Here is a 72089-nt window from a genome sequence, read left to right as displayed (position 1 = left end):
TTTTCTGTAGGATGGTAACTGTCAAAAAACACGTACTTAGAGTCGTCGGTACAAGTGTGATGGTCTAATTGGTTGCACAATATTGCTACCTCTACAGTTCCAGTGCCACAACACCCTTTATTTGCAATCTCAAAGCCTGAATTTTACAATATACCAAATATTAGATATCCTAAATAAGATAAAATTAGAAATTTAAAATAAATAAAAAAAAAAACTGTCTAAAATTATAAAGGAGAAAGGTATAGTACCATATTTCTTTGGATTTGTTACGAGATCAAGTATGGGGTTGTAGACATCAATATAGACCACCTTTGCATTAGGCAAATTGTTGTTAAGGTAACCCAACTCCCTAGAAAGTTTATCATTGAACACTTGTGATGCTTGATTGGGCTGCTTTGCACACTCAGTTTCTGAGCCTCCAACCAAAAGTCGTTGTGATGGCACACATCCTAGTGGTGGTGCACTGAAAACACCAATCCTTCGTGCCCCCAGTCCATACAGTTCCTTAATTTTATATATATAATAAAATAAAAAATCATTTATTCCACCTCGGTACCACTATATTATATATATATATATATATATAGGTGTTAATTTTTATTAAGGTAAGAATAAAAGTTAACTTGCAATAATTATCATGTATATTTGATACATGTATTCTCATTTTTATCCAGTGTGGTTGTGAAAGTAAAGATTATATTATCAAATGCATGAAATACCTTTTCGTTAACTTGGGCTTATGTCACTAGTGAACTTGGATATCACCAATTATAAGGGGGAAATATAAGAAAAAGAAGATGAAGTTACCTTGATGAAATTAGAAGCTGAATTGAGTAAAAGATCAGCATAAGATGGAATATCGTATTCGGCTTTCCTTATTCCAGTAAGAAAATAGGTATTGGCAATGTCATTGCTGCTTGCCACCACAAAAACTGCACTTTTGGCTAATATGAAGTTTGTTCTCTCTTCTCCAACAATTCCTTTCAACTTCCCTATGTATTGCTTGAAATCTTGTAATTGCTCAGATAGTGATATGGCTGACTATATGTACTCAAAAAATGAAAAATAAGTATAAGAAAAAACAATGAATCATATAAAAAATGATTATATAATGAAAGCTAAAACTTTTTAAAATATAACAAGAGTCTTATAGTTCAACTGACACTTTTTGATATTTATAATGAAGGCATTTAGAGTTTAAATCTTTCGTCACCATTATAACTATCGAACTATAAAGAAAAATGAGAGTCTAAAATGTGCATACCACTACTTTAGGTGTCAAAGGATCGTATCCTGTGCCACCAGATGCAAAGCTTACACCTGTTAAGAGATCTTTGGGCTGCAAACTTGGATCCCTATAAGCTGGTAGGAGTTCTTTAATTCCCAATTCTTCCACTAAAAAGGGGGGAGGGGAAGAAGAAAAATTATATTACATATTAAATTATTTTAATGATGGAAATGAAAAGAACAACTCTAAGGAATACAATGACCAATTTAGGATTTTGAAACTTAGGAGTTTCGACTTGTTTGGTTCAATGATTTGAAATCACATGCTTCCAAATTACAATTTTAAAATTTTGATTTAATTATTCACACTTGACCTACAAAGCCCAATGAATATTATATTTGGAAACTTTATGCTATGAGAGGCCAACCATTGATTGGATTAGAGGCCCGTAATGTTACAGTTAGGCATATATATATATATATATATATATATATATATATATATATATGTATGTGTGTGAAAGTCTCATATATAAAAAATAAATAAAGGAGTTAAAAAATTAATACGACATAATTAAGTCCAAACACAAATTCTTGAAACTTTTTATTATTATTATTATTGATTTGAAAGAGTTTGATTAAAATAAGACAAAAGAAATGCACTGAGAGCTCTAAGAAATCGTTTTAAGGTATTGTTATTCTATAAGAAATATTTTAAAAATATATATATATAGGAAAAAAAATGATTTTTTTACAATATTTTATTTTTTATATAAATATAGTATCAAAATTTCTATAAAATAATTTATTAACAAATATTTTAAAACTTCTCAAAAAAAAAAAAACAAATATTTTAAAAATATCTGTTAACTAAACCCAATATATTAAAATTCTGAATCGAAGTCTTTCCCAAAAGTGTAGTCTTCCCAACAGGTGAACGGATACCGATCGTTCACTGAAACGTATAAATTTGGTAGGATAGCACGTAAAGGACAAGGTTTCTAATTTTATTTTCGTAACATAAATACTTTTGTACAATCATACACATTAAAAACGTTTGATGCAATCATAAATTCTTGACCCAACGAATTCACAATAAATGAACCTCGACGTGCGGTGTGTGTCAGCATGAATTGAGGTTAGACATGGACTGAAGAGTGAAGACCAAAGTCACTAACCAAGCCAGACAATTGTCATCGATGTCAGAAACTTTTTTTACATTTTTTTTTTATTTTTTATTTTTTTGTTTTTTCTGAATACATACCAAATAAATAAATAAAATAAACGAATTCAATTCATGAATTTCAGTATTTCACCTCCCAGCATTTAAGTGAAATAAAGCCAGTTGGTTCAATTTTTTAATGTCGAAGATTTTTCCATTGATTCGGCTTGGATTTAGGTAGGGATGTGGATCTCCACATGTAATAACTTTTTTTTAAAATTTTGTTTTTTTCTTAGAATGAATAACTTTTAAAGTTTATTTTCTATTTTTAGAAAAACAAACAGTTAGATCATGGACGGAGCCATTCATGGACTAGGGGCAGTGGCCTCCCTAATTTTTTTTTTAAAATAATATAATTATTTAACTATATATTTAGGTACTAATTTTAGCAGTTTTATTCAATAAAATTACATTTTGTCCTTTTTATTGATCATTATAAGAGAAATGTTACAGTTACAAACTTTTTTACAATATTTTTACAAACTATTGAGGTAGCAAATTCTTATTAGTTTACATTTGGGTCCATCACTTACATCACTTTTTTACTTACTAATAACCACCAATCAAAACAAAAATTTGTAAAAAAAGAAATTGTAGATCTAGTATATTCCTTCTTTTAAAGTCCATAAAAAAATTTATAGATCTAAAATCTAAAAATATATATATACAAGCCCAAAATATTAGTCCAACAACAAAAAGTATCAATATGCAATTGAAAAGCTAAAAAAAAAAAAAAAAAAAAAAAAAAAAAACTTTGTGACTAATCAACCAATTTTACCAAAAACAAACAACTAAGCTCTTTAAAAAAATTTAAACAAAATAATTTTGTCCTTATCAACAAAAGACACTCTACACACACATGAAAAATAAAAATAATAAAAGAAAATCTTTGCCGATTAAGCAATAGAACCGAAAGTTGAAGCCATTGCATATAACTAACAATAAAATCACCCCCTAACTCTAAATCCTGACTCCGTCCCTGAATTAGATATTCTAGAATAGCATAAAAGTATAGTTTCTTTGTTCAGCAAAAAAAATATAGTTTCTTTAATTTCGTAACATGTTAGGTCCGTTTGTGTGGAGACGGGGTGTCGGAGAGTCCTACCTCCATTTAAGTGTGAATTTCTTGTATAGATTTTATTCTAAATAATAATAATAATAATAAATTGTATAGATTATGTGTTAATCGGAGTCTCACTATACAGCCTTTATATCTTGTGTTGTAATACATGTTAGGCCAATAAAATCCCTTATTATTATAGGCCAATTTTTTTTTTAAACGAAATTTATAGAAAGAGTTTATCTATCAGATATATTTATAAAAGTGTTACGTGAAGAATATCTTCACGACATTTTTACAACAAATCATATATGGTAAATTGTTATTGGTTTTAATTTGAATATATAACTTAAATATTACATTTTTGCCCACCTATAACTACAAATAATAACCATCCACTTAGAATTTGTTATGAAAATTTTGTGAATATAGAATTTCTCATCTATTTAAAGGCAATAAAAAATATTATATATATATATATGTATATATATATATATATATATATATAAATAAAGAGAGAAAGGCAACAATAACCTAAGAAGATGACTTGATAATTTATGCTTTTCCGTTCATATATTAGACATGCACCCATTGAGTCCCACAATCTTATTTTTCCTACCCCTTAGCTCGTTTGGACGTGGATTTCGGAGAGCAAACATGTACTTTCCTCACTTTTTGGAGTTAAAGATGCATTAATTATCATTTCATTGATTTCATGTGAAATCTCAAAGAGTTATAGAGAATCTTAGATTTAGTTAGTGAAATATGTATATATTAAGTGGAAAAAGAAGATATAAACCCTAATATTTCTATTGAAACCAAAAAAAAAAAAAAAACCAACAAAAATGGTTTGACATAGAATAGTCACAAAGCTAAATATGAAGTTTCAAAGTATACTTTTAAATCTTTATCTCGTCAAACCATGTCACCATGACCTAAAAAATGGTAGTGAAAGCTTTAGAAAAGAGAGAAAAAAAGTGTTAGTAGCACTGTGCGTGTGTCAAAGAGTCAAGACCATGAATATTGACATGTGTATGTGTTTCAGAAATTAAAGAGGGAAAAAAGTGTCACTAAGCAGCAAGACAACATATACGTCAAGACCATGAATGGTGTGTGTGTGTGAGAGAGAGAGAGAGAGAGAGAGAGAGAGTTTTTAAATAACCTAAGAAGTCTGAGGGAACCTTTCCATTTGAAAATCTTCCCGTTGGCATTCCTCCATTAAAATCTCTCCCATAAGGAGGAAAATCACACTTCACCACTGATGTAAGACCATTGTTGTTGCCTGTATCAACGATGGAGTCTCCAAACATAATGACTGCTAGAACTGTCTCATTATTTGGTAACTGAATAACCGCTTCTGAGCTACACAAAACAGTAAAAACAAAAGAAAGAAAGAAGAACTTGGTTGATAAAGAAAAATGTTCCATTTTTTTCTAATGAACGAAATGAAATGACTTGTTGGTCTTCAATATTGCTTCCATTCATTTTATAGTACAAAAAGATAAAGCCGACTATTAATGCTTTTTTTTTTTTTTTAATATATATCAACAGAGTATTAATGCTATTTATTGCACAAAACAAATTGCAATGCTTTATATCTACACTCTGAAGTCGGTAGCTGGATTCCTATTTAGGATTGTTAGAGATATATTAAAGATATATCAGACAGTTGAGAATTAAATACTTCCAAAACAATGGTTTTATTAACTCCCATGTCTAATCAACTCGTCATTTCATGTCATAACAATTTATTCGGCATGTATTAATTTGCTTAGGCCACCGATGAAGGTGGAATTGAACCAGATTATATGGTGTTCTCAATTTCTGATTTCTTCACCGACACTATCTTTCTTGGCCATGTGCTCTTCTTATGGCTCCTTTTTTCTTTTTTCTTTTTTTTCTATAATGATTTTTAACTATAGCCAAACAACATAATATTATTTCAATTTGTGCCAGCGAGTAGTAAATTTGTAATAATTTTCAGTGCATAATCAAAGTTCCACTACAAATCACATGAAAATCTCCTCTCTGCTGTAAGGACGAAAGCATTGAATTTGATATTGACTATTGAAATTTGGACTTGAAATGACTGACATTATGGAAAGGGGGATTAACACGTTTGGAGAATATAAATAATCAATGTGCCGATCTTGAAATGACTTGAAGTTTTTTTTTTCATTTTTCTTTTTTCATTTTTTTTTTCCTTCCTAGTGGTGCTTGAATAGCAGAATTTATGTAACGTGGATTTGGATTTGAGTTATTAGATTCAAATAATTTGGTATAGATATTTTTAAAAACCTGGATTTGAATTTGACCAAATTTACTAAGAATTTTAAATCTTACAGTCTAACCCCATTGAAGATTAGAAATCCTTAACCACACTGCAAAATGACTAGAATATTCTAAAACTATAAAAAATACTTTTAAAAACTTCAAAATGACGGCCCGTTTGGTAAAAAATTTAAGTAATGTTATTTGTAATTTTTTGAAATACGCGTGGGTGAAAATATATGTAATGTTATTTAAAAATTGAAAATGAATTGTTTAACAACTCTACCGACTGGGGCCTAATAAAATACTCTAAAGTCTAAACCTTTCAAATGATCAAAGTGCCTCCAAAACATAAGAAATGACTTAAATGCCCCAAAAACTCAAAATGACCAAATACCATCCAAACCATTAAAGTGACTAAGATACCCAAAAATCACAAAAATGAACAATATACCCCTAAAAGCTCCAAAATGACTCAAATATCTCATGCTTCTAAAATGACATAAATACTCTAAAACCTTTCAAATGATCAACATACTCTCCCAAAATAACAGAAAATTGCTATAATACCCTTAAAAGCTCCAAATGATTAAAATATTTTCCAACCTCTAAAATGGCAAAAATATCATTCTCCCAAAACCAAAAAAATGACTTGAATACCCCTATTGAGGGTATTTTGGTCATTTTGGAAGAGTGGGGATTTCAAATTCAAAGGTATATGTTTTTAGAGCATCCAAACAATAGATTTAAAATTTTAGAATTTCAAATTCTTCTATGTAAAAATGGATCCAAATAAGGAATTTTAATATATGTAGATACGAAATCAAGCATCCCAAATCCATTAAGTTAAAATCCAAATTCAAGTGTCCCAATGCAATTTAAGTGTGGACAAGTCTAATTTATTTTTCATTAGAGCTAGCCTTAGTATGAAAGAATCTCCTCCAAAAACCATTTCTCTCATGTTCATGTTTTTTGCAAACATTGTCACCTATGTAACTAAAATGGCCTTTTGTGTTGCTTACAAGTTATTCCATGTCAGTTAAAGCATTAGCATCCGGGGATGCAAAAAAAGTGTCTATTATACATCCTCAAAACCTATTTTATCATCTCATTTTACAACTCACTCAACATTTTAGTTTCTATTTTTACATACAACTCATTAAAATAATATAAATTATACCAACAAATAATATAAACAAATCAATTCTCTCTCTTCTCTCCCATCTCTCTCTTCCCTTTTTTCCTCTCTTCCTTTCTCAATCCATTAAAAAATGTGTTTTTATTTTTACAACCCATGAACAGTAGGGGTGTATATATACAACCTTACGTACTATTCACAGTTGACAAAAAATTTTAGGTACCCATACCCGAGTAAAGCCATCTGTTGAGTATTAGCATTGGGGTGTAACCCCCCCCCCCCCCCCCCAATAGTTGTAACTATTGAATTACAACCAAAAAAAAAAAAATTTATGCTCATAATTGTTGATATTTTAATTTAAAGTTAATTGTCAACCTGAAGTCCATTTTCTTCTATTTGTATTAAATTTAATAAAAACACTTCCATAAAAATAATAATAATAAAAGAATTTGTGATGCTAGTTTACCATCTACCATTATCTTTACAAGGATGCTGAGCTTGCAGATCATGTTTACGTTTCCATTATGCACAAATTCCTTTTATTTAATTTTTTTTGGGGAAAAGACAACCCTACTTAAATTGAGAAAAACCGGCTAAATCAGTTTGAAAGTACAGAAATAAACTGTGGTGGAACATCATTCATCCACACAAAAAAGCCTAGTATATTAACTGCAAATCTAGCCAAATTATGAGCAACTTTATTATCTTCTCTCTTAACATATGAGTAACGTTAAATAAAGTAGAACAAACTCGGACATCTTCAAGGAGTATACCATAAGGGGACAGATTTTTAGTACCACCTCTCAAAGCAGAAATCAACAGCAATGAATCTCTTTCCAAAACAGCATTAGAAATACCTATCTTACATGCAAACTGGAAAGCTTTAGCAGCGGCCATAGCTTCAATCTCCAAAGGACAGTAAGCTTGTGGAAGTTGCTGCGAGTAAGAAGCTAACACCAAGCCTTGGCTATTCCGAACCACCACGCCAATTCAAGACTTATTGGCTTCGGAAAAAATGGCTCCGTCAAAATTTATCTTAGCCAAATTTTCAGGAGGAGGTTTCCACTGCACACATGGTTGTGAAACTCGTGTTTTTGGTATTGGCTGAACTGCATGAAACTCCCCAAGCCGCTCCTTCGATACCCAGGCCATGTGGTGGGTGCTGCAACAAGGTTGATGAAACCTTATTTGGTTCCTTTTGAGTCCAGACAGACCACACTATCATGGCAAAAAGATCGAGACTAACTTGCTTCTAGAAAATCCATATTGCTAGTTCCTTGAAAGTCCCAAACTGTGTAATCCCACGAAAACCCCATAATGCAGAATCCGACCATACCTCATCAAGTTTTGAACTCAACCAAAGCGCATGAAGTTGATCCTCTGGAGCTAAATTGCACCAATTACATGTGGGGCTATTAATGACAGTCCAGTGTACCAAGTTAGCTTTGGTAGGTGTAAAAACTAGAAAGACTAAATAGAATTGAGAGAATTTCATTGATTGAGAGTCAATTACAAGAAAATGAACTGAATCAGTAAATACATACAAAATGCTCTATTTATATACACAAAAAAATAACCAACTCTATAATTGGCACCAAAATCAGTTATTTGAAGATTCTGGAAACTGTACACATGGCAAGCTTGAGTAACTAACTCTTGGATTTGTGGAATTGACTCCTTCAACAATCCTGGATGAAGAATGATAGGTCAAAAACGTTTTGAACCCTTGTGATGAATTAATTGATTAATTAGCCAAGTTTATTAATTAATCAAATTAACATACAATTGTATGTGGTAGCACAAACAAATCACCAATAAACTAAAGTATGCAACGGAAAATAAATTGATACAGTGATTTATTTATGAATGGGGAAAACCTACACTGCAAAAACCTCACTGGGTGATTTTAAGGTCACTACTCTCGAGAATCCACTATTATCAAAACAAGCGGTTACAAGTAAAGGAATCTCAATACCTTATATCAACCTACAATTGAACCCTTACCCCAATACCCAATTGGACTTATTCTGTAGTGACAATCTTTCATTTTTAATGCACAGCTCCCAGTACGTGACTAACCAATTACACGGATCCCAATACGTGACTTGATCACCAACTTGAAAAGGATGTTGGCTGCAAAGTTCTTTAGTTCATCATACAATGAAGATCATAAAGTTTCTTGGTCACAAAACCCTATGGTGTACAAAACACAACAGTTTCTTCAAGAACTAAGGCAAACTAGGTTTCCGATCACACTTTTCTTCATACTTGTGGAATTATGCTCTTGTGCAACTATGCGTAACCTTTTACGGCCCTCAAAATAATCCTTATATATGTTTAGGGTTGTGAGAAAAGAAAGCTCAAACATATACCCACGGATTGGATTGAAATCAACTCTGAAAAACTGAATTTTATAAACCTCGATAAATAGTCATCTATTGAGTTAGCTATTGAGTCACGAGCTTTAGTAGCTTTTAAACCTCGATAGATGCTAGCTATTGAGCTAGCTGTCGAGATTTAAAATCCTTCACTTTCTCACTTGATTCTTGAACAGACTTGCATGATTTTAACACTTGAACTTGAAACCTTGTTTCTTGAAGTATTAAACACATCCTAGATCTACCCAATTACAAGTAAAGTGTGTTTTGTCAAAAGATTAGCCAATTACATAAAATGTTGACATATGTTCCTAACATTGAATCACATATGTCCTAACAATCTCACCCTTTGACAATCCGTGATAAAACCACAACAAACAAATGAACATATGAGAGAAGTCATAAATCACTCAACTCATACTCACTTGTTGAATACAATAAAATCTATCCTAACACAAACTCTTGAAAAACTTTACAAGAAGAGAGTTTATGGATAGTAGACTTTGACAACCTGTATTTCTGAAACACTTTAAACAAAACTCATCAATGCATCTTAATGTGAAACAAAAATATAAGATTGCATACAAGAAATAAGAAATATGTGTATAAAGAAAGAAAAGAAACAACACATGTTAAGATAGGTGAAAGAACTGTAATAACAACCTCAAATGTATATATATCAACAAGTATAAGATTTGCTATCACAATATGATCACAAGATCTAAGGTACACAAACAATGTATCTAAATTAGAAAGAAAAAAGATATATAAAATTCTCACTACATCCCTCAAAAATATGAACACTCCCCCTAACAAAAATCTCCTATTCTAACCCTCCCCCTATGTGTATGACTACTCTTATATCCAAAACTACTCCCATTTTTTGTCACGAATGACAAAGGGTAAGAGTATCAAGTAGACATCTCGTCAATGCTGGAAGAGCTAGCATCATCATCCTCATCAACATCAGAAGCATCAGCATCACGATGCTAGTGGAGAAGGAGAAGCAGCGGTGAAACCACCCATGGCAACCTAGCGTCGTGCGATATGACCAACACAAGTGTTCACCTGACACAACTCATCACTAAGAGTGTCGAGGTGAGCATCCATACGCACAAGCTATGCCATGATGTCCTCAAGAGTCACACCTCTTGTAGAAGAAGAGGGAGCAAATGTGGATAGAGCTATAGAAGCTGGAGGAATCACTGTCCCGAATCGCCTCAAACGAAGCTGCGCCTCGTTCTGTTTAATGGTAGCGACGTCTACGGCACACATGACATGGAAGTGGTCGGAAACAGGAAAAAGAATAGAAAAATGTCGTAAAATCATCGTGATAGCCGAATGGAAGATGAGTTTATTACGGGTCGCGGTATCCCTATATACATCTATGATGGAAAGAATAAAACGAAAGGGAAAATCTAGTAAGATGCTCTAAAAGGGAAAGCAAAAATTCGAGCACGGGACTCAGTAATGGAGTTATAATGAGATAAAGGATGCAAAACAAAAGTCATAACCATGTTAAGAAACCTAGGGCCTTTAGCAAAGGCCGTACAAGAAATGAACTGACGATCACCCCAAATAGAGGGACGCTCATAAAAAGAGGATATAAGCTCATCTTTAGACACGGTCTTAAGATGATCACAAACAAGGTAGTCAGGATGCGCTACCCTGGGGACATAGAGCACGTCAGATACAATATCTGGTATGACCACGATGTGCGTACCTCGAACGCAAGTAACAAAGAAAGGTACTGAATAATCAAATCCATGCATGTAAGAGTAGAACTCTTGTATAAGCACAGATGGACAAGTGACTGGAACGTCACACAATGACTCCCAACCTCTACTGTGAATGACAGTGGGTAGGTCAGTGTTGGAGAAGTCCGACAAAATGACTTGGCGTTCCAAATGAACGCCTCATTTAGAAAAGTTCTCCGAAAAGTCCTTACAGGCCTTCTCATCACGAAACCGAATAGAAGAAGGAGTGGGGTCAGAGAAAGAAGTAGATGTCCCAAAACGAAAAGGCTTCTGGGACGAAACAGATTTTCGTTTAGGTGCCATGATGCAACTAACTGAAAGAAGGAGAAAGGGAGAAAGAGAGACAAGCAGAAAAGCACCAACACATTCAATATATCAAAATATAAAGAATTGAAGGTACGTATGCATGAAAATGCATGAGCACGTGATATGCAATAGTAAAAACATCATGGGCTTAGCCGCATCCAATCTCACACAATCATTTCAACAACGTAAAAATACATCTAAAATGTATGAAGCAGTGTTATAATGCACATGTGATGCAATGCATGATGATTGAAAGTTATTTTCACAAAGCCCAACCCAAAAATTTCACAAAAACTCCATTAATTTTGAAAAACCCTAAAGTTTATAAAAAATCCCAGAAGTTAGGTCAGAAAACATGAAATGCATGATAGAATGATTGAAAAAGATCATACCAAAGGAAAGAAGATGATCTTAAGGCCGAAAATCTCTTGGGAATGAAGTAGAGAGTGAAAAAATTGTGTTTGGGAGGTGAGAAGACACAGAAGTATCAAGAGAGATCGAGAGAAGTGAGTCTAAAATCGTGAGGACCCTATATATAGAACCTCTTAAATCTCGACAGATCGAGAGGTGTCAAAAGGTGTCAAGGTTTATAAATCTTGACAGATGCATCTATCAAGCAGCTATCCAAAGGTGTCCGAAGCAAAAACAAGTTCGATGGATTGAGTAGCTATCGAGCATCTATTGAGGAGATAGAAACTTTCTTGATGGATCAAGGAGCTATCGAGAAGCTATCGAGATTCCGATAAAAAGAAGCTGAAGAGCTCGATAGATAAGCCAAGTGTCGAGAAGTGTCGAGGAGCTGTCGAGGTTGCTTAAAAATAGTTTTTCAAGAAGAGAAAAACACAGACATGAATGCAACTAAACATGTAACTTAACTAAGGATCCAAACAACATTTTAATCCCTCAAAAACATCTCTCAACAAGAAAAATGTTAAGCACATAGATCCCAAAACACACACACACACACACACTAAATAAGTCTAACCAATTTTATATTTCAAAAACAAGTTAAGACAGTTTGGTGAGCATATATTAACACATGTATTCCTTGTGATGGCCAAATTACATTGTACCTGCACATGTATCAAGAGTAGCAAAGAATATTGCGTGTTGTGTGTGAAAAACATTGCAAGATTGCATAAATGTCTACATGTTATGACGATTTGAGATATGAGAAAATCACTTTAACCCACACACAATCATAATTGTTTAAGGGGGACTATCACCTTTGAGGTACATTCTATAACTCCCACATCTCCTAGAATACACGCTTGCAATCATATATAAAGCATTTTGATATTTTTGCTTTTATTTTTCTTTACATATATTTCTTTATAAGCAAACCATGCATGGGCATATAAGAGAGAGAAAAGAAATACCCAATTATGTTAAGCATTTGACATTCCATTTTTGCTATGCCGAAGTATATAAATGTCATTTCATGATTGGCGGGTAACAGTGGTGAGATGGTTATTTATGTCTTTCTCTTAGAATTTTCTAGTCCTTCCCGTCAAAAAAAGTGATACGAGTGTTAAGTACAAGAAATCGCTTAATCTCTTACTCATCACAAACACAAGCCACAAAGCTCACTTGCTTAGTTATGCATTGAGATGCTCATCTAAGTTACAAAAGATACAAAGTTTAGAAAACTTTGTTTCAATGGTCATCTAAAGTACACAAGTACCAATGTACACAAACATACACTGTTTTTGTTTTTTTTTTTTTTTTTCTAATTTTTCAATTTTTTTATGAAAAACAAAATAAAGCAAAACTAAAAAATAAACAACAAAAACATGTTAAACAAAACAAAGCAATGCATAAAATTAAATGCAAATGCATGGGGAAGAAGGAATAGAAGAAGAGATCAATCCATGGAGATGACACCAATGTTTTGGTGAAGAAATTCAGACTATTTACTGTCAAGAGGTTTGGTAAACAAATCAGCCTTCTGATCATCAGTGTGAATAAACTCAAGAGTAAGAGTATCATCTTCGACAAGCTTTCTAATGAAGTGATGTCAAACCTCTATGTGTTTAATTCGAGAATGTTGAACCGGATTCTTAGAGATGTTGATGGCACTGGTATTGTCACAGTAGATGGTAAGATGTTCTTGACAAATACTGTAATCATGGAGGAGTTTTTGCATCCATAGAAGTTAGGTGCAACAGCTACCAGTAGCGATGTACTCAGTTTTTGCAATGGATGGAATTTTGCTTTTTGCTCATTTGGAGACAAGATTATTACCCACATAGAAACAACCCCCCCAATATTCTCTTTCTATCATCAGCATTCTCAACCCAATCAATGTCAGAATACCCAGCTAAGACATCATTTGTGTCCTTACTGTACCACACACCAAAGTCGATAGTGGTTTTGACATGCTTTATGATTCTTTTCAAAGCAATCATATGAGACTCTTTGGGATTAGCCTGATATATAGCACACACTCCCACACTGTAACTAATGTCAGGTCTACTAGCAATAAGGTAAAGAAGACTACCTATCATGCTTCTATAAATAGATGAATCTACACTTTTACCTAACAAGTCAACAGTGAGTTTAACATTTGGGCTCATAGGGATTCTAACAGAACTAGCAAATTCTAAACCAAACTTTTTCACAAGATTTTTAGCATATTTAGATTGAGATAGGAATATACCTAAATCTTGTTGATGAATCTGCAATCCAAGGAAGTGAGTCAACTCTCCAATCATGCTCATCTCGAACTCAGCTTGCATGAGTTTTGAGAAGCTATGGGCAAGTTCATCCTTTGTTGACCCAAAGAAGATATCATTAACGTAGACTTGAGCAACTATCAACTTCCCGTCTTCCCTTTTTATGAAGAGAGTTTGATCTGCTTTTCCTCTTGTGAACTCATGTGACACCAAGTATTGTGTGAGCCGATCATACCAAGCTTTAAGGGCTTACTTTAACCCATAAAGTGCCTTCGTGAGATACAACACATGATTCAAAAAGTGTGGATCAATGAATCCTTTTGGTTGAGCTACATAGACATCTTCTTTAAAGATCCCATTCAAGAAAGCAGTTTTCACATCTATTTGATAGAACTTGAACTTCAAGTGACATGCCAGAGCTAAAAGAATTCTGATGGACTCCATACGGGCTACCGGAGCAAATGTCTCATCATAGTCTACTCCTTCCATTTGTGAGTATCCTTGAGCTACAAGACAAGCCTTGTTACAGATCACATTACCCTCCGCATCAGTTTTATTATGGAATATCCACTTTGTGCCGATGATGTGCTCACGCTCCGGTTTAGGTACCAAAGTCTAGACATCATTCCTCTGAAACTGAAGCAGTTCATCTTGCATAGCTTTCACCCAGCTTTCATCCAAGTCAACCGGTGCTTATGTAGGCTTGGTCCAACCTATCTCCACAGCTTGCCACACTTTTTCATCTAAAGACTGCAAGAAAGCTCTCATGCATACTTTCCAGTATGCAAAGTTAGTGTCATCAAATAAAGGAGGTATAATAAGAGACTGTCATCTATCCATGACAAATAAGGGTCAATGGATCACACAACAAAGATTAACCCTAATCAGAGTATGCCTGCTTTGATATCACTTGATAGGCCAAAAACGTATTGACCCCTTGTGATGAATTAATTGATTAATTAGCCAAGTTTATTAATTAATAAAATTAGCATGCAATTGTATGTGGTAGCACAAACAAATCCCCAATAAACTAAAGTATACAATGGAAAATAAATTGACGCGATGATTTGTTTACAAATGGGAAAAACCTATATGGCAAAAACCCCACCGGGTGATTTTAAGATCACCACTCCCGAGAATCCACTATTATCAAAACAAGCAATTACAAGTAAAAAAATCCCAGTACCTTATACCAACCTATAGTTAAACCCTTACCCCAATACTCAATTGGACTTGTCTTGTAGTGACAATCTCTCCTTTTTAATGCACAGCTCCCAATACGTGACTAACCAATTGCGCGGATCCCAGTAAACAACTTGATCACCAACTTGAGAAGGATGTTGGCTGCAAAGTTCTTCAGTTCATCATACAATGAAAATCATAAAGTTTCTTGGTCACAAAACCCTATGGCGTACAAAACACAATAGCATCTTCAAGAACTAGGGCAAACTAGGTTTCCGGTCACACTCTTCTTCACACTTGTGGAATTGTGCTCTTGTGCAACTGTGCGCAACCTTTTACGACCCCCAAAATAATCCTTATATATGTTTAGGGTTGTGAGAAAAGAAAGCCCAAACATATACCCACGGATTGGATTGAAATCTATACGTTTTTAGACCCCTTAAAACACAATTGGATTAATCTAGTTAATTAGTCAAGTGATTACTTAGTCCAAATTTCAGATCTAGGTTAACACAATCATATAATCGTATCAATGTAAAGTGCGGAATATAAAGAATACAAAGATATGATAACCTAGGAAACCACACTAGTAAAAATCTGGGGAGGATTTAACCTAGCTATCCTCAAGGTAAACTTGAATCCACTAAGAAATAATTGAAGTTTTACAATAGCGACTTAGACCACTAACATCCTATTGCTACCCACCAGTAGAAAACTCACTGACATGACCACGTGATAGCTTCAAGATCACAGACTCCTTCTTTCTTGGATTCTTAAGCAAGTACAAGCACTCCTGCTTGTGTATCTTTAAGCTTTTATTGCAGCAACTGAATGATCATCAAGCTCTCAATGAAATCTTCTTCTTGATAATCCTAAACATGTGTGAAGGCAACCACCTCTCAGATCTCACAAGAGATTCACACACAGAGCAAATAGAGCCACCTCAAAAACGTGGCTAGGGTTTCCCTTTTATACCTAGGGCAAAACATAAAACCCTACACGTCATATGGGCTTAGGGCTGAGTTGGAAATTCTACAGAAAAAACATTCTGCCCGACTTTCAATCAGTCAAGTCTAATTCTCAATCGATCGAGTCAGACCGAATTGCACAATGAATTCAGTAGCAGCTTGATTCCAACTTTACATAAAACACATACTTTGAGAAAGTTTAAAACAAGACTAAAAACCTGTTTTGATCATGGTTTGCCAACAAAATCAACTCTGAAAAACTGAATTTCATAAACTTTAATAGATAGCCATCTATCGAGCTAGCTGTCAAGCCACGGGTTTCAGCAGCTTTTAAACCTCAATAGATGCTAGCTGTCGAGCTTTAAAATCTTGCACTTTCTCACTTGATTCTTGGACAGACTTTCATGGTTTTAACACTTGAACTTGAAACCTTGTTTCTTGAAGCATTAAACACATCCTAGATCTACCCAATTACAAGTAAAGTGCGTTTTGTCAAAGAATTAGCCAATTACATAAAATGTTGACATATGTTTCTAACATTGAATCACATATGTCCTAACAAAGAACTCATGATGTGGCATGGCCTCAAGTAATTCCAAGACTGCTGAGTTAATCAAGTCCCCTGATGCAAGCCTTGTGGTCTGAGTGGTGCACACCTAATCAGCAAATGATGCATTACTTGCTACCTTCATGACCTAACCAATGCACCTAGCATCAACAACTGCTGCACTGCCTATTGCTCTTGTGGCTTGGCTAGTGCATCCCTCATCAGCAACTGCTGCACCACTAGCTAACTGTGTTGCTTGAGGCATGCAACACTGCTTTGCACTTTTAATAGTAGGCATAGAATTGCGACAAGCTCACCACAAGAGATTCTTCACCTTATTTGGGACATGTAGAGACCATACACCCTGCCAAAGTTCCTTATCAGGATTTGGCTTAACATCCAAACCCTCTAATTCTGATTATGATTATTCCGATTATGATTTCAGAAATCAATAGCCCGACTTACATGAGTAATTCCCATCATGAGTGAAAGGCCAGTACAAAGTGTCATCGACCACCACTCTTGCTAAAGGGATTTTCTTTATTATTTTGGCTTCCCAAGGTACAAAAATTCCGTCAATCAACTCATGATTCCATTGTCTCGACTCAGGATCAATCAAATCTTCAACTGTTATCCCTTCCAAAGATGTCACCAGTGGAGAACTAACCTTTGGTGGGTGCTTTATCGATAGCCAATGATGCTGCCATACTTTTATTAATCTTCCATTCCCAATTCGCCAATGGGCACCTCTCTGAATAACATCCCTCCCTTTCAAAATACTAGTCCAAGCGTAGGAACCAAACCTTGAATCTTTTGCTTCCATAATAGAACAATCAGGAAAAAAGTGAGCTTTGAACACTTTATAAAAAAGAGAATTTTCTTTATGAAGTAATCTCCACGCTTGTTTTGCCAATAGTGAGTCATTAAACATAGCCAAGTCTCTAAAGCCCATTCCACCCTCCATCTTAGACTTTGTCAACTCATCCCATTTCAGCCAATGTATTTTTCTTCAATCTCCCCATTATCCCCACCAAAATTTCTTTATCAGTGCTTCTATATCATGACATAGACCCAAAGGTAATTTAAAACAACTTATAGTAAAAGTTGGGATAGCTTGGATCACTGACTTCAGTAACACCTCACGCTCAGCCTAAGATAATAACTTTCATTCCCAACCTTGCAACTTCCTCCAAATTCTTTCTTTTATGTAATTAAAGCTCTCCTTCTTCCCCCTCACCACCAAAGAAGGAAGCCCCAAATTTATTTATTTTTTTACAGGACATGAATTCCTTTTATTGATTGCCTAGTTAGAATGTAGGTTGCGTGAATTGGGCATTTGATAGAACCGTTGTACATCAAACTTTATTTTTATTTTATTTTTTCCTAATTGGGAGGTCCATGATTCAATGGCAATTCATTACAGGTTTTTTTTTTTTTTTTTTTTTTTTTTTTTTTTGGGTAAAGAATTCATTACAGTTTCATTCATGAGTAATTCTTAGGTACTCCCGGAGCACGGAGAATGGTGCTCCTCCTCTCACATTCATGGTGGGATTCACTCATTAAATTCATGATGGGGTTCATTATGAGTGAGAGAAGAGCGCACCATTTCACTATCCTTCAGGACTACCTAAGAATTTTCCTTCATTTACATATAACACCACGAGTGGTCCATGTCATATATATTACATGGGTGGTCCATGCATGGAAACTTGTGGAAATTTGTGTTGCTTTTTTTTTTTTTTTTTTTTTCTGTTGAGAATTGTTTTGTGTCTCTAGAACATGTGTCTGTTTGGCTAGCTTATTTTTTGCCAACTTATTTTACAATTCAGCTTATTTCTGCTATTATTTATGGGTCTCACTATACTATTTGGTATTATTCATAGGTCCCACGTACTATTTCAACTAACATTTATATTTATCTACAATACTTTCAGTAAAAAAATCCAGTTTTAGCAAAATAAGCAGATCCCAAACAAATCCTATATATTACATATATATTCTAGCGACACAAAACAATTCTCAGCAAAAAAAAAAAAGCGACACAATTTTTTTTTTTTTTTTTTTTTTCAGGCTTGATGGTGGATTATTGTGATGGATATATATTAAAAGTGTTGACAATGTTGAGACTGTTGGCTATGTGGAGCCTAATTGTATTATGACCTGACCTGATATAAAAGTGTTACGGTTTTTAATGTGAGATCTTTTGAGTCTTGGATTGATTTTGGTCTATGTAATAGTTCAAAATGTATTGCCACATCTTGTATTTTTCCTATGAATAGTGAAATTACTTCTATTTCATGCACATCGGCAAGTTGTTGAACTATGTAATATTATTTTGTATGACTGTTTTCTTTGGGCCCATTATTTATTTATTTTTTCTCTATTTTTACATTTTACGAATCTAAGAATTTCATATATTCTCCCTACTAAAACCGTAAAAGTGACGTAAAATTTTTCTCGGACATGGTGCACACGAGGTAAGTTTTATCTATTGGATTTGGTAGACCCATTCCGGGTATATATGCATATCTTTACTGTGGTTTTTCTTTTTCATGTCACGTCCTTTTTCATTTGCATTCAAAGTTCCAATTGCGTTTGGCACATTGATAAGATTTGTGGTAGTTTGTTCTTAATGGATTTTGACTCGTGAGTCGTGACTGTTATCGGTTTCGTTCTTGAAATATCAGCTTCGTGACAAGGAAGTATCGAAGATATATAAAGCCTTAATATGTTTGAAACAGAGAGATTGAACGTAATTTAATTAATTTCCTATGGGACATATCCAACAATTATCTACTCTGCGTTTTGTATATAAAACCATCGAATTCTGTACTATCATGTTTTAATATAGTATGATAATCGTCTTTCTGAATCAAAACATAATGCTGGGGGGCATATTTATTTATTTATTTAATGATGTTCTCTTATACATGATTTTTTTTCGTTCACTACTGAGGCCACTCATACCTAAAAACCCACTTAAGCCCATTGACATTGGACCCTTCTTTGCACTAAGGGAGAAGATAATGATGATCACCCCATTAACAAAGGCTATAAATAGGAGAAATGAATGGATAGTTGGGGGATGCAATTCTGAGGGAAAGAAGAGAGTAAGAAAGAAAGAGAGAGAGAGGAGTTAACGTTAAGAAAAAGGGAGAAAAGTGTTTGCATTGGGTCCCTTAGCCTAGGACAACCCAAGGTAGGATACTCAGACCCACCAAATAAATAAATTGTGAGCCCAAATAGTGGTTTGGCCCATCAAGTCAGTCCTTGGAGCTTACAATTGGCGCCCACCGTGGGGCTCTCCTACGACGTTGTAGTTCTAGAGGGACTCAAACTCGGAGACAATGTCTGAAAGGCGTTCGGGGGACCGCGCGGGAACTGGATCCGAAGGGTCTTCTCGAGGGTCAAGTTGGCGAGAGCGCAGATAGAAAGAACGAGAAGATAGGAGGCATGACCAACTAGAAATAATGTCCGGCATGGGAGAGGGGTCGTACCAAACCCAACGGACGGTTTCTGACGCCACGGGACGTAGGCGGAGGGAGGAACGAGATGAAGAAGTCGAACGACTCTGCAGACTAGTCAAGGGTTTGGAGCTAGAGGTGAGAGGTAGGCGCCGGGGAGGAAATAGAAATGACCGGCAACAAGAGGACGGGATTGGGGGAAATAGATATGAAGAGGGATCCAATCAGTCTGGACCTCGACTGCTATGGAGTCGTTCACATTCCCGGGAATCATATCAGTACCGAGACCGTTCGCACTCGAGAGGGTTTCGACGAAATAGGAACCTGTCTCCCTCCCGGGAAACGGGGCAACGCCAAGACCGTTCACATTCTTAGGAAAATCAAGTAAGGAATTCGCTCTCCCCGGAAGAGGGGCGACCCCGGAATGTTGCCATGGACGCCATGAGCCGCGCTTTGCGAAAAGCAACTCGATCCCCGTTTTCGAGCGAAATTGAGCGAGCCGAAATGCCGGACAGGTTCGCCCACCCACCGTTCAACTACTATGATGGGAAGACTGATCCGGTAGAACACGTCAGCCATTATATTCAGATGATGTCTTTGCATACTCATAATGATGCGCTCATGTGCAAGGTATTTCCCTTGAGTTTGGGACCGACTGCGTTGAGATGGTTTAATGGATTATGGAAAGGATCCTTACAAAGTTTCTCTGAGCTTATTCAAGAGTTCGGAGTCCGGTTTGTGACGTGCAGCCGAGTACCTCAGCCAGTAGATGCGTTCCTGTCAATGAAAATGAAGGCGGGAGAGACCCTCTGTAGTTACGCCAGCCGATATTGGGAACTATACAATGAGATCGACAGGGATAACGAAAGGGTGGCGGCAAGCACATTTAGAATGGGGTTGCCCGAGGATTCAAGGCTACGAGAGTCATTGACCAAAAAGCCACCCGAAAGCATGCGGCAGCTTATGAGACGCATTAAGGAATACAAACGATTAGAAGATGACCAGCTACAGAGCAAAGGCAAAGCGCCGATGATGACTCGTCCCCGGCAGGCATGTTTCTTGTTCAGGCCTCGTGGGGGTTCGGCGATTCAAGAACCGGCCACACAAATGGGAGAAGTGAATGTGACGTTTAAGGAACCGGTACATAGGATTCTTAACCGAATCAAACATAAGCCATATTTTCGATGGCCGAACAAGATGGGCGGGGATCCATCCAGAAGGAATCAAAGTCTATACTGCACTTATCACCGAGATAGGGGTCACACCACCGAACAATGCCGGGTATTAAAAGACCACCTCGAGTAGCTAGTCAAGGTCGGGCACTTAAAGGATTTCATGCTAGACTCGGGGGACAAAGTCGTAGGGCAAGATAACCCTCTCCCACCCCTTATGGGGATAATTGAAGTAATCCATGTTGCGCCGGAGAAACTCATTGTAGGAAGAAGGAAAGGAGTGTTGATAGTAGTGCCGGTAGAAGGTAACTAGGGTCTACAGTCGCCGGGTAAGAAGATGAAGTTTGCATAGGAGCCTGTCTCGTTTGACGATGGTGATCTAGAGGGGACAATTCAGCCACATGATGACGCGTTAGTGGTCACGGCCCGGATAAACAGCTTCTTAGTAAAAAGGGTGATGATAGACCAGGGAAGCGGGGCCGACGTGATGTACCCCGATCTGTTCAAGGGACTCGGTCTGAAGAAGGAGGACCTCATGAAGCACACTTCACCTTTGGTTGGATTTGATGGCAAAGTAGTGATTCCTGAAGGGCAAATCTCTCTCCCCGTGATTATGGGAGGGAAGGAGGTATCTGTAACTCTCACAATAGTAAGCTCATTTTCCCTGTATACTGCCATCCTGGGAAGACCATGGATCCACTCAATGAGGGCCGTCCCATCAACATTGCATGTAAAGATTAAATTCCCAACCGAGCAGGGTGTTATTGTAATAAAAGGAGACTAGCAAGCGACCAGACAGTGTCTTACTGCCATAGTAAACTGGAAGTAGGGGAATCAGATCAGTCAGGGAGAAATCACTGGGCAACTGGATGGAGACATGGAGGATGGGCGGCCCGAACAAGGGCGTGTTGAAGAGGAAGATGTGTCCCGGAAAAACCTGTTATAGCAATTAAAGGATCCCCGAGAAGGAATGGGGGCTGGGTGTGCTGAGGAGTTAGTAAAGGTAAAAATATTGCCAGACACCAATAAACATTTTCAGGTTAGAGTAAGCATGAGTCGCAAGGAAAGAGTCCAAGTATTACTATTTTTGGTTCAAAATTTAGATGTCTTCGCTTGGGATCCCTATGAAGTTCCCGGGGTTGATCCCGGGTTTATCATCCATAAACTCAATATAGACCCCTCATATCCCCCGAAGAAGCAGAAGCCGAGAAGGTCGGCCAAAGACCATATTGAGGTGGTAAGACAGGAGGTGGAGAAGCTGAAGGAGGCAGGGGCCATAAGGGAAACCTTTTTTCCGGAATGGCTGGCAAATACCGTTGTTGTCCGGAAGAAGAACGGCAAATGGAGGGTTTGTGTGGATTTCACAGATCTGAACCGGACATGCCCAAAGGACCCGTTCCCCATGCCAAAGATTGACCAATTAGTGGACGCCACTTACGGGCACTCGAGGATGAGCTTCCTGGATGCCTTCCAAGGGTACCATCAGATTGCCCTGGCCGATGAAGACTAGAAGAAAATGGCATTCGTATCCCCCGATGCCAATTATCATTACACCGTGATGCCTTTTGGGTTAAAGAATGCCGGGGTGACATACCAACGGATGATGTCGAGGATGTTTTGGGATAAAATTGGGCATACAGTCGAAGTGTATATCAACGATATGGTGGTAAAAAGCAAGCAAGAGGCCCAGCATGTAGAGGATCTTCGGGCAGTGTTCGAGGTGTTGCGAAAGCACAAATTGCGTCTTAACACAAAAAAATGCACCTTTGGAGTAGGGGCTGGCAAATTTTTGGGGTACTTGATCACCAATAGGGGGATAGAAGTAAAGCCCGACCAGATTGAAGCTGTGAAGCGACTTCGGTCGCCGAGCAACCCGAAAGAAGTACAGGTATTGACCGGGATGCTAGCCACTCTCAACCGGTTCATCTCAAAATTTTCAGATCGCTGCCGACCTTTTTATCAGCTTTTAAAGAAGTGGAAGGGGTTTCGGTGGGATGATGAATGTGAAAAAGCTTTCTAGGACCTTAAGGAGTACTTAGTGCAAGCACCAATGTTGAGTGCACCAGAGCCCGAAGAGGAATTATTCATGTACCTCTCGGTATCCGAACATGCTGTAAGTGCTGTGCTTTTAAGGGACCAAGGAGTACAACAGCCAGTGTATTATATCAGCAAGACTCTAGTTGACGCCAAGACCAGGTACTTGCCCTTGGAGAAGTTGGTGTTGGCCCTAGTACATGCTACCAAGAAATTGCCTCAGTACTTTCACGCTCATACCGTATATGTGCTGACCGAACATCCCTTACAGTCATTATTGAAAAGATCTGATCTTACGAGGCGAATAGCTAAATGGGGGACACGGCTCGGGGCATTTGACGTGAGGTATAAGCCGAGAAGTGCAGTAAAGGGACAGGTGTTAGTAGATTTTGTAGCAGAATTCTCTCCCAATGGGGAAATGGTCTGTCAGGTGGAGCATCGCCCGTGGAAGGTACATGTGGATGGGGCTTCCAGCGCCAAAGGGGCCGGAGCCGGGGTAGTCATAATCACCCTAGAAGGAATTCTCTTGGAACATTCGTTCAGGCTGGGGTTTAATGCCTCCATCAATGAGGCAGAGTATGAAGCATTGCTTGCCGGACTGAGGGCTGTTTCATGGTTAGAGGCCCGGGACGTGGAGATCTATTTGAATTCAAGACTCATTGTCAACCAGGTACAGGGGAATTTTGAGGCTCGAGATCCTCGAATGAAAGCCTACTTGGACTTGGTGAGGCAGGTCATGGACGGCTTTTGTACGGTGAAGGTGATTCAAGTGGCCCGAGCGCAGAATAGACATGCCGACTCTCTCGCCACTCTGGCATCGTCAATTGCTAAGGATATTCCCCGACTTATCAGAGTGGAACTCGTCCCCAAGCCTAGCATTAAGGTGGCAGGAAGTGAAGGGGCTGCAAGAGTCAAAGTCACGACAGTCGCAACACTTGGTCCGAGCTGGATGGACCCCATCATGGATTTCTTCACCGATGACCGGATTCCGAATGATGAGAAATAGGCTAACAAAGTCCGCAGGGTGGCAGCCCGGTATTGGTTGTTCGGAGATCGGAAACTCTATTGTAGGTCATTCGGAGGGCCATATTTGTCATGCTTGCACCCGGAGAAAGTAGGCCAGCTCCTAGCCGAGTTGCACGAAGGGATATGCGGCAGCCATGTGAAAAGACGATCACTGGCACACCGGGCAATGACTCAGGGATTTTGGTGGCCCCAGATGCAAAAGGATACCGCGAAGTACGTTCGAAAGTGTGAACAGTGTCAGAAGCACGCCCCTCAGATACACCAACCAACCGGGCATTTGAACCCGATTAGCAGTCCTTGGCCCTTTGCGCAATGGGGGCTGGACATACTCGGGCCATTTCCCCGAGCAACAGGCAATCGAAGATTCGTGTTGGTGGCCGTTGATTACTTCACCAAATGGGCGGAGGCAGAAGCTTTGGCCAATATCCGAGATGTAGATGTGAAGAAGTTCGTATGGAAGAACATAATCACCAGGTTCGGAGTCCCGGAGTCCCTTATATCGGACAACGGGCTGCAGTTTGACAGTCGAAGTTTTCGCGAATTTTGCAGCAATCTCAGGATCAGGAACAGGTACTCTACCCTGGTGTATCCTCAGGGCAATGGCCAGGCTGAGGCCGTGAACAAGGTGGGAGCGAAGGGCAACTGGGCTGAAAAACTACCAAGTGTTTTGTGGGCATACTGGACAACTCCTCGTAGATCCACGAGCGAAACCCCATTCTCTCTCAATTACGGAGCTGAAGCCGTGATACCGGCCGAGATTAACCTATGTAGCGCACGGGCCTCAGAATTCGATACGAAACAGAACGAAGGTCAGCTGACGGGGTGCCTAAATTTACTTGAAGAACACCAAGAAGCAGCAACCATAAGGCTAGCAGAGTATCAACAAAAGCTTGCCCGGCGCTACGATCAAGGAGTAAGGGTGAGAGAATTCAGCGCCAGAGACCTGGTACTAAGAAAGGCAGTAGGAAGCATGCGAGATACAAATGCCGGGAAGCTTACCCAAACTTGGGAAGGACCGTACAGGGTTACAGCTATTGCAGGCATGGGGGCGTATTATCTTGAAGACTTGAATGAAGTACCATTGCCCCGACCTTCGAATGCTTATAATGTAAAGAAGTTTTATCATTGACCGGTCATACTTAGAAAAAAAAAATATATATATATATATATATATATATATGTATTGTACTGACTCATGGTAAAAATGCAACTAACTCGTTCTTGCCGGGCAGATTATCTTTGTTAACTATGTCTGGTTGATGGATAAGTAGGAAGCTAAAGAGATTCAAGCAGCCCCAAAATATTTCTAAGGACAGAAGCCTGCTTCTCTGTTCGATTCCTATCACCGAGCAGGTGGAAACCTTGCAAAAATATTTCTAAGGACAGAAGCCTGCTTCTCGGTTCGATTCCTATCACCGAGCAGGTGGAAACCTTGCTAAAATATTTCCAAGGATAGAAGCCCGCTTCTCGATTCGATTACTATCACCAAGCAGGTGGAAACCTTGCAAAAATATTTCTAAGGACAGAAGCCTGATTCTCGGTTCGATTTCTATCACCGAGCAGGTGAAAACCTTGCTAAAATATTTCCAAGGACAGAACCCTGCTTCTCGGTTCGATTCCTATCACCGAACAAGTGGAAACCTTGCTAAAATATGTCTAAGGATAGAAGCCTGATTCTCGGTTCGATTCCTATCACCGAGCAGGTGGAAACCTTGCTAAAATATTTCCAAAGATAGAACTCTGCTTCTCAGTTCGATTCCTATCACCGAGCAAGTGGAAACCTTGCTAAAATGTGTCTAAGGATAGAAGTCTGCTTCTCGGTTCAAGTCCTATCACCGAGCGGGTGGAAACCTTACTCGGAACTCCAAAAAGCATAACCTGACTTCCCGGTTCAAACCCAACCAACCAGCAAGGGAAAGTCGCGCAAACATTTGCGGGAACTTTAAAACAAACACGAGAGATAGAAAATATACATGCATCATCACAATTGATCGGCAAATAACACAAATTTGAAATCAAGCATGATAAATAAATTTTGTCATCACCAAAACCCAGTGATATCAAGATTCAAAGACCAAGTAAACTGTTTAAAATGGGAAATAATTGTCTAGTCGCCACAGCCCGGCGACTTGGGCAAACCAACTCGAAATCAAATAATAAAAGCAAGTAAAAGAAATGTAAAGCAGGTTCGGCAATTAGGAAGAAAGCTCCACGGGCTGTGTCTCGGAGGCAATCTCGACGGTGTGGCGCTCGGGCACGGGGGGCTAGGAATGGGCATCTTTACCTTGAGGGCCTTCAATGGGAGGGTTGCTGGTTACTTGGGCCCCGATCATCTCTACGTGGGCATCAATTTGCTCCACCAGCTCCCTCAGGCTATCTGTCTCCTCCTCTTCGATTGGACCGACTGTGTTTTGGGCAGCAGGGACAGAGACTGGAACGAGGATTTGATCAGGGTCCCTAAGAAAGGAGTCCTCGGGCACCCCTAGGGCCTGTAGAGCAGCCATCCAGCCCTCCCGAAAAGATAGCTGCCAAGCTTGCATAACCACCGGCTCCACGCTCTTCTCAGCGTCAGCAAACCCTTCATCGTACCACTTATTCTCACATGCTTCAAGGGCCGCCCGCAGATCAGCAACCTCTTCAGGTAGAGTGGAGTTCAGGCTTGTTCATCTCTGTCTCATTCTGCTGCACCACCAGTTCCGCCGATTTCTTCTTTGCCGAAGCCCGAGATTTCTCCACAACAACAGCCCTCTTCTCGGCAGATTCGGCAATTTTCATTTTCTCCTTTGCCGCTTCCACAGCCTTTTCCTTATCAGCTCTCTCCCGACCAACCTCCTCGGAAAGATCCTTCACCCTTTCATTTAGTATATGGGCTAGTTGGGCGGCCTGTTAAAGACAATGTTATTAACGCACAGCAATTCAAAGTTACACCGAACACAAAAAAAAAATATATAAATATAAGGACGTGCACGGAAGGAAAATGATAATAATGAGAATGCGAAGGAAGAGGACTAACCGCAATGGTGTGGCATTGGAGCCTTCTCCCCATGGACTCATCAGTCGCATCTGCAAATGCGCTTATGTCCGCGGGCAGGAGGAGGCCGTGAGCTAAGCTTTGGGCAACCCGGCCCCCTTCACCCTTCTCCCAGCCCCGAACGCTTGCGTTAGCCGGAAGGGGCATGCCGTCCAGCTCGAACGTTGGATGCCACAGAGGCACCGGTCTGGAGGACGAGGCCACATTTGTTCCGACCTAGGCCGGCGGCTCCCAGATGGTGATACCCCGGGAAGGTTGAAGTGGAGATTGGACTTGGCCCTCTCCCGGGCCAGTGGAGGATTGATCGGCAAGCCTTTGCCTCTTGCGTTGCTGCCCGAGAGCAGAGGGAGGCGGAGGATGAGCGGGAGGAGCCGGGACGCGCCCTTGAGGTGGAGGTTGCTGCTGCTGAATGGCTTGGCTTACCCCAAGGATGAAACGGCTGACGATCAAAGTCCTTCTGGTCACCATGTCTTCAGGAGCGGAGTGGGTCCTAGAAGAGTCACTGGACTCCACGACTTCTTACGCGACTACTTGAACCGGATTCGCAGGTTTGGCTTGTATGGCTTCACGCTGAACGGCCTCGTGAGCGTGTTCCCAGAGATGCCTGGATGCTACTTCGGCCGATTTGTCCCTTATGGGCTCAAGTTCATCGGAACAAGTATACCGTGGGCCGAGGTCACGGGCTTCCCCTACAGTGATGCTTGGGGGGAGGAAGTTCGCATGCCGAACATCTATGTAAGAGAGGAGTGGGCTATCTACAAGGAGGGCTTGGCTGAAAGGTTGCCAAGTGGAGTATACTGGGTCTATGCCGAGAATGAGGTGGGAAGCATGAAGTTACCCGTCCCGGTGAACGAAGATTTCAGACCTTAACACAAAATTTAGGTCTCGGACGTGGACTATTCTGACTTCCTGAGTGAACACTGAACCGTCTACAGCAAAAAGAAAACGAATCAAAGTTAGAGTAAATAATGTATTTACAATTTTGGGAAACATGAGAAATTAAAGGTTAGGACGAACCAACTTCACGTCATGACAAAGGGGGAGGGATGTCACCGGCAAACCAATTACCACGCACCCGGACAAATTCCCCGGCGGAATTCCTATTAAAGTTCGGCAAACAAAAAATCAGTCGTACCCTGTTATCTCTAGTCTTTAAGTAATAGTTTGATTTATTCTTTCCACAGAGGCTGTACATGTGGTTTATGTCGTGGTGGTCTAACTGCAAACCGAACGTTTGGTTCAGCTTGGCCACACAACTCACTACCCAGTAAAAGTTGGGGGGAAGTTGGTCAGCACTCAACCCGTAGTATCTAAGGGTGTTAAGTAGGAGGGGGTCTATGGGAAACCTGACCCCGCCTTCTAAGACGGAAATCAGTGGGAAAAAGGCAGTGCCTGCCCCTTTATGGAGAGCTATTTCACTTTCGTGACAATAAGCCAACTCCACATCATCAGGGATGCTAAAGGCTTGCCTAAAAGCGGCTAAGGGAGCTTTGGTGTTCAAAAGGTGAGCAAAACCCATTCTATGACTAGAAATTAAAAAGGGGCTCTGGGGAAGGAAATGAAAATAAAGGAAAGGGGAAGAAAACTTACTTCTGGCTCTAAGGGAGGGGAGGATTCTAGGTTTGTGGACTAGAGCGCAGGGGAATGCTCGGCAGAGAAAAGTTTCGAAGTGACAGAGAGTGAAAAGTGGGAAAATGAATTAAGATGGGTTATTTATAAGAGCCAGGGAAAGCATCAGTTGGTATGCAATGAGTAACATTAATTAGCAATGATGAAGTAGAAAGGGGGTGACCTTAGAAATGCCCAAAGCAGTCCACACGCGCACCTCGGTTTGTGAACCGTCAGCTAATAATGACTACAGAGCCGCAGGACCTGAAGCGACGCGTCTTTTGAGAAACGTATTTATGGACCGATGTAACCCCCAAACACGTCCGTTAGGCTTCTCGGGCAAAACACTGCCTCTCTGACTCCTTGATTCGTCCCCGGGGCCCGAGGACGAATCAAGGGGGGGCTATTGTACGGCACCTAAACACCCAAGTTCATATTGGGCCTTGGACCATAAATCAATGATATGGGCCAAGGATCTAATCTTCACATCAACAAAGGCCCCGACCCAAACCCACGAATAGCCACCAACGTGGACTGAATATTGTCAGGACACTTAAAAAGCGGATCGCATACGCCCTGCTCACGGGATGCTCGGGAAACCATTCCCGGTAACTATGCACATGCTCGGTCACATCGCCCGGACACATCACTGTTTACGTGCCCGGCAAAACCTTAGGAAACTCCGCTGCCGAACACATTAACTGAAGTGGGAACCATTTCCAAGGCCACTCGTACCTAAAAACCCACTTAAGCCCATTAACATTGGACCCTTCTTTGCACTAAGGGAGAAGATAATGATGACCACCCCATTAACGAAGGCTATAAATAGGAGAAATGAATGGATAGTTGGGGGATGCAATTCTGAGGGAAAGAAGAAAGTAAGAAAGAAAGAGAGAGACAGGGGTTAATGTTGAGAAAAAGGGAGAAAAGTTTTTGCATTGGGTCCCTTAGCTTAGGACAACCCAAGGTAGGATACTCAAACCCACCAAATAAATAGATTGTGAGCCCAAATAGTGGTTTGGCCCATCAAGTCCATCCTTGGAGCTTACATTATTGATGTAGCCCTTTAGGGTTTCTTCCGTAAATGTAGATTGTTAGGCTAAACTACATAGCCCTTGTGTATTATTGTATTCTATATTTTATGTTTTTGCTTCCGTATCCATACTAGCATATTCAACATAGTGTATCAATGTTAATATTTAACATTTAGTATCCATTTGGGAATTATTTAAGACTAAAAGTTAGCCTATTTTTAAAAAGATGAAAAATAGATTATTTAAAACAAGGTTGAGACAAAAAATAGTATGAGAACGACAAATCATGAATAATTTAAGCAAAAAAACTAACTTATAATTAGTTACCAAACGCACACTTTGACTATATCATTTTTTTTACTTATGACTAGCAATTTACCACATAAACCGGGTGTAAAAAAAATTTTATCAAAATTATCTATATAGTTTCTTATTTTCTTATAGACTTATATGACTTATTTGTTGTTTTTTATTTTTGCGAAAAAATAAAATCTATATAATAACTAATAACCGAAACATTTGAATTTTGTTGACTGCTTCTCATTGCGCCACGTGGCTACATAAATCACTACCACGTTTACATTTTAAAAACCTTAAAAGAGGTGACTCTTGGTTCAATGGTCTATGCGAAACAATTTTCTGATTCATTAGATACAACGTTTTTCATCTTAAAAGTTTCTCAAAAAAAAATTAAGTTCTTCTCAGAGAAAAAAAAAATACAACGTTTTGACTCTTGGGTAGCAGTTTACAAATTCATTTCATATTCCTACCCATAAAAAACTATATAAAAAAAAAAAAATCAAACACTTCACTTTTTCCCTCTCCCTATACGCTCCCTTCTCCCTTTCTCTGTCTCTGTCTCTGTCTCACTCTCTTCTGAAATGTATTTCCTATGCACAATTTTGAAACAATTTCTCTCTATTTGGTTGAAAAACTCAGAAAAATGGCTTCTCCTCTTCAAGAACAAACCCAAGGGAGAAATAACTATGGCCGGCCATTCCTGCCCCTGCCTGTTCCCTCCCGATACTCCGACCACAAGAACCGTTGCACACAAATATACAATTTGTAAGGTGCACCGTTACCATCAAACCGTCGGAACTACCATCGGTAATTTTTCTTTCTTTCTTTCTTTCTTTTTTTCCTTATTTCTTAGGTTTGGGAATGAAATATGACATAGTTTTGGGTTCTATCCCTACCAGAAACGGTGCTATTTGGTGGGTGTTCTATTGTGGAATTGTATTGTGTTTTGGTTTAGGTTCTTTAAATTTGGGTTTAGATATGATTTAGGTCTGGGTATTTTGATTGGATTGGATTGCATTCAGGTTTTGGCTTAGATTCGGTTTGAGTAAGAAATTTGGGTTAGAATTGTTTTTAATATCAGTTATATGTATTAGATTTGGTATTTCTTTTGGATATTTGGGTTAAATTTGTTTTGAGTATGTCTTCGCTCCAAAGAGAAATCTCTGGAGATCTTCATGGATTGATTTAGTTCTGAAGAATATAGATTCATGTTACCAAAAAATAAAGCTCTGTTTGCCATTTCATTTATGCCGTTTTTATTTTTTTTTGTTGAAATATATTCCCCTCTTTATATTTTCATTTCCCATGTTTCTTTTCTTCCATTGTTGTCAAGTTTTTTCAGTATATATTTTTCTAAAATTAAAGTTTATCCTGGGTTATGATATAAAGGCCATGTTGTTCACATATCACAATGATTAGGTCAATTTTATTATTAAATTGTATTTCATTAGTATACACACTCTGTAATGGTAGAGATGAGTTTTGTCATATTTGATCAACAAGGCTAATAATGCAAACTTTGCATCTGAATTGGATTTCCATTTCTACTTTAGTATGTCAAATATTTGAGCTTCAAGTCTCAATATCTATTTATTTCTTTTGTTTAACGATGTGCTCTGCCTGTTTGTTAAAAGAACTTAGTCAATAAATTTTTCAGAAATTTTTATTTCCTTTATGGCATGAGATTAACAATATGAACTATTTGAACTACCCTTGATTCTTTTGTTATGGAATTGTTGTTTTAAATTTTAATGCATCTTAATTTGTGATAATATCTTGCTATCTTGGAGGGTTAGTCATGTTGTGCAAGTCCACTAGATTCACCAAGTACATTCTCATGTTTGTAAGATTTCAACTTTTTTTAAAAAAAAATCTGAATTTTAAAAATCGTTCACTGGGTAAATTACTAAATACTCCTCAATGTCATTTTGTCTTTGTAAGTGCATCAAAAATCTAACAAAGAGGTACTTAAGAAGATTTTTGACATCATGAGAAAGATAGAAAGAATTCAGGTAATTTCAAATGTAGTTAATTCAAGTGATTTAGGTTTCAGTACTATTTCAAACACGATTTACATATGATCTATAAAAGACTCTGTCTGGCCTTCCACTGCAACAAAATTCCAAACCAACATAATTTTTTGCTCCCCAAAACACCATCTAAAACAAGTATATCAAAAGGAATTTGGGAAAATACTTCTCAATCATCATTAGAAGAATCAACTATACAACTTATATATGAAACAGAGTAAAAAGTCTATCTCTAACTAACTACACTTGACACGTGTAAACAGTAAAATAACCAAGCTTCTCACGTGTAGTAACTAACTCATTACTAATTAAATCCGAAGCTACATGTAGTTTTAGCTCCTAAGCTACTAGCCGTTTACTCTGATTTTCAATTCTGCAGATTCACTTGGTCTTGCTTCTGTCAAGGCATGATTCATTCCTTGCTCCTCATGCTCTTCATCCTTCTTCTCCATATTCAGATAAGGTATATTGGTTGGATTGATTTTGAACTTATGGTCTTTCAAAAATGGAATTGAATATGATTAGTTTTGGGTATTCTGGTCAGATTGATTTTAAATCTTTGATTTTTGTTTCTAGGTTAGATTTTGTTTTGATAAAGGTATTTGGTTAGAATTTGCTATCTTTAGGATATTTGTGTCACATTTGGTTTGCTTTTTTGTTTAGAGTATTTGGGTTAATTTGGTTTTGAGTATTTTTCAATGATGTTTTTAAAATAGAGAAAAAGAAACACAATCATGCCTTTCTTTTCCTTTTTCTTAAGAGATGGGAATGGTGACAATCTTTAAGTTTGGAAGACTCTAGATATTTTTTTCCTCGGTGATGGTTACCAATTCCTGTAGATAACCATAAGTCCATGAAAATAATAGTGATTTTAATGATTCAATGTGAGTGTGTGTATATATTTTATCCTTACTGTGTATGTTTAATCCATATAATCATGTTAAAATTAGAGATATGCACATGTTTTGATCCTTGCCACTTTGAAATGTACATATATATTCTTGATTGCCATTTTGATTTATAGCTGATATTCCTATAATTGTTAAAATTATGCCATAAACTTGATTTTATTGTGCTAAGTTTGATGCTGAAATAAGCTTTATTCTGAATTACTATATTATGGGAATATAGATTAAGGCATATAAGAATATTTTGGGTTCTGGCTTACTATTTATGTCCTTCGTATAATAGTATCATGAAATAATGTTTGTAGATATTGATTTAAAGGTGATTGTTTTTGCTTTCTCTTTAAAAAAGTTTCAGTGCATATGGAGGTATCTTGAGTCTACCTATTCAATTCTTATTTAGTTTCTTTTCTTTATGTTGCATTCATTTCTTAAGTTGTATTGTAGCCATTGTAATTTGATATTGAGGTTAACATAGTTCTATGGTGCATAGGCTTATATAAAATGTGAGTACTTTTTTTTCTCAATGGATTTTCTTGCCTCATATTTTATTTTAAGTTCATAAATTGATGTATTATGTGATTATACCATTTAGTTGAGTTATGATGCCAGCAATTTATTCTGTTTGTATTCTATTATTGTATTTATGAACTAAATGAGTTATGATGCTAGCAATTTGCTGCTATGGAACTCATTTGACTAAAGCAATTAAAATTTGAGCTGACAAATTTTTTCTTTTTAATGTTTCCCTTTTTAGGTGTATCTCTTGAACCTGTTTGGTTTCCTGTTAATTGGAAATGTTCATAGTTTGCATAATATTGCATTCATAAATCCAACATATCGGATGACGCGCTTTAGAAAAATTGGAGTCATCATTGTAATGGATGGGCTAATTCATGAAATGCGCCCACTTTAAATTTTTTTTTTTTTTTTTTTTATTGATGTAAGTTGCGTAAGCTTTTTGTTGTAAAATTGGTAGTACCTTTAGCATTTTCCATATGTTCTTACGTTTTAATGCTTTGATTGGGGAGTTTTGTTTTGTGTGTTAATATTTTAGATGGGAATGATTATACATGGGGAATTATTACTATAAAACTGGTAGAAGCACATGGTAGGTTAATGTTATGCTTTATTTTGAAGCAAATAAAAAGATGTGCTAAATAAGTTTGGTTTGAGGATAAGAAATATATAAATAAATAAATATATATATATATATATATATATATATTGCTAGAAGGGTAAAGATTGTTGAGGGATTGAGATAGTATCAAAAACTACAAGTGTGTTTCAAGTTTAACCATCCCGTGCATCGCACGGGTTAGCGACTAGTATATAAATATGACGTATGTATGATTGGCCTTGGCTAATGCACCGCGAAGTAGCAATAACTCAATGCTGTTGGTACGTAATTTCATCCAACTATCAGTTGTTGATCACCGTAGTGATGATCATGAAAATGTTTTGCTGTCGTGATTGCTTCTCGGCATCCAAATTCCCAACTACTTATTGGTGGGTTTTAATTTATATACGGACAGAGAGAATAGTTGTGGCTGGTGCATGTGTTATCTTTTCCTGAGGTTGGTATCATGAATTTTTTTGTAGTTTCTTGGCTGCGATATATGTACGAGCAAGATGCATACATGCTGCTCCACCAAAAAAAAAAAAAAAACGAACGAGTTTTAAGTAATATATATCTAAAAAGGTACTACTGATACATAAACAATTCACCAGTAAACTATTGCCCAGTGGAACATCTAATTCCATTATCCCCACAAGGCTTACAGAAAAAATAGTGGATAATTAGATAATATAGTCAATGTGGTATTCTAGTAATTGAATAAGAAATTTGAAATTCAATCCCCACCAATCACAAAAAAAAATTAATTGATGTCTTGGTTGGATAATAAAAAAATAATTATTAAGAGCAGACGTCATAAGTTAAAATCATCTCTTAAATAAAAAATATTAACATGGAACTCTTAGAATAATGGTTCATGACTTTCTTAGTTAAGCCGTATTTTTATATCTATAATTTGTTTGCTCAATTAAGCTTGGGAAGGGGCATGTCAATTGTAAATACTCAAAAAATAAAGGCCCAAGCCCACTAAGAACAGTGATACCTTATCCTTCAAACCAATCCCAAACAATAGAATTTCTTTAGAGTATGGGAAAATATTTCAAGTGCAATTCTAAATTAGGTTCAAGTCTAAGACCGAAGAGCCTAGAATATCAGAAAGGAATGACATAAATAGAGAATGAGAAAACAAGCTCTCCTCATGCAAGTCCAAGGATTAGTTTTTTATATATAATGTTTGAGTTCTACACCAAATAAAGCACTGTTCACTTTCTCTTTTTTCTATTTCATCTATAGGAATATCCGTCCCTTTTTCTAGGAGACTCCCCTCCTTTTATATCCTCCTTCTTTGCATCCTAACCCTCCATCTGTATGCCTCCAGGCGTTCTTAAGGATACTTGTCCCATCAAAACTCTACTGAAGATGGTGGAAAGGGCTGCTAGCTATGAAGTTACTGTTCAGGAGTCATTTTCTCATTAATACAATTGATAAGGTTGATGCAGGGCATTCAGTGTGGAAGAGGATAGTGTTCCTTCCAGGAAACTTCCTCCTCTCTTCCTTGCCTTCATTGCTACCCCTTCTCCTTATCCTAGAACATCACAAAATGCCAATTGTCTTAATTGTGCTTCCATCCTTGGGTGGGTGAAATCCTTGAAGCACGTTTATCTCTTCGGGTGTGGATTAAGCAATCTACTCCCTAATCCAATCCTCCTCAGTCCTTGGATCCCCCATGTTTGTTTTTAGACCTCTTAAAACACAACCAGATTAACCTAATTAACTACTTAGTCAAATTATCAAATCTAGGTTAACACAAATATCATATTATTGTAAAGTGTGGAAAATAAAAAACACAACAATATGATAACCCAGGAAAACCAAATCGGTAAAAAACCTGGAGAGGATTTATCCTAACTATCCTCAAGATAAAACGAATCCACTATGAAAGAATTGAAATTTACACAATAGTGACTTAGACCACTAACATCCTATTACTACCTCGAGTAGGAAACTTACTACCACGACCACGTGACAGATTCGAGTCCATAAACTACTTCTTTCTTGGATTCCCAGCAATCACAAGCACTCCCGCTTGTATAACTTTAAGTTCTTGAATCAGCAACTGAATTGATCATCAAGTTTTTGACATAATCTTGATTCTTGATAACCCTAAGTATATGTGAAGGCAAACACCTCTAGATCTCACAAGAGATTCACATACACAATATAAACAACAACAAAGACTTTAGAGAGCTTTTGGGTATAAAACCCTAGATCTATATAAGAGACACAAGATGTGCTCTAATATCTCTAAAAGCCCCCTAAAAACGTCCTTAGGGTTTCCTTTATATACTAGAAGTGTTTTACTTGAAACTCAATACTTTTAGTAGAGTTTAAGCTGAATTGGAATTCTGCAGAAAAATAAATCTGCAAGTGGTTCGATCGATCGAGTCTAATTTTCGATTGATCGAGCCTTGCAAATTTAGTCCAATAAATTTTGCAAGTGATTCCAATTTTACAAATAAACATACTTTGAGCAAGTCTAAACCTAAACTCTATGTTTTGATCATGGTTTGCCAACATAATACAAATTAAAGTTCTAATACATTAGTTCCTAAAGTCTTAGAACCTAACAAACTCCCTCTTTGGCAATCTGTAACAAAACACATCACAAACATGAAATGCTCAAAGTTACAAATAGCCCAAATACAATTCAACCTAACTACTATCTATCAATTGCCAGTGTAGACAGTAGCCATAACTGAATTAACCTGTATATTCCTGAAACACTCAACAAACACATAAACACATGTGTAGAAAATACAAGTAAAACAAAAATAATAAAACAACAAATATGCAAACTAACTCTCCCCCTAAGTTAGATACATCAAAAAAAAATTATTTTCTCCCCCTTTCAAAAACAATTTCAACTCCCCCTAAACAAAACAAACAGGATTCCCACATATTCTCACATTTCATCTAGAAAATAGAGACAACTCCCCCTATGAAGAGCAACAACTCCCTCTAAGAACAACAAAGGGTAAAAAAAACTCTTCCCCCCCCCCCCCTATAAAAATAGAAAAAACAAAACAAGTTTTGGGAAAAACTGTTTTGGGGAAACTTTTAGGAGGCGGGGGAAAAATAAAAAGACACAAACCAAACTTAAAAACTAAGTTGAGGATACACATGAAGAAAAATATTCTCTTTCAATAAATGCAAATATGACACTATGTGACCCATAAACAATTGCATGAGTAGAGAAAATATTTGCACATTGATTATCCATCATATCTCTTAAGAAAAATATTTTCTGCAATTCACACATAAAAATAGCATATACTAAAAAGTACATAACTCAAAAATTAATCAATCAATTTTTAAATCAAGTTGAGTACCTAATTTAGCAAGGTGTATGTATGTTATGTGTGAAACAATGAGAGCTATGACTGCAAAACGGCAAGATGGATACAGAAAACAATGCAATGCATGTGAATCCTAAACATAAATGATGCATGAAAAAATATTTGGTCAAAAACTTACAAACTGAAAAATTTTCAATTTCGATCGGTCGAGCATCAATTGAGCACCGATGGAGCTAGGCAGATTTAAACCAAAAATTTTTATCGCAATTTCAATCAGTCGAGCAACAGGTTCGATCAATCGAAAATCTGAAAAAATCAGTTTTTTGAAAAACAGAGCATTTTAATGCAGAAACTCCTCAAAGCACATTGTATTATGAATAAAATGCATGAGTATGAGATGAAAAGTTTTTCAAAAACACTTGAATTCAACCCAGATCTTCCAAAAACAAGATTTTCAATCAATTTGTCCTCAAAACTCAAATATTAAATACATTTTGCATTAAAATCAAGGAACATGTAATCTTGGATGGCCAAAACAAATTCACACATAATATCATGTACCAAGTTTAGCAAAGAGTAACTTGTGTAGTGTGTGCAACTAGCAAAAGTTTGAGATACATGTGAGGTGATATGTGAATAGAATTCAATCACAATTTCTACAAAATTCATCACATGAATTTGAAAGAAACTATCACCTAAAGAGTTACATCATATAACTCTCACATCTCCTAGAAAACAAGCTTGCAATCATGTAAGTTTCTTGATTTGCTTCATAATGTACACACCAATTTTATTTGATTAGAAACTTATAAAAATAGCCAAGATAATGTACACACCAATTTTAGCATTTAAACCAAGGTTACACCTTATGTTCTTTTTGTGTATGTGCTACACTTTCTCGAGCACAAAATCTTATGATATGCACTAAGGTGTTCATAATTGGCTAATAAATAGTGGTGAGATGGTTATTTATGTCTTTCTCAATAAGTTCAAGTCCGACAATCAAAGGCATGTGATTTTAAGATCAAGATCATGTAATCAAAAACTATAAACATCTTCCCACACAACATGCACTACAAAGCTCAAACTAGTAAAGTGCAATAAATAAGCTCATTCAAGCTAAACAAGATACATAAATATGTTATGTAAAGATAATATGGCCAACCTTGATTTCAAATCCAAGAAAAATAATGCAAAACACAAAAATCTTTTTGGTTTAAAAAAATTTTATGACCAAAAACAAAAAACACACATTATGCTAAATGATTAAAAATGCAATGCATGACAGTGCTTAACTAAGCTATAAAGGGTACACAAACAAGAAATATCAATTTCTTAATTAACCCTTGAGTGCATGTACAAACTAGTACATACTCATACAAAATCATAAATAGCTTAACACTTATATAACACATACTATTCAAGTTTCTCCACAATGTCAAGCATGTTCTAAATCAAGAGAGAGATATCATAATTCATGTAATCCTAAGAAAAATAAAAACAAGACTCAAAATAAAATATTTTTGTCTTTTTGAAAATTTTTCAATGTTTTTGGATTTTTTTTTTTCAAAAAAAAAACAACCAAAAACAAAAACAAAACATGTCCACAAACGATTGAAAGAATTAAATCAGGGACAAGTAAATAATATTCACCTTAGAGAAACTTTTCTCACCCATATAGCACGAGTCTTCAGCTTTGTAGGTGAAAATCCATGTGAAGCAGAGTGTATTTGAGGGATTACACCAATCTTTTAAGAAAGACTGAAATCCTGCAAATTCCTTTCACAAACCAACAAGCTTAAATTTTTCAAAAGAATATGAAACAATTTGTATGGACTTATGGCAGGAGAAATATCATCACATATCCTAGATTGAAATACAGAATGCTTAAATTTCAATTTATGACAATTAGGACGAATGTGATCGGAGACACCACAAAAATGACAAACAGGAACAAATTTAGGAACATCAATATTCCTAACAACAAATCTAGTCCCAGATTTTGGTTTTTGCCTCAACAAAGAACAATTTGGTCGAGTATGACTAACAACACCACAAAGGTAACAAATAGGCACAAAAACAGATTTATTATGCTCTCTAACAGTTGGTTTAGACATAGGTTTAGAAACTTCAGCATTTACATCAGAACTTTTACCTTTGTCTAACGTAGCAAAATAAGTATTTTCTTTATTATTCCTCTTGAAAGGAGGGATATAAACTTTCTTAGTTTTAGGCTTAAGAGAAACAAAAACACTTCTGTTATCAACAACAGGCTTGGTACTAGTCAAATTTTCAATTTTAGCTTTAGATACAACTAACTCTTGTTCCAAGTTTTTCATCTTCTCATCTTAAGAGGAAATTTGATTTCTCAAAAATTCATTCTTTTTATTAGACTCATCTAATCTCACAATCAATTCCTCTTTTTCAAGATTAGCCAATTTTAACTCTTCCTTAAATTTCTTGGAAATTTTCAAAGATTTAGATAATTTCTTACAAAGAGTTTCACAAGCATAAAAAAGATCAACAAAAACAATAGTGTCCTTTTTATTCAAAACATCACAGTCAAAAACAATAAGACACTTAAAATTATCCATGATAACAGGGTTCAAGGACCAACTCTTAGATCAAAAGATCTAAACACTAGAGCTAACCCACTCTAATACCACTTATTTATTTTTAGACCCTTAAAACACAACCAGATTAACCTAGTTAATTAGCCAAGTGATTACTTAGTCAAATTATCAAATCTAGGTTAACACAAATATCATATTATTGTAAAGTGTGGAAAATAAAGAACACAACAAGATAATAACCCAGGAAAACCAAACCGGTAAAAAACCTGGGGAGGATTTAACCTAGTTATCATCAAGGTAAAACGAATCCACTATAAAATAATTGAAGTTTACATAATAGCGACTTAGACCACTAACATCCTATTGCTACCTCGAGTAGGAAACTTACTACCACGACCACGTGACAGCTCCGAGTCCACGGACTACTTCTTTCTTGGATTTCCAGCAAACAAACACTCCCGCTTGTATATTTTTAAGTTCTTGAATCAGCAACTAAATTGATCATCAAGTTCTTAACATAATCTTGATTCTTGATAACTCTAAGTATATGTGAAGGCAAACACCTCTAGATCTCAGAAGAGATTCACATACACAGCATAAACAACAACAAAGACTTTAAAGAGCTTTTGAGTACAAAACCCTAGATCTATATAAGAGGCACAAGATGCACTCTAATCTCTCTAAAAGCCCCCTAAAAACGTCATTAGGGTTTACTTTATATACTAGAAGTGTTTTACTTGAAACCCAATATGTTTAGTAGAGTTTGGGCTGAATTGGAATTCTGTAGAAAAATAAATCTGCACGTGATTCAATCGATTGAGTCTAATTTTCGATTGATCGAGCCTTGCAGATTTAGTCCAATAAATTCTACAATCACTTGATTCCAATTTTACAAATAAACATACTTTGAGCAAGCCTAAACCTAGACTCTATGTTTTGATCATGGTTTGCCAACATAATACAAATTGAAGTTCTAATACATTAGTTCCTAAAGTCTTAGAACCTAACACCCCACATCAATAATTTAGGTTGAGGTGGAAACTGTGTACATTATAATTAAAACAAAGGATTAAAATACAATTTAGTTCTTTGGAGCTTACAGAAGTTATTATTTTCGTAGATTGTTAAAATTTGTGGATGTTTTCAGTAATATTTATTCATTGTTCGTCCCTATGATATGGCGCGGCGTATATTCAACAATTCGTATATAACATAATAAGAGGTTGAGTTATTGTAACTCTTAATAAGATCTATGACTCTTATGAGTTGGATATCTTAGTTACGACAGCATTCTTGATAAACTAAACCCACCTATATGCATATGAGTGACAATGTGAGGTTGCTTCTATGGAAATTTGGGATAATTCTCTAGATCACTCATAAAAGCTAAGATCTAGCATGCACAGGGCTATTCATGTGCTGGCTTAGAAGTTCATTGCAATGTACTTGAGTATGACATGTGATGCAACACCTCAAGACAGTTGTTCACTACTGTCTCTAGAACAAGTGCTACTGACTCACTAAGCGAGAGTTTAAGTCATTGGCACCCTCATTATGCATAATGTTTTACTTTTACTCATGTGTATACACTTTTTTTTATTATTATTAAAATGAGTGGGATGTTGTTAGAATGTTTTAATAAAAAAATAATATTTCTAATTTATTTCCCCATTAATTTTTAAGTCAAATTTTGACCATAAATTTGTACTCATTTATAGAGTCTTATTCGAGAGTTACAAGTTACGACCATATTAAACCCACATTTTTATACCCATTAGTTATATTTATTTGACATATACATAGCCATTATTTCATATACTTCAGTTGGCCTATTTATTCTTTTTGCAAGTCACCAACTCACTAATAAGTCTATCGATAGCTTCTCCTCCTCCACCAAAAAGTGAAATCCACCACTATTCTATTTAGAAAAGTTTATCCTCAGTCGTCACTCTTATTCTTTACATAAACATAGTATTGTGGTTTTTATAACTATATTCCCAAGGTATGAAGGAGAGTACTGTTTTAGATCATACTTAGTAATGCAAACTAGGAAGATAATGATAAGAGTTGCTGCTGTATCTCAGGGACAATGTGATTAAAATAAGTTTATTGCATCAGTTGATGATAAAATATCCTACCTACGGCGCATATCGTCTCAAGAAAGCAACATTATTTGCGCCTCAACTTTGTCACCTTCAAACACATAGAATTGACAATTACAATTTACATTCTGTGTTATAAGATATGTTTATGGACCAATGAGGTAATATTTCCTATATTTTTCTCTATCTTGAGGTGTACGTAATAAAAAAATTTTGTGAGATATCATTTATTTAATTAAATTTTTTTGGTAAATTATGAACTTCATTTTATTTATTAAGTTATATTTATACAAACATCTCTTGTTTTTATCTTCTCAAAAAAAAAAAAAAAAATCTCTTGTTGTCGAATAAAGGACATAAGGTTCAAAACTCACTTACACAAAAAACTAATCGGTATTTTAACTTAATAATAAAGATAATCATCATGGAACGAATGTTATATATTCAAATCTTATAGTGTTTATAAAAAATAAAAAAATAAATTGTAAAATGAACTATGGTAATGATTACCAATAATTGTGCTTGATCAAAGGCATTGTTTTTGTTATATACATGTGCTTGAGTCAACATAGCAAAGAAAAAAGAATCAATTTACGTCCTTTTGATGGAATGCAAATAACATGTGTAAGTCGAACCAAATTTGTAGAATACTTAAATAGTTCTGTAATCTTAGTATCTTACACTCCTTCAACTCATTGAAACACGTATACACATGTATAGAACTAATACCGTGCATACCACAATACTTTATTGTGGAAATCATTGCCAGCTTAGGAGTTGGAATACAAAAGGGAAACAATCCAATTCTAAACTTTACAAATATATGTTTATTTTTCATATCCATATTATGAATGAAAATTAGAAATCACCATTGAACTTGAGAATATGGTCATACAGACCAATTGTCGAAATTAATAGATGTGGTGGAATTCGACGTGAAGAAACCTGGCTAGTCACTTCCATTGCCTCAGAAGAAGCTATTGATGTACTTTGGGAGGAATTGAGAAATAAGGGTCCTGTATACTGCTTCAGTGGGATGATAACTATCCCAAAATATATAATCAGAAGCATTTACGCATGTGGTGGGAGTTGATGTACATAGTACAGCTACTTCTATGTCCCCTGTACCACAACACCCTCTATCTGCAACATGGAAGCCTGCATTGTATATTAGAACCAAAAAATAAGTAAGAAAAATTCAAAAAAAATTGAACAAGAAGATCGAAAGTGCATATATATAATGATGATAATAATGATTAATCGTAGTAATAGTAGTGATTTACCATAGTTTTGAGGGTTTTCAATGATATCAAGAAAAGGGTTGTAAACATCAACATAGACTATCCTACTATCTGGCAGGTTCTTGTTAAGGGAGTCTATTGTGGTATTAAGTTTAGAGTTGAACAACAATGATGCTCGGTTGTACTTTTCTGCACAATTTCTTTGTAATCCTCCAACCGTAGTTCTCTGTGATGGTATACATCCTAGTGGCGGTGCACTGAATACTCCAATCCTTCTTGCCCCTAGACCTTGAAGTTCCTTAGATACATAATAACGAGAAAGATAAGAACTGAAATGTTAGTGTTATTAATAATATTTGCTATTATTACCAGTAACTTTTCTCCTTTTTATCATAGGCAATTTGAAAAAAAAAAAAAAAAAAAAAGAGAATAGTGAATAAAACATAATCAAAAGCCAACCAACCAAAACACATATATTCTAACTCTCACTCCTTTTTCTAAGATTATTCTTGTGGGAAAATTGTAGTCTTGGAATGACAATGAGTATGAAAAATAAAGTCAGTGAGTCAAGGATAGTATATTGAGGAGATGAAAACTTACCTTTAAGAATTTGGAAGCAAACTTGATCATAAGGTCAGTGTAAGAAGAGATATCGTACATAATTTCCCGTGAAGGAGAAAGATAATATGTATTGGCAATGTCATTACTGCCTGCTACCAAGAAAAATAGACTGTTGGCCAAGATGAAATTTGTCTGCTCCGCTCCAAAAGTTGCATTAAGTTTCCCTATGTATTCTTTGAACATTCTTAATTGATCGGGCAAAGATATGACCGATTTTTGAAAAAAAAAAAAAAAAAACTGTTAAACCACATGACATCGTATTACTTTAATTAAATTAAATAATAGATAACTCCAAGTATAAACACAACTTTTTTTCACAAGTATAAACACAATCTTAATCTAACTAATCCTTAACCGCAATAAAACATAGTTAGCAATAGATGTTATTATTGGATTTGATTAATTGGCCATTGCAGAGGTTGCCACTAAGAGCCATTCCCAATCCAAAAGGTCGTTTTCTTTGTGTCAAGACAGTGTAAATATGAGAACCTTAAATAGTTCTATTGAATTTAAATCCAAAAAAGAGAAATGCACGAAATTGTATGTACCGCTAAAATGGGAGTCAAGGGATCATATCCAGTGCCACCAGAAGCAAAGCATACACCAGTCTTGAGATCTTGAAGTTGCAAGTTTGGATCCAAGTATGGGGGCACAAGCTCTTTAATTCCCAATTCCTCCGCTAAAGGGTGAAATAGAATTATAAATTACAATTTAGTCAGAAGTACATCTCTTAATAGAACATCCTTTTAAGTTTTAACAGCATTCAGTATTATTGTTTGGACAGCACAGACCTCAAATGTAAGTAAGGGACCCTAAGTTTTAGCATCTTAAAATAGTGTCTCTACCATATTATATCCACATGTATTTACTACACAAATAATGAATGAAAATCCTTTGTCTAAATGTCTTTATCATCTAAACCTTTTTCCCATGAATAACAATAGAAAGTTTCCTCGCTAGGATCAGTCTGCCTACGTACCATGAGGTCCGTGACACACTAAAACATATAAACATGCGAGTAACTTGTTTTTCTGGTCAAATATATCGGTGCCATTTGGAAAAAGACGAAGTCCACAAATGCACAGAGAGAGAGAGATACCTATTAGGTCTGTGGGGGCCTTTCCATTGCTCCATCTACCTGTTGGTTTTCCTCCTACAAAATCTCTCCCATATGGAGGAAAATTACACTTTGCTATAGTTTCTATATAGTTGTTGCCCGTATCCATGATTGAATCTCCAAAAGCTATAAATGCTGGAATGGTTGCATTTCCTGGTGGCTTTATAACAGCATTGGTGTTGCAGAAAAGAACAAAGGCAGTGAGACTAAACAATACTATAGCTGAAGAAGAAAACATTTTCTTAAAGAGGAAGTGCATTGTTTTAGCTAGACAAATATTTGTTTGCTCTCAACTTAGGTGACACAAAAAGTGATGATTTGTCCCAGTGGCGGAGCCAAGATTTTAGTTTAGAGGGGGCAAGATTGAAAAAAAAAATACTAAAAACAAAAGTAATCTAAAAATATTAATAGATAATAAAAACAAAATAAATAGAGAATTGTAACTACAAGTATATATTTCATATTATTAAAACAAAGAAACAAAAATGATCAATCATAATTACTAACAATCAAAGTGAGAAATTAATTTAAATACATAAAATTTAGACATAATTTGATTGCTTAAAATAAATTAAAAAAATAAATCAATCTACAAAAGTTAACTAGGGAACCTATTAATTGAATTGTCATACAAAAATAACTTTTTCATAATAAATTTTACGATTGTTAAAATAGTGGACTGTGACTTGTGAAGGAAATAAAGTAGTGGGTTTATTAATATAAGTTGTTCATCATTTACAGTTAACTATTTTCATAATTGTAAAATTTATTGTGAAAAATGTTATGTGTATAGTATTATAATTATAATAAGAAAAGAAAAGAAAAATTAGAATAGGAAAGAAAAGTACTGTAAATAGTAGAATGGATGGGACAAGATCGAGACTACTTGAAATAAATACTGCTTAAGAATAGTAAAATAGGTGAAAGTGTGATGGCAGGAGAGAATTGAGGAGCATTTTTTTTGTTTTCTTTCTTTCAGGTGTCAGGGCTGTTTCATAATGGTAGGAGTGCTTTTTCCATTTTTTTTCACTGACAGAGAGCAAACTACTTAAATACACTTAGTATAGCAGGTACCAAGGCATTTTTTAGAGGAGTCAGGGGGGGCAGTTGCCCCCTCTCGCCCCCCCCCTGGCTCCGCCCCTGATTTGTCCGTCTCATTGTGTTGCTCCCTTTGCGTAATATATATATTTATAGAAAGATCAAAACTGTTTAGAAACCGTATCTTCAACTCACAAATTTAGTTCCAAAAAGTATGTGCAACAAACACTTCGTTTGAATCAAATACGTTTGTTATATGACTCTTTAATTAATATACAATATAGTTGACGTTAGCCCCTCCACTTTATTGCAGTCAGGAACTTAGAATCATGAGAAAGAATCATATTTCTAGAAAGTTTTTTCCCGCCTTCTTAAAATAGAAATATCAAATATGGTTTGAAGTTAGAAACAAAAATAATAAACTGAATTATGATAAGTTTGCAATACAAAGAGATGACAACTGCTCTTAATATTTAGAAAAAAGATGTTAGAAAATTGGCATTCGATCGCAAGTAAATCATGGAGGAAAAATCTGATCTTATTGTCCATTTTGTTTTTTTGTTTTTTTTTAAATGGGAATTAGCTTTTCTGTTTTGATAATTAACCATAATAAGTTAAACATTAATAAAAATAGTATGCTAGTAATTTTTTAGAAACTGAGTTTTGAGCTCATTTTGAAAATTTTTTATTTTTTCTGTTTACTATTTTAACTTTACCTTCTTTCTTCTTTTTTCTTCTTTTTTTAATTTTGTTCTCATTTCTTATTTTTAGTATGATTTATGTTATATTTATTTTAGGATATTTTGGTGGGAAGAGGAAGGGAGACAATAAAAAATCACACACACATGTAAAAAATTTAGACCCCAGTTGTTAACTTTAATTAATTTAAAGCCAAGTCAATTAATTAACCAATTATGATTTGCACGTTTAGTTTTTATTAATCATGCCACATACACAACAATATTGGCAAAAAAAATCAATTGCAAAAAATAAATGACATGGCATTATGGTTACGAAGTGAAAAACCTAATAGTAAAAACTCTATAGGGGTTTGCTACCAACTCTCTTAAGGAAACAAATCCACTGATAGAATTTAAGTTCTTTTAATAGAAGTAACCTTAATACTATTCACAGTAATGGCTTGCTCATGTGACTACATGCAACTCTAACCTTGATAAACTCTTCTTCTCTAGATTCCTTTCATACAAACAACCCATTTGTGACTTCAAGGACCACCTCGAAACTTTTCATAGCAGCACTTCTATGTTGAATTTAGTGGCTTCAACTTTAATTACCTATCTTTTGTTCCTATTTGATTCGATAGTGATTGAGAACTTAGTCACAAAACTCTATATATGTACAAACACGGTTCTCTCCAAACTTATTCTAGTCATCTCTACAGTACTTTTATGCTTTAGCAAATATGACTCAAAATTATAAAAATTGGATGACGGTATGAGCTTGATTAAGAATCAGGATCTGCGACTCTCAATCAATAGAATAGCGATTGAGAAACTGTCAATATAGTTTCAATCAATTAATTAACTGTCGAGTTTAGTGTCAAGATTATAGTGAGTTCGTTCTTCTTGAGCTGTCTAGGCATATGAGTCATAAAATTGAATTGGACTATAAAAACATACAAGACTTAATTTTTAATTTACAAATTGCCAACCTACATACTATAGACTTATACTCGCCGATACATAGCTTAAATTAGTCAAAAATTTTAGATCTCCAACCCAAAAATGGAGCGACGGTACAAGTATGCCTTAGAAGTGGCCAATAGATGTCAAAGAGTTCTCGGAAACAAAATTATATGGGCTCGACCAAGGTGGTTTGGGTCTGTTCTTGACACAATTTAGGTTCATTCCAGATCTTGAATAGGCTTGCGCTGATCTGGAATGGAAATATGACAAATCAAGATATGAGGACATGTTAAACTTGTTAGGGACATATTTTATGTAATTGGCTAATCCTTTGACAAAATGCACTTTACTTGTAATTTGGTAGATCTAAAATGGGTTTAGTACTTCAAGAAACATGTTGTTCAAGCCAAGTATTAAAGACATGAAGATTGGACCAAGAAACAAGTGAAGAAAAGCTATTCATTAAAACTCGACAGATACCTCAACAGAAATAATATCTATCGAGACTTAAGAACAAAGCTCGACAAAACACGTGCCTTTTCATTTTCACGGCCAAAGACTCACACTATATGGATGAGAAAGGAGCTGGCCTAAGACTTAATTGTCTTTTTTGTTGTTCTCTGCTTTAATTCTTTCTTTTTAAAGTAACTCTCTTTGCTTGATTTCTTATCTACTTTTGGAATCATGCTTTCATGCATCCGCATCTTTCTTTCATGCTTTCATGTTGTTTGTCTGTTTTTGTTTAGTTGTTTAATCTTTATTTTGTTTCTTTTTCAAAATAAAAAGAGTAAAATCAAAAAATATATATACAAAAACAGTGTGTGTTTATGTATGTTGTTACTTGTATATCTTTGATGGCCATTGAAATAAAGTTTCTTAACTTTGTATCTCTTGTAGATTAGATGGGCATTTCTATGCACAACTAAGCAAGTAAGCTTTGTGGCTCATATTTGTGATGAGTAAGATTAAATTATCTCTTATATCTCATACTCATATCATTCCTTTTTATGGGAAAGACTAGAAAATCCTAAGAGAAAAGTATAAATAATCATCTCACCACTAAAGCCCGCCAATCATGTATAACATCTGTGTGCTTTAATAGAGCAAAATTATGATGTTTTAGCTTACATAATTGGGTATTTTTTTTCTCTCTTATATGCCCATGCATGCCATGATTAAAAGAAAAATATGCAAAGAAAAATAAAAGTAAAAAAAATCAAAATACTTTTAATATGTTTGCAAGCGTGTTTTTAGGAGATGTAGAAGTTATAAGATGTACCTCGAAGATGATAGTCCCCATCAAACAGTTATGATTGTGTGTGAGTATATTTGATTTTCTCATGTCTCAAATCTTCATAATATGAGACACTTATGCACTCTTGCTATGTTTCACACACAACACGCAAATTCTTTGCTTCTTTTGATACATGTGTAGATACAATGTGATTGGTCATCATAAGGAATACATGTGTTAATATATGTTTGCTAAAATGTCTTAACTTGTTTTTAAAAAATAAAATTGGTTAGACTTGTTTAGTGTGTGTGAGTGTTTTTGTTCTAAGAATGCTTTGCATCTAGATTTGAGCTGTGTTTGAGTGCTTAACATGCTACTTGGATGCTTGTTTGAATAGTTATCTTGTTGCATTCATCTTTTGTGTTTTTCCTCCCTTCGAAAACCTTACTTCTGTCTTCTCGACAGCTGCTTGATACCTTCTCGGCAGCATCTCAACAGCAGCTCGACACAAGTTTCTTCTATCAAAGACTCTGGATTTTACCTCGATAGCTTCTCGACAACTAGGTCGATCCATCGAGCCAATTTTCTGTGCTCTCTGTCTACTCAATACATTCTCAACAAATTCTCAATCCATCGAGATTTCTGGGTAGCTTCTTAATAGATTCTCGACACATATCTCAATCTATCGAGGTAATTTTATGTCCTTTCTGCCAACTCGATAGCAGCTCGACAGCTTCTCAATCTGTTGAGACCCTCTTGCATGCATTGTTTTTCAAATGTTTTGCATCTTTCTATTATCTTGTCATTCATAGCATCTTATTTCATTACATTCATGCATTTATATGGTTTCTTTGTGCCCCCTTGATCATCTTTATGTTTCTCGGGTGAAATTTTATAGTTTCTTGTACCCTTTGTCAATCATAACAAAAAGGGGGAGAAAATGTGATTTGCTTTTAAGATTCTACATGTTAGGGGGAGAAATACATGCCTTTGTAAGGGGGAGTTGTGTTTCATCTTGTTAGGGGGAGTGTTTACCTCCTTGTTGTTTTAAGAGCTTCTTTTAGCTTCTTGTACACCGGTCTTGTGACCATTTTTTTACATACATTGTACTTTATTTTTATATATATGATGATGGTGATATATGTTTTCTTCACCTACCTCTACATGTGTTGTTTCTTTTCTATCTTTATACACATGTTTCTTTATGTACGCAATCCTTATTTCTGTTTCACACATGATGTTTTGATGAGTTTTGTTTAAGTGTTTCAAAAAGACAGGTTGTGAAAGTCTATCATGTCGTGAACTCTTATCCTGCAAAGTTTTTCAAGAGTTTGTAGTAGGGATAGATTTATTTTGTAATACAACAAGTGGTTATGAGTATAGTGATTTAAAACTTCTCTCATGATTATTTGTTTTGTTGTGATTTTGTCACGGATTGCCAAAGGGGGAGATTGTTAGAGATATATTTTATGTAATTGGCTAATCCTTTGACAAAATGCACTTTACTTGTAATTTGGTAGATCTAGAATAGATTAGTACTTCAAGAAATATGTTATTCAAGCCAAGTATTAAAATCATGAAGATTAAACCAAAAAACAAGTGAAGAAAAACTGTTCATTAAAGCTCGATAGATACCTCGATAGAAACAATATCTATTGAGACTTAAGAACGAAGCTCAAAAGAAGCTGAATCTGTCGAGATCTATAAAATCAGAATTTCCAAATCTAATTTTCAACTCATGCTGACATGTATGTGTAGGGTTTCTTTTCTCACAACCCTAGACATATTTAAGGCTTATTTTAAAGGCCGTAATACATGGAGAACACATGCAAAAAGTGAACTAGTACCTTATTCTCTCTGCAAAAAGTTACTGCATCTTTTGCGCCTTAAGGTTTTGTAACCAAGTACTTCTTGATCTTCATTGTTGATGAAGTGAAGAACTTTGCAACCAACAACATTTTCAAGTTGCTGGAGTTAGTCACATACTGGGATCCATGCAAAAGGGCGGCGTTCATATATTGAAGAATTCAGAAGTTCTGAAACAGTAGAAGGTTTCTGCTGTAAGTTCATTTACGGGGATTGTAAAGTCTAGGGACAAAGGTTTTGTACTAGATCTGAAACTTCTCTTTACTATAATGAATTGCTTTTCGAGAAGGTTTCCCCCCAGGTTTTTTACTATGAAACTAGTTTGTTTCAATGGTTTTCCTGAGTCATCATATCTTGTCTTATTTACTATTCAGTTGTGCATGATATTGACATGATATTGATGTTTGTTTGTTTTAACAAAATTTATTCATAATAAATCTAATTAACAACTTGAAATTAAAACTTGTTAATTCTATCAATCGGGGTCTAAATTTCCCAACAAAACTTATGACCTCTCTTTTTTTCTTTTTCTTTTTTTATTATCTAGAGGTGCAGTAAAATTTTTGTGAACTATCACTATTTAATTTATTTTTATTTTTTGTAAACTATGAACTTCATTTTATTTATTTATTAAGTTATATTCATACAAACATCTCTTGTTATTATCAAATAATGGATATGGGGTAGTTCAAAACTCACTCACACTAAAAACTAACTGTTATCTTAGCCTAATAATAGAAATGGATGTCATATATTCAAATCTTATTGTATTTATAATAAATAAATAAAAATTGGTGTAAAATGAACTGTGTACGTGGTAATAATTACCAATTGTGCTTGATCAAAGGCATTGTTTTTGTTATATATATACATACGTACGTGCGTTTGAGACAACATAGAAAAGAAAAAAGAAATCAATTTACGTCCTTTTGATGGAATGCAAGTAACGTGTAAGTCGAACCAAATTTGTAGAATTTACTTAAATAGTTATGTAATCTTAGTATAAACACTCCTTTGACTCATTGAAACACACATGTATGGAAGTATGGAACTAATACCGTACATACCACACTATTTATAAGGGCATTGGTTTAATAAATATTTTTAGAAACTTTTTATGGTAAAAGTAAAAAAATAATTAATTTTTTTATAGCTTTTTATATTTATCATGAAAATGGCGTCAAAACTTTCCTAAAATGATTTATTAAAAATTTTCTTAAAAGCACCTATTAACAAGACCCATTATTTGCCATTATATCTATAATTTTGGCTCTTTGGTATAATAAGGTAAGGCATTTACTTTTATCTCTTTCATTTTTTTTTAATCATAAGTAATTTGAAAAAAAAAAAAAAAAAAAAGGAGAATAATGAATAAAAGATACTCTTACCTAAACACAGGCCAAAATGGGGTTTTACCATTTTCTCATAAACTTTCCAGTAAAATGCCCCTTGTTTGAAATTATTTAGGGAAACACCCTTATTTTGAAACTCAATTTTTAGAAAATCGAGTTTCAATGTAAAACTCGATTTTTGGACAATCGAGTTATAGCGAAATGAAACTTTAAAAAATAAAAAAAAATTTGTGGAACTCAAGTTCCATGAACTCAAGTTTCACAATTTTTTTTTTTTTTTTTAAGTTTCATTTCAATATAACTCGATTGTCCAAAAATCGAGTTTCAAAACAGATGCATATTCTTAAATAGTTTCAGACATAGAGCATTTTCTTGTAAAGTTTGTGAGAAATGGGTATTTTGCCATTTTGGCCCCTAAACACATATATTCTAACTCTCACTCCTTTTTCTAAGATTATTCTTGTAGGAAACTTACAGCCTTGGAACAATAATGAGTATGAAAAATAAAGTCAATGAGTCATGGATAGTAAATTGAGGAGATGAAAACTTACCTCTAAGATCAGGGCCGGCCCAAGGCCTAGGCCTAAGGCCCCACAACCAAAATAAAATTTCTCTACCAAAAAAATGCCCCATTATCCTCTGTAAAAAGCCCAAAATTTTTTTAAAATAATTGGTACTTTTTTTTAAGAGTGATGTTAAAAATACCACAAATTTTACTATAGGTTTAATTGACATGTCACCAATCACATAAAAAATTAATTCAAATACAAAAAATTAAGTTTTTGAAATTTATCAATTACAGTCATTATCATATTATATTGTGAACATTTTGTAGCATCTTTAGTATTTTTCTTTTTCATTTCTAACAAGGCTTCCAAAATAAGAGACCAATAAAAATTTAAACCAATTGAAACCCAAAAATGTTTCAAAAAAAAATACTACAAATGTGATAAATCATCAATGATGATAATCTCCTCTAATAGTTTGGGAGCTTAATTTTTATAAACTAATCTCCTACTAAGTCACACACCATAAATTTTTTTTTTCAGTTCTTTTTTTTAAAAATTTATGGTTCAACAATGATATTTAATCTTCTATATGAAATTAACCTTAGTTTAGTTAGTATTATTCATCAATTTCTGTATTTATATCAAATAAGTCTTAATTTAATTATTATTATATAATTTTATTTAATTAATGTTTATATATTAAAAGGCCTCATATAAAATTTTCGCCCTGTCCCAAATTTTGTTGGGCCGGCCCTCTCTAAGATTCCGGAAGCAAACTTGATCATAAGGTCAGTGTAAGAAGAGATCTTAGCTAAATTTCCGTACATGAGAAACATAATATGTATTGGTAATGTCGTAATTACTGCCTGAGAAACATAATAAAGTCTATTTTTCTTGGTAGCACGCAGTAATTGGTAGCAGGCAGTAATTGTTGGCCAATATGAAATTTGTCCTCTCCGCTCCAACAATTCCATTAAGTTTCCTTATGTATTCTTTGAACATTTTTATTTGATTAGGCAAAGATATAACCGACTTTTGAATAAAATAAATGAAAATAAAAATAAAACCAGCTATTAAACCACATATTTATACCATCTAATTACATGACATCATATCTTTTTAATTAAATTAAAGAATAGATAACTCCAAGTATAAACACAATCTTCTTTTCTTTTCTTTTCTTTTCTTTTTTCACAAATATAAACACAATCTTTTTTTTTTAGAAGACACAATCTTAATCTAGCTAATCCTTACCACCATAAAACATAGTTAGCAATAGGTGTTATTATAGATTTGATGGGCCATTGCCGATGTTGCCACTAAGAGCCATTCCCAATCCAAAAGGTCATTTGCTTTGGACCAAAAGCTGGAATTCTGGCCCAAGTCCTATACTTAGGGGTATCAAGAAAAAAATAATAATAAAGATATGTAGCCTTATTTTTTTTTTTTTTTTTTTTTCTTTGAGATGTAGTACTCTTGTTTTACGGTAGTAATACTAATATAATAGGGTTAGACTACAGTTATCTATTCCATAATTTTTAAAATTTCGAATTGGAAAAAAGATTGTGCATTCCCATTAATTTATACCCAAAAAAAAAATTGACTCACCAAAATGCCACTTTATTTATTTTTAATACTCACTTTTACAACATACTTACATATCCTACATCTCTTTTTTATTTTACAATTAATGTTAAAAGTATGAGAGAGAAGAAAATGAGAGAATAAAAGAGGAATAAATTATTTTGCATAAATGATCCAGATAATTTACAGTATCTGCATAAATTATTTTGCATTTTAGTGGGTTATGCATAACCCAATGAGAATGATCCAGATACTGTAAATTTGAGAGTCTTAAATAGTTCTATAGAATTTAAATCCAAAAAAGAAATGCTCAAAATTGAATGTACCAATAATTTGGCTGTCAATGGATCATATCCAGTACCACCAGAAGCAAAGCATATACCTGTCTTGAGATCTTGAGGTTGTAAGTGTGGATCCAAATATGGTGGCACAAGCTCTTTAATTCCAAACTCCTCCGCTGAAAGGTGAAATAGAATTATAAAATACAATTCAGTCAAGTAAATCTCTTTATAAAGCATCCTTTTAACAGATATATAAAATCCCAAGCATTCAGTATCAGCCCAGACCTCAAATGTAAGTACGGGGCCCTAAGTTTAGTCTTTTGAAATTTGAGTGTCTCTACAATATTATATTCATATACATATACAACAAAAATAATGAATGAAAATAGTTTGTCTAAATTTCTTTTATCATCTAAACTTTTTTCCCATGAGTAACAATAGAAAGTTTCCTCACTAGGATCAGTCTGCCTACGTACCACGACACTAAAACCTTTTAAAAGAAAAACATGAGAGAAACTTTTTTTTTTTTTTTTTGGTCAAATCAATGTAATTTTTAGTAGGTTCCGGTTAGCTCAACTGACAAAATCTCTGATAGTTGAATAAGAAATCTGGAATTCAATCCCCACTTACACCAAAATCCGATTGGTGTATTGGTGTGATGATAAAGAGCTATTATTATTCATTAGGAGCGATCGTCATAGGTTGAAACTCTCTCAAAAAAAAAACTAGTGTACCATGTTAATGTTTGTGCCTCCGGCATACTTTGAATAGAGATAGAAAACAAACAAACCCCTTTGGAAAAAGACCAAGACCAAAACTGCACAGAGAGAGAGAGAGAGAGAGAGAGATACCTATTAGGTCTGTGGGGGCCTTTCCATTGGTCCATCTACCTATTGGTTTTTTCCCTATAAAAGCTCTCCCATACGAACGAAAATTGCACTTTCATAGAGGTTTTAGATGGTTGTTGTTGCCCGTATCCATGATTGAATCTCCAAAAGCTATAATTGCTGGAATGGTTGCATTTCCTGGTAGCTTTATAACAGCATTGGTGTTGCAGAAAAGAACAAAGGCAATGAGACTAAACAATACTATAGCTGAAGAAGAAGAAGACCATTTTTTAAAGAGGAAGTGCATTATTTTAGCTAGACGAATCTTTGCTTGCTCTCAACTTAGGTGACACAAAAAGTAATGATTTGTCTGTCTCAGTTGGGTTGCTCCCTTTAAATTGCGCACACACAGTAGGAACGGCAACGGGTCAGGTTTGGACCAGGTTTTTTGATACCCGGACCCGACCCGCGAGCCCTCCTTTGTTACTTGGACTCGGCCCATTTAATAAATGTCTTTTTTTTTAGCCCCAAACCCAGCTTGTCGAGTCTCCGCAGGCCCTATGGGCCTGTCCAGCCACTTATGGGCCTAATCCATGGCCCAATTCGACCCAATCTTATTAAAAAATAAATGAATAAATAAATAAACCCAAACACAAACACCAACACAAATCAATCAACATTATTATCAGTCTTGCTAAAATGAGATCCTTAGATAGAAAATAAATAATAAATAAACACAAAAAATAGAAGAAACAAAACTTCATTTATCATTTATGGACCAATCATCACAAAACTCCGACATCACATCTCCGATCATCACAAAACTCCAATCACTAAACTTCGATAATCACATCTCTCTCCGATCTAACAATCCCGTGCTACTCCGTGACAAAGACGGCAACCACCACAAGATCCGTGCTCCTCCACAAGGGTGAGGGTGGGTCGGTGAGTGAATGAGAGTAAGGGTGAGGATGAGATGTGAGTGTCTGAGTGAGAGTCAGTGAGGGTGAGGTGAGGGAGGCGACTGAGTTGAGAGAGAAATGAGTTTTAGGTTAGGGTTGTGATATATATATATATATATAGGTAGGTTTTTTTGTAATTTTATATTTAGGCTAACCGAGTCGGGTCGAGTCCGGGTTCAAGCTAGGTTTTTGCCAAAACCCAAACTCGACCCGGACCCAATTCGAGTTTTATTTTTAAATCCAAACTCAACCCTATTCTTTATCGGGCCGGGCAGGGTACCGCAGGTCAGGCAAGAATTGTCATCCCTACACACACACACACATACACACATATATATATATATATATATATGACTCTTTAATTAATAAACAATATAGTTGATGTTAGCCCTCCAGTTTATTACAGTCAGAAACTCAGAATCATGAGAAAGCATCATAGAAAGTTTTTTTGTCGCTTTCTTAAAAATAGAATTGTCAAATATAGTTTGAAGTTTGCAAAAGAACAAAACAGCACAAAAGAAACAAAAATAATAATGAACTGAATTAGTTAAATTTGCAATACAAAGAGATGATAAATGCTCTTAATATAAAAGTTATGTTAGAAAATTGGCGTTCGACGTCCGCAACTAAATCATGGAGGAAAAATCTGATCTAATAATCCAATTAGTTTTTTTTTTTTTATGGGAATTGGCTTTTGGGTTTTGATAATTAACCGTAATAAGTTAACTCTTAATAAAAATAGTATGCTAGTAATTTTTAAGAAAATGAGTTTTGACCTCATTTTGAAAATTTTTAATTTTTTCTGTTTACTATATTAACTTTACCTTCTTTCTTTTCTTTTTTTTTTCTTTTTTTTCTTTTTAAATTGTACTCATTTCTTATGTTTCAGTATGATTAATGTTAATTTTATGTTAGAGGATTTTGGAGAGAAGAGGAAGGTAGACACTAAAAAAAATCACACACACATGGAAAAAATTTAGACCCTGGCTGCTAACTTTATTCAATTTTAAGCCTTTTTTTTTTTTTGGGTCCTCAAATCAAGTAATTAACTAATTATGATTAGCATGCTTAGTTTTTATTAATCATGTCACACAACAATTTGGCAATCAAATCAAGTGAAAAAAAATAAATGACACAGCAATATGGTTATGAAGTGAAAAACCTAATAGGAAAACACTCTTGGGATTTACTACCAACCCTCAAGGAAACAAATCCACTATTAGAATTTAAGTTCTTTCAATAGAAGTAACCCTAATAATTATACTACCTCCAGTAGTGGCTTAATCATATGACCACATGTAACTCCAACCTTGTTAGACTCTTCTTCTCTAGATTCCGTTCATACAAACAACCCATTCGTGACTTCAAGGACCACCTTGAAGCTTTTCATAACAGCACTTATATGTTGAATTTAGTGGCTTCAACTTTAATTACTAATCTTTATATCTTATTTCATTTGATAGTGAATGAGAACTTAGTCATAAAAACACTATGTATGCGTTTGGATTGCGTTTACAGCCCAGCATCTGCGTTTTGCGTTCCTCTTTTTCTTTTTTTTTTTGGAGAAGCACGTTCCAACTGCAAAATGCTTTTCCAATGGGTCCCGTGTACTATTCACGAGACCCACAAACCTCTTTTTTCAACAAAACTTTCATTAAAAATTGGTCCCACGGCACTATTCACACATTTAAAAATTATTTTGCTACAGTGTTTTCAGTTTTTAGTAAAATAAGTGGTATCTAAACGGACCCTATATATACAAACACAGTTCTCTCCAAACTTATTTTAATCGTCTCTATTGTAGTCCTTTTATGTTCTACAAATATTGCTCGAAATTACAAGGATTTAAAGACTTAATGGGCTTGATTAAGAATCAAGATCAGCGATTCTCAATCAATAGAATAGCGATTGAGAGGCTGTCGATATAGTCTCAATCAATTAACTAGCTACCAAGTTTGGTGTCAAGATTATAGTGAGTTCCTTCTTCTTAAGTTGTCTAGGCATGAGTTATGTGTAAAATTGTGATTTACAACTATATTTTATGTTGGCTTTATTCCATGACAAAAAGTGTCGTAAGTGTATTAAATTATTTCCTTGTATTTTGTGGGATTTTATTATATTAGGTTTAGCATTAAGTTGGTGAAGAATCGAGCATGAAATGAAGAATTAGTGCAGTTCGCGACTAGCTCGCGAGAAGTTCGTGAGAAGAGTAACCCGCGAAAAAGGGCACATGAGAAGCACATGTTGGAAACTGAAGAGTCAAGTGCCAGCTGCATTTTGCGAGTACTTTGCGAGACAGGCCATCTTGCGAGGTACTTGCGAAACGCTCTGCCTGGAAGATTTTAAGTGTGACTTTCTTACCTTTCACCCATATTATATATACCTTCATTACCCACAAAAGTAAGATAGGCTATTCAGAGAGAAAAACCCTATATAGGTTTTCTACAACACAACACACCCATCTTTTAGAGAGAGAGCTACTCATCCTTAGTGAGAAATCATTGTAGCCTTTTCTTCTTCCCTCTCCCATTATCATACCTTAAGAGGAGATTTATACCCAAACACAACACACACCTTTTTAGAGTGTAGTGAGTGTTTTGTACATTATCTTACCCTTCACCCATATATATACCCTTATCACCCACAAAAGTAAGAGAGGCTATTCAGAGAGAAAAACCCTATATAGGTTTTCTACAACACAACACACCCATCTTTTCAAAAAAGACCTACTCATCCTTAGTGAGAAATCATTGTAACCTCTTCTTCTTCCCTCTCCCATCATCATACCTTGAGAGGAGATTTGTACCCAAACACAACGCACACCTTTTTAGAGTGTAGTGAGTGTTTTGGAGCTTGGAAAGTTTTGAGAATTTGCCAAAAAAAACCGGTGAGACTTGGCGAATTCAATCGAGCGTATTGCGGGATCCGGAAAGCTAGTGAAAACAAGATTCCGAGAAGTCCGTTGGTAGTAGGAGCTTGGAGGGAGTGAGAAATCATTGTAACCTCTTCTTCTTCCCTCTCCCATCATCATACCTTGAGAGGAGATTTGTACCCAAACACAACGCACACCTTTTTAGAGTGTAGTGAGTGTTTTGGAGCTTGGAAAGTTTTGAGAATTTGCCAAAAAAAGCCAGTGAGACTTAGCGAATTCAATCTAGCGTATTGCGGGATCCGGAAAGCTAGTGAAAACAAAATTCCGAGAAGTCCGTTGGTAGTAGGAGCTTGGAGGGATCAAGTACATTGGGTAAACTAAGCTTAAAGGGTTTTTTGTTATTTGTATACTCCAACTTATTCACTAGTAAATCAATTTCGACTTGGGGGGTCGCAGAGAGGTTTTTTGCTGAATTCTTCAGTTTCCTCTTCGATAACACGTTTCGGTATTATCTTGTGTTTGCATCTCTCTTCCCTACTCTTAAACATTCCTTTTATTATTGATAATGGATAAATGTGGCTTAAGATAGTGATAACGGTTGTTTGCGCTTCTTTATTATTGTTCTGCACTTAGTATAAGTTAGAGTAAAAGCTATCTAACTGTAATTTTAATTTGGCGGTCTAAACAAGCTATTGTGTATTTACACAAATCCGAACTTTCAATATGAATTTGAATTGGACTATAAAAACACACAAAGAGTACTTGAACTTTTTATTTATAGTTTACCAACCTACATACTATAGACCAATACTGGCTGATACAAACTCAAATATGTCAAAAATTCTGGATCTCCAACTGAAAAATGGATCGACAGTATAAGTACGCCTTAGAGCATCTCCAACAGTTTCTTCAAATTTTTGTACTGTTTGGAGAATGAACAGTGACATTTAATTTTTACCTACCCACTTTTTCAAATACACATCTAACAGATTTTCTATCTCATTCTCTATCTTATTTAAATATTATTTTTTCATTCATTATTTATTCTTTTTTTAACAACTACACATCTTCCAACATTTTTTTATACAACACATCATTATTATAATAGAAAAAATGTATTTGAAGAATGAACAGTAGCCCATCAGACTTGATGGGCTACTGTTCATTAGCCAAAAAAAAATTCATGTTTGCCAAAGCTGTTGGAGCATCTACAGTGCACCTCATTCTCCAAATTTTAGCTACTAGGGCCGGATGCCCAAACCGTTGGAGATGCTCTTAGAAGAGGCTAATCGATGTCAAAGGGTTCTCGGTAACAAAATTATATGGGCTTCACCAAGGTGGTTTGGGGCTATTCTTGACTCAATTTAGGTTCATACCATATCTTGAATAGACCTACGCTGATCTGGAATGGAAACATGACAAATCAAGATAAGGATATTGTAAAACTTATGACCAAACAAGGCTTTGATTGACTCAAGAGTTGAAATTAAACGTACTTCTTCATAAGACAACCAAATACTTGGTCAACTAGCCTTTGATTTTTGTCATAAGACAACCAAAAACGTGGTCAATTAGCCTTTGATTTTTTACGCCAATTCTTGTACGGCCGTCATCAAAGGCAAGAGGATTAAAAAAAAACATTTATAAAAATATAAAACTACTCAAATTCAATCAAAGCCAAAATCCTTGCTCTGTCTTGAGGAGAATATTTGCAAGAGAAATTTTGCTTTGATGCCGTGTGGTATTAAACGAACTGTGGTAATCAATGATAACCAATTATAATTAATCCAAGGCATTGCTTTTGTTATAGACACGTGTTTGAGGCAACATAGTAAAGAAAAAGGAATCAATTTACGTCCGCTTGATGGAATGCAAATAGCATGTGTAATAAGTGGAGCCAAATTTGTAGAATACTTAAATAGTCATATAATGTTACATACTTCAACTCATTGAAACACACATGTAAGAAACTAATACCGTACGTACAGATGTATGAAACTAATACGGTACGTACCACAATGTTTTATTGTGGAAACCATGACCAACTATGGTTACAATAGTAGGGGGAAAACAATCCAATTCTAAATTGACATATATTTATATATCATGAATGAAAAGCCGGAATCGCCATTGAACTTGAAAATATGACTTAGACGAGCCAATTGAAATAAATAAGAGTACGTGGTGCAATTCGACTTGAAGAGACTTTGGCTATGTTGGTTGCCTCAGAAGAAGCTACTGAGGTACTTTTGGAGGAGTGGAGATATAAGGGCTTTGTATGCTGCTTCAGTGGGATGATAACTATCCCAAAATACATAATCAGACGCATTTTTGCAAATGGGAGATGCTGGGTTACACAGTATAGCTACCTCTATATCCCCTGTACCACAGCACCCTTTTTCCACAACATGGAAGCCTGCATTACATATTAAAAAAACAAGAAGAAACCAGAAATTATGATCAAGACGATAGGAAAGGTACATTGATGAAACATAGTAATGGTAATGTTTATATAATAGTAGTAATAATATTAATGATTTACCATGATTTTCAGGGTTTTCAATGAGATCAAGTAGAGCGTTGTAAACGTCAATATAGACAATCCTACTATTGGGCAGGTTCCTGTTAAGGGAGTCTATCTTGGCAGTAAGTTTTGAGTTGAACATCTTTGCTGCTTCATTGTACTTATCTGCGCACCCTCTATGTAATCCTCCGGCCAGAGTTCGCTGTGATGGCACACATCCTATTGGCGGTGCACTGAATACTGCAATCCTTCGCGCCCCTAGCGCATATATTTGCTTAAGAACATAACAAGACACATAAATTAGTTACAGAGAGATATAGGGCGTTATTAGAGTATTGTTACATCCATAATATTGACGTAACAAATCTTAGGTAATAAGCTAGTTCTAACTTCTAATCTGAACATGTCACTGAAATCTCTTTTTAACCCACCAATGATAGTACTACTCCCTTTGCTACAATTATTCTTGTAAGGGAAAATTAGAGTTTGGGAACAATAATGAGTATAAAAAAAGAAAGCCAATGAGTGATGGACGTTAAATTGAGGAGATGAAAACTTACATTTAAGAATTCGGAAGCAGAGTTGGCCATAAGGTCAGTGTAAGAAGGGATATCGTACTGCAATTCTCGTGCATGAGCAACAAAATATGTATTGGCAATGTCGTCACTACCTGCTACCACGAGATATAAACTATTGGCCAAGATGAACTTTGTCCTCTCCGTTCCAACAATTCCATTAAGCTTCCCTGTGTATTCTTTGAACATTCTCAATTGATCGTCCAAAGATAGGACCGACTTTTGGAAGAAAAAAAAAATTGGAATAAGAGAAAGAATAGTAGGCACAAAGCATGTAGGTAAAGGACAAAGTTTAGCTAACTATCTTAATCTCGTACAATCAATTTATGTTATTTATAAAACTATTTATATGTATTAGTATTTAAATAAATCACTTAGATTCGTTTGAGCAAAATTAAATGGACTCTGTATCTTTTTTATTAATTTTATAGGTACCCCACAATCCACACATTAACACAATGGAGAGACCCATGCTGACGGCTGGCCCACTATGCCCCCCAAAGAAAAAAAAAACAAAACAAAAAAACAGAAGCCATAGTGGCTCACCACCGACAGATACATCATCATTATATTCTATGGTTCACTTAGACATTCCCAAATCCAAAAGGTCTTTTCCTTGGTTTGGACCCAAAGCAAGAATCCTAGTCATCCAAAAAGAAAGCCCAAGTCCTCCTATATTGTATTTGGGAGGGAATCAAGATGTAGTACTTTTTTATTTAAATTTTTTTTAGAGAAGTAATAATTTTTTTTAGTACTGAAGTAAATAAGGATAGATTACAGTGATCTTCAATATGGAGCTATCTATTACTTAATTTTTTAAGAGTTTGAAGTGGAAAAAAATAGATGGTGCATGTATGGGTATTCTAAATAGTCTTATAGAATTTAAATCCAAAATGAAAGTAACAAAATTTTATGTGCATACCGCTATTTTGGGTGTCAATGGATCATATCCTGAGCCACCTGAAGCAAAACATACACCTGTCTTGAGCTCTTGAGGTTGCAACTGTGGATCTAAATATGCTGGCACAAGCTCTTTAATTCCCAATTCCTCAGCTAAAAGTTGAAACAAAATTAGACAATAAAATAAATTTGAACTAGTACGTGTGTGTATATATATATATATATATATTTATTAATAAAAAGTACATATTAAGAGGATCCAACCCCATCACCCAGACCAGGGTTCTTTACAAAAACTTTAGGTGGGAGATTATGGATGGGGATAAATCCTACAAAAGAACAAGAATTCCCATGCAGTTTACTTTCACCGCCAAATTATATAACAATTTTTAAAAGTTCAGTGTGCAATTTATTTATATTGTAAAATAACCTAATTATCCCTGACGAGCCTTAATTCGTACAAACTCATTTGGGCCTTGTCGATAGTTATAAGAGTACATATCATAGATTCATCTGATGCAGTGATGCTCACTCTGCAAATTGCAAGAATATGAAGAGAGCCATTATTCTTCTCTCTCTCTCTCTCTCTCTTCATCACTGGGTCTCAACTACTCAACCACCAGACAAGGCATTTAAAGCAAAGCCAGATTGTGGAACAAATGGACTGTCAAGTCCATCTGTCATTTCAGGATCTTTGGTTTTTTAGGATTAAAACGTTATCATCTTAATTATGATAATAGTCAAAATACATAGACCACAAACTTCTTTCTTTTTTTTTCTTTTTTTTGAGAATCCAACATATACTACACAAATAATGAATGAAAATACTAGGTCTGAATTTCTTTTATTTTTCTTCGACATTTTTGTAACCCAATTTAAAGTCACCTCTCTTACTCTCTGTATCTCTTACTCTCTCTCAACTAAAACATAAAGACGGAAAGAAAGAAAAAAGGGCAGACTAGACTGACTAGTTGCGTCTAACTTCTGCCAAGATTATGGGCAAACAGAGAAAGCAGTGCACGTAGAGGAGCGAGAACTATCACTCATGCACTCACATGCAAAAAATGACACCATTGATTGGTTATTGGGAAGTGGAACTAAGATCTAAAGCAGAGTAATGAATAAAAATAGATAGTTTTCCTCAATAGTATAAAATTGCCTACCATGACACACTAAAACCTCTAATAAAAGAAAAAATTTACATACGAGTAAAGGTTTTCTACTTGTTCCTTTGGGTCAAATTACTGTAATTTTACCGAGGACCATGTTAAAGCTTGAATTTTTCAAGTCAAATAACATAATAGAGATAGAAAACAAACAAACCCCAATGTAAAAAAGACTAGTACAAATGCAAAGAGAGAAAGAAAGAGAGAGATATATACCTACTAGGTCTGCTGGGACCTTTCCATTGCCGAATCTACCTGTTGGAACTTTGCCACTAAAATCGTTCCCATACGGAGCGAAATTGCACTTAACTACACTTTTTAGATGGTTGTTGTTGCCTGTATCCACGATTGAATCTCCAAAAGCTATAACTGCAGGCACCGAAATATTTTGTGGTAGCCTTAAAACAGCATTGGTGTTGCAGAAAAGAACAAAGGCAATGAGACTAAACAATACTATAGCCGAAGAAGAAAAAGAAGACAAACTAAAGAGGAACTGCATTTTTTTTTTAACTAGATGAATCTTTGCTTTTTGGCTACTAAGGTGACACAAAAAGTGTTGATTCGTATTTGTCTCATTTGGGCTATACCCTTTGTGTATATATATTATAAAAAATTATAGAACCGCTACGTCATTTAATGCGCACACACCAGAAATATGCTGATCTAGCTGTAAATTGTACAAAAATCTTTGTCATATGACTCTGTAATAAACGATATAGTTTTTTTTTTGTGAATGTAAGAAACAATATAGCTGATGTTAGCTCCTCTGCCCACTTTATTACAATCATGAAGTTTTTTTATATTTTTTTTAATAATTTGATGGTTGAAGTAGAAATGATTTTACTCATCATAAATATTTTCATTGAAAATATTAGAAGTGTCAATCAATTAAATTATAAAACTTTTGATCAATTAAATTATAAAACTTTTGATCAATTAAAAAAAATTAAGAAAGTAATTAAAAATTTTCAAATACGGTTTGAAGTTTGAGGATAAAAAAAATTTCTCTTCTTCCTTAAAAATAGAAATATCAAATATGGTTTAAAGTTCGAAAAGGGGGTGGGGGGTAAAATCAAAACGGCACAAAAGAAACAAAAAAAAAAAAAACAATGAAGTGAATTAGTTAAGTTTGCAATACAAGATGATAATTAATGAAGATGATAACTACTTTAAAGGAACAAAAGTGTGTTTGATGTAGTAAGTAGTATGTATTTTGTCTTATATTTATATAAATATAAATGAATTTACATGATAAGGATTGTAACATACTGTATAAAGATTACGTTACTTTCAAAAATATAAACTTGTTAAATACAAAAAACAAAATAGGGATATATGTTTAATAGGTACTGCAACTAAATCATGGAGGAGAAATCTCTTATAACAGCAATTAGTTTTTTTTTTTTTTTTTGGGGGGGGGGGGGGGGGGGGGACAAATAACTGCAATTTGTTAACTCTTAATTAATAAAAACAGTATGCTAATTTTTAATAAAATGCGGTTAAGTTTAACCTCATTTTAAAGAGTTTTGATTTTTTATTTTATTAAAATTAACTTCTTTTTTATTTGTACTCATTTCTTATTGTTTTTGGTAGGATTAATGTTACTTATAATCTTATATGGTAGGGTATTTTAGAGAGTATAGGGAGATCGACACTGTAAAAAATCACATTCCAATTACTTATATTAAGGCATATTTTAGAGAGTATCGGGACACAAACATAATAATAATAATAATAATATACAGTATTGTTCATTACATATACTTTATTGCACACTCTTTTACACAAGCAAAAATTACACTAAAATCGATTTTAGTGTAATTTTTAAATCGATTTTAGTATAATTTTGCTTGTGTAAAACAAACATTTCCCACTAATCTATATATATATATATATATATATATATCATGCACCAATATGCTTAGTTTTTTCTCAACAAGAAAAAATAATAATAACGTCACAAGTCTTGTACCCGTGGCCGTTCTAGTCTTCTAGAGAAACACTCTTTCTATATATATATATATATATATATATATATATATATATATATATATATATTTTTTAACTGATGTATTATGGGACTAGTTTCGTCATGAATGGAAATCTTATAAAAATGAGCCATCAGTACTCAGTAGCACCTCCTATAATCTATTTTCAATTTCTATTCTTAGCTGAATAAATTTGAAAAATGAGAATTTAATGCAATAGTGGCAAGGGATCCTCATCCTCCATCAAAACTAGCTAGTAGCTAGCAACCCTATTTTCTATATTAATGACTCTATAATCAATTCTATCTACTTTACAATTAATAATACCTAATTATCGAGTTGCAATGGGGACCATAATGGTCATTAAATGAAAATAATGTTGACCAAATATATGTTAGAGGCAAGAGTGTTGGTTACTATTATTTAAGCTTATTAGAATTCTTGTTTGTTCTTTTTTTTTTTTTTTTTTTGAGAATGACACCCTTTCTTTTTTTGGCTATATAAAAAGTACCTCCCCAATTGTTGCCTGCCTTTCAAACACATTAAACCTTCTCTAAACGAAATGAACAAGACAATTCAAGTTTAGTTAGTCACCACCTTTTATATCATAAATAAATAAAAGAGACATTTAAAATATTTTCACAACAAATATTAAATGGTAAGTTATTATTACCTATTACAGGTAGGTAAAAAATCAATCTAAATTGTGGATTCAAATTAAAACCAATAATAATTTACTATCTATAATATATTATATAAATATTGTGAAAATATTATAAACGTAACATTTTTTCAAATAAAATTATAAAATATTATTGAGAAGTCATAAAAACCAGTTAGAGATGTATTTACATGAATTGCTCTAGAAAGGTTATCAGGAAAAAAAAAAAAAAAAGAATTAGTATAATTTTTTTTTTAATGGAAAAGTAGAATGTTTGGATATTCAAAAAAAAAAAAAAAGTAGAATGTTTGGTGAACAACTTTTCAAATAAATAAAAGATGAACCAGCTTCGGTGTTCAATCACACTTTTGGGCTAATCTTAGCACGCCACGACAGTTGGTACTATATATTTATTAAGATATTATTGAAAGTGGATCAAAACTTTGTCCTGTGAAAATTAACAGCTGGTATTCTGAATGCTAGCTAGCTAGTCTCTTTTATGCATTATTTGACGCTTGTAGAAATTTTAAGAAACGGGTCCAGGCGTCTGTAAAGGACGTACATATATAGTTGAACAATAAGTCCAAGGGCCAAGGGGGGTAGTGTCACGATTTCATTTCGGTTTAAAAATATTTTACGCATTGTATGTAATAGGGCGTGTGTTATTTATCCATAATTCTGAACTCTAAAGTTGAAACTTTGGAAGACTAGTGAGAATTTGGGCACAATATTAAGTAGGTTTCATGCTGCATGTTTTCTTTTTTCTTTTTTCTTGGCATGAATTTTCAATTTTATTTACATATATTTTGAAAAGAAAAAAAAAAGTGTTATTTAAGAGTGTAAAAGCATAGTATTCTTCAAACATATGATATGATAGATTATAGTTTTGAGTATTGTAGGATGACTTGACAACAAGTACTTGTAAAGTTTGTATAAGCATGAAGCCCCACAAGTCATAATGCATTGTTGCTTATGTTTTTGGTTGATTTAAGCAACACGATGGAGTTATTAATTAACATCAAATCAAATGGTTAAAGGGTTGTTTGGTAATATTGTTCTAGCAACGTTGTTTGTATTTTTTAAAAATACGTGTGGGTGAAAAAATATGTAAAAATATATGTAATGCTGTTTAAATACTAAAAATTATTGCTCAAAACACTTTTCCAAACGGCCCCTAAATATCATTAATTACATTCCCTATGAACTTAAGGAATTATGACAGAAAGACAGAGAATATATATATATATATATATATATGTGTGTGTATATACCAAAAGAAAGAACTTGAAAGTTGAAGCTTTTTTCATACAGGTGATATAACAACACAGTCCACGTATATATCTCTACAGCTTGTTAATTTAGCGTTGCGTTGCGTTGCGTTGCCATCAATATTTGCAGCATAAGTCGCTCAACCACAACAACCTTCATTTATAGTGATCATCTTGGCATCGTGCCAAAAAATCTTATCACCACACCATTCAAAATAATTAAGTGATAGGACAACAATCTTTATTAGGAACTCACTAGGGATATGGAAGCAGATGGGGCAGTGTCAGTGCCGGCTGAGTGTTAGGGAAAAAATGCGGTCCCCCTAAGGCTCCAAATAAAAAAAAAGTTCATAAATCTTAACCAATAGAGTTATTTATAATAAATAAATAAAAATAATAATATTTTTTTATCAGATAAAAAATAAATAAAAGAGGCAAAAAAATACAACGTCCACAATATTTTTCACAACACTTTTACAACTAATGTTAAGTAGTAGGTTGTTATTGATGACAAAAAAAAAATAATTATAGTGATATTTTCAAATAGAAAATAAAAGGTAACTTAAAACCTAGGATTTGTTGTAAAAAATATTGTGAATGTTGCATTTCTAAAAAAATAATAATAATAATAATAAGAGTTAAGTTTGCAAACTTTTACTAGTTCTCATCTAAGTCTATCACTAACACCATTTTTTTACTTACCACTATCAATCTGCCACAACAAGTATGAAAAAATTTGTCAAACTTTTTCTATCTATAAAATTTCTAAAAAAAATAAAAAATTCTACGTAATTCATATTAATTAGTAGAAATTTTGCATCTAAAATAAGATAATCAATTTTTACCTTAGGCCCCCAAATGTATCAAACCACCCCTGGGCAGTGTCAGATTATGTGTGGTGTGTAGCCCCCTAATTGTGTATATAGTCTCACCATTGTTATAAACAAATTACTACAAACCTCTTTAAGTTGGCCTCAAAATGTTAGCTAGAAATTTTAATTTGAACCCACTAGACCAACTTCTTAGGGTTAATTCTTAATTGGGTGTAATTTAGTTAATCCTTAAACATCTCGTGTAATTGGATTCAAGTTGGTCTAGTGGGTTCAAATTAAGCTAGTTCGGGGGAGATGCATAAGGAAAATCTATTTCTTTCCAAACTACACGAGATTGACCATGATCTCAGGAAATATGATTCGACACACCTGACAGTACCGACTTCATGCCTCATAGTAATTCTAATTGCGTTAATTCCCCAAGCAAGATTTCAGAGGTGGCTGAGTGGGCAGATTTAGTGCATCTTGTAAACTCAGATGGGAATTGTACTCTCTCTGTCCCTCGAGCTATCTCCAATGGCAACAATCAATCCCATAGCCAAGCGGGCAATCAGAGGAGACAAACCAGGGCCACATACTCTGAGAATAAAATTGCTCCTGTAGACAGGAGTGCCTCTAGAAAAAGGTTGAAGGAGTCTAATGATTCATCCCTTGAGTTACCTAGCAAAGGGTGACAGCTAGAAGTTGGTCTAGTGGATTGGCTTATGTGAACCCACTAGACCAACTTCTTAGGGTTAATTCTTATATATCACATAAGCTCATGTCCATATCATATCACATCACATCACAGTCCTTTGTTTTAATCCACACCCCCCTCCCCCGCCCTTTCTTCTATAATATAATACACTATAATACATTAAAATAATTAACATTATTGCTTTAAGTAAAATTTGATTAGCCAAATTTTCAAAATAATAATAAATGATATTCCTATTAAAATTCTACTACCAAAAGTTTTTTTAAAAATTAATAATAATGTATTTTTATTTTTATTTAGTAATAAAAATAGGGTTGTACATGTCATGCTTACCTATTTGATTCAATATAAGCATTACAAGGTAGACATTATTTCACCATATATATGACTCATTATAATTACATTAAAAATATTAATGTAGTTTACTATAGATGAAAATCTATTGCAAAGTAAAATTTTTTTTTTTTTTTAAAAAAAAGCTTTGATTAACACTGTGGGGCCCAGTAATTTATGGGTCCGGCCCACACGCTTATAGAAAGCCCACCGGTCTTAAACTGAAGGAGGCCAGGGTCCAAGCTCGAAACTAGGAAACATAGAAATAGCCCGAAGACATAGCCGAGGACGGTTTCGTCCTCGGCAGGCCCAAAATCTCAGGGATAGGAGTGAAACACAAGTACGCTAGAAAGATCAGAAAATATCCTGAGGAAGTTGTCTTTAATACCCTTCCCTGACATGACACTGCCCCTAACAGAGCCGGGATCTTAGGCTTTATGGATCATCTACAGCAATTTTTGGACTAGACTGATGGGACAGATATCTGTCCAGGAGAGATCGACCCTACACGTGGACGAAGGACAACGAACGTAGGCTAGTATAAAAGAGAATGTTATGTGACCAAAGAGAGGACTCCCAGGGAGCTCCTGAAAAAGATCTTGATGAAAGAGAATGTCTGAAGAATATACGCCGGACATCACCTAAAAAACCCGCCGACGGGCAATCGGGGACAACACCACCGCTCCTCGGACACTATCCGAGGAGCCAGATCCTCCTCAATACAAGATCGAAGGGCCTGAATATCCGGCCCAAAGCTTTATCTCATGTTGGTTCATCTAAAGTCCGGCCCAAAATGTCATCATGTGATCCAACGCTGGCCTTTTAACCCCACTCTCTACAAATATTATTGTGAGGGACTTTCCGTGTGCGAGCCCAACATCGTCGCTGGGCCGTTAAAGATTTTGTGTCCTTACAATTGGCGCCGTCTGTGGGAAGGCTTGCGCGTTGGCGTAGGAGGTGTTTGAGTCAACTCTCTAGCCAGCTGAGGTTTGTGGGATTCCCTCCGTCTCCGGCGACATGCCGTCGTTGCTCCGACCCGAATTTCTGCTAGGGGCTACGCCCTGCAGTGTCAACAGCGCGGACAGCTCTAGGGGCTCCCGGCTTCAGGCCAAATCCCCCCCGCCATGGTCTAGGGGCTGATCTCTTACAAGTAATGGACAGAACCAAGGCCTTGCATGGTCCTCGGACCCAAGCCTGTGGGGAAACCAAGTACAAAAAATATATCTTACAAGTAATGGATAGAACCAAGGCCTTGCATGGTCCTCGGACCCAAGCCTGTGGGGAAACCAAGTACAAAAAAGATATCTTACAAGTAATGGACAGAACCAAGGCCTTGCATGGTCCTCGGACCCAAGCCTGTGGGGAAACCAAGTACAAAAAAGATATCTTACAAGTAATGGACAGAACCAAGGCCTTGCATGGTCCTCGGACCCAAGCCTGTGGGGAAACCAAGTACAAAAAAGCGATCTTACAAGTTTTGGACAGAACCAAGGCCTTGCATGGTCCTCGGACCCAAGCCTCTGGGGAAACCAACTACTTACAAAGAATCA

General features: G+C 35.3%; 3 protein-coding genes and 1 long non-coding RNA gene across 4 annotated transcripts in view; 1 reads left to right on the top strand and 3 right to left on the bottom strand.

The window, feature by feature from the left end:
- Positions 1 to 4954, bottom strand: part of LOC126712444 (GDSL esterase/lipase EXL3-like) — a 5247-nt gene extending 293 nt beyond the window's left edge. The window contains exons 1-5 of the mRNA XM_050411771.1: positions 4672 to 4954; positions 1265 to 1395; positions 808 to 1041; positions 249 to 504; positions 1 to 136 (exon numbers count right to left, since the gene is read on the bottom strand). The exon at positions 1 to 136 is cut by the window's left edge and continues 293 nt beyond it. Coding sequence (XP_050267728.1) covers positions 1 to 136; positions 249 to 504; positions 808 to 1041; positions 1265 to 1395; positions 4672 to 4936 — 1022 coding nt within the window. The 5' untranslated portion in view covers positions 4937 to 4954. The remainder of the gene's footprint in view (positions 137 to 248; positions 505 to 807; positions 1042 to 1264; positions 1396 to 4671) is intronic.
- Positions 4955 to 30873: 25919 nt separating this feature from the next.
- LOC126712443 (uncharacterized) lies at positions 30874 to 34386 on the top strand. The gene is made up of 3 exons (XR_007651111.1): positions 30874 to 31207; positions 32810 to 32893; positions 34093 to 34386. It is a non-coding gene; the product is annotated as an uncharacterized LOC126712443 (long non-coding RNA).
- A 9025-nt stretch (positions 34387 to 43411) lies between these two features.
- Positions 43412 to 45682, bottom strand: LOC126712442 (GDSL esterase/lipase EXL3-like). The gene is made up of 5 exons (XM_050411770.1): positions 45406 to 45682; positions 44855 to 44985; positions 44286 to 44543; positions 43728 to 43983; positions 43412 to 43602 (listed from the first exon to the last, which is right to left on the bottom strand). Exons 1-5 carry the CDS (start codon positions 45680 to 45682, stop codon positions 43412 to 43414), a joined length of 1113 nt encoding a protein of 370 aa, XP_050267727.1.
- A 15795-nt stretch (positions 45683 to 61477) lies between these two features.
- Positions 61478 to 65333, bottom strand: LOC126712441 (GDSL esterase/lipase EXL3-like). Its single transcript, XM_050411769.1, has 5 exons — positions 64976 to 65333; positions 63616 to 63746; positions 62679 to 62912; positions 62137 to 62392; positions 61478 to 62010 (listed from the first exon to the last, which is right to left on the bottom strand). The coding sequence occupies exons 1-5, from the start codon at positions 65256 to 65258 to the stop codon at positions 61820 to 61822; spliced, it is 1095 nt and encodes a 364-aa protein (XP_050267726.1). The 5' UTR covers positions 65259 to 65333; the 3' UTR covers positions 61478 to 61819.
- Between the last annotated feature and the right edge of the window lie 6756 nt (positions 65334 to 72089).

The sequence above is a fragment of the Quercus robur genome, chromosome 2 (assembly GCF_932294415.1).
Source record: "Quercus robur chromosome 2, dhQueRobu3.1, whole genome shotgun sequence".
NCBI lineage: Eukaryota > Viridiplantae > Streptophyta > Magnoliopsida > Fagales > Fagaceae > Quercus > Quercus robur.
The sequence above is the reverse complement of the archived record's forward strand: the minus strand, read 5'-3'. Positions and strand labels throughout refer to the sequence as shown.

Coding starts and splice junctions, on each gene's coding strand:
- LOC126712442 (XM_050411770.1), bottom strand. CDS start 45,682: ATGCACTTCCTCTTTAAGAAAATGTTTTCTTCTTCAGCTATAGTATTG. Junction 44,544..44,854: donor CCTTGACTCCCATTTTAGCG/GTACATACAATT, acceptor GTGGTTTAACAG/TTTTTTTTTTTTTTTTTTCA. Junction 43,984..44,285: donor TTGCTTCCAAATTCTTAAAG/GTAAGTTTTCAT, acceptor TATGTATCTAAG/GAACTTCAAGGTCTAGGGGC.
- LOC126712441 (XM_050411769.1), bottom strand. CDS start 65,258: ATGCAGTTCCTCTTTAGTTTGTCTTCTTTTTCTTCTTCGGCTATAGTA. Junction 63,747..64,975: donor GGTCCCAGCAGACCTAGTAG/GTATATATCTCT, acceptor TTCAACTTTTAG/CTGAGGAATTGGGAATTAAA. Junction 62,393..62,678: donor CTGCTTCCGAATTCTTAAAT/GTAAGTTTTCAT, acceptor TATGTTCTTAAG/CAAATATATGCGCTAGGGGC.